The sequence below is a fragment of the Crocodylus siamensis genome, chromosome 9, assembly GCF_052110815.1.
Source record: "Crocodylus siamensis isolate JL-2025a chromosome 9, ASM5211081v1, whole genome shotgun sequence".
Classification (NCBI taxonomy): domain Eukaryota; kingdom Metazoa; phylum Chordata; order Crocodylia; family Crocodylidae; genus Crocodylus; species Crocodylus siamensis.
Genome location: NC_143403.1, coordinates 8,244,172 through 8,316,260, shown reverse-complemented (window position 1 = coordinate 8,316,260; position 72,089 = coordinate 8,244,172). Strand labels below are relative to the sequence as shown.

Genomic DNA, 72,089 nt, shown 5'->3' with positions numbered 1-72,089 from the left:
AGATGTTTTCACAGCACTTCACCATTCTGGATCTATCGAGCAATTTGACATTTCTCTATCTGTGCCAGATTATCTTAAATCAAAGCTTAGTTGCTCCCTGCTCCCCTCCCCCAGCTTTTTCCCTCTACATTTGTACCCGCCACATACTTTGAAGATCCTCACAATGGGAGATAACTACTAACGCTGGGCCTTTCGTTCCTTTAAAAGGAAAAGGCAAATCTGGGTGATAAGAACTGCATTTGTCTGATGACTAATTCAGCAAGATTTCAGTGTCCAAACACCAACATTTTCTCACAATGAGTGATATAACAAGAAATGTTACACAGGAAGCCTCATTCCATGTCATTAAGCCAACTCATGAGATGGTTGGGCCATTTCATAGTATCTCAAACCAAGAGGAAATAATAGAAGAGCAAATTCTAGCACACAAAGGATGCAATATTGAGAATCATGTGTGGAGCAGTATTTGGATTACTTTAAGCATGCAGCAATCCTAATTGCAAATGCAGTGGTTGTGGACAGCTATGATAACTGCAAAAAGAAACTGTGGGGGTAGACATGGAAAATGCACTTTCAAATGACTAAATGGCTTTTAAAAACCAGTTGAAAAATATTGCCTCCAAATGAGATTTACTCTCCCGTTACATGTGCGTTGGGGCTCTATCTAGACTTGGCACACAAAGTCCTGCCACCCATGTGCCTGGACAAAAGCCTTGACAGTATCCATTAAATTTGAAATGGTTGTATGAAACTATGAAGCATTCCAAGTAGGTGTTTGGCCAGAATAAACGCTGCCTCTACTAGCTAATGAAATTGCTTGACATTTATACATATAATTAAAACAAGTATAATCAATCAATCCATTCATATGCAATCAATTCAAACCAGAGGTTTTGAAAATCTCTTTGATTTATGGTGTAGTTTATAGGACTAGAATATTTAACGCTTCGGGGAGCCAGGGCTTTTTCTCCTCTTCTTCTGTTCTTCAAAATGAATGTCTACAGGAGACTTAAAAATGAAGTGCATTTCCTGGTTTTCTGGGAGGCTGATCCAGACCCCAATATCTGCAAGCATCTCTTATCTTAATAAAAGGATGAACGTATAAATATCCATGCATGCCATGGTTACCACTGGGATTGGTGGAGGAAAATGAGAGAGAGACTTGCACATCATAACCAAGAGGATGGGAAGTTCATAAAAACACATCTTTGAGCAACACTGGAAATGTGGGCCTTCATCTGCTGAAAGCATGACACAAGGTCATGTAGTCTACATTTTGTTAGGTAATGTAAATCAATAGCCAATGAGCTCTATTCAATAGCACGGTGTCATGCAGAGAGCCACTCATCAATAACGGAAAGAAATTCAAGCTCCCCGCCCTGAAGTGGTAACAGATATTGCAGAACTGGAAATGTGCCCTCTTTTTATTATTTAGAGAATGCAATAATGAATGTCTTCACCGTTGAGACAGTGAGCATTATAAACCTGTTACTGAAGAACATCACTAATCCAACCTCATAGTGGAGTGGGTTATTGTGGTTTCTGTAATAGCAGGCTGTGGACAATGAGAAGAACCATTTTGTAATGCCCACGCACCAATTGGCCTGATTCTACACTTGTTTTTCACTAGTGAAATCGGTGTTTAATACTGGTGTCAATGAGATGAGACTCAAGCATCATTTGCGGTGGCCAGCTACTCTGAATTTAGAGCACTGTTACTGAGATTCTGGTCCCAAGGCTACCAGACTTAAAGTGACATTTTCCTCTTTTTGACTTGGTCCTGGAATTTCTTTGAAAGTTATACTAATGCACAAGGGAGCTGCTAGTATAAGGCTCAGTTGCAGCCAGGAATCATATCAATTCCTGCTAAGATCATCAAAAGTACAGAAACACTTTTCAAGAACACCGTTGTTTAGTGAACTAAAATGCATGAATAAGAAAGGCAACCTCAGCTCTCTCCTACATGCTCTATTTTCTTCCTTCACTTCAATTTTTACATGGGCAACAAATGGTCTCTGAACTCTAAGAACAAATCAAAGCATGCTCTTTTCCATATGCACGGCAAACCAACTTCAGCCATTTTCAAAACCTACTGAAAACTGTAGTGAAGGGGGTCCCAAACTGTGGTACACATACCCCTGGGGGTATGCAAGACCATCCCGTGCACCAAAGCAAAAGGCACCAACAAGCACTGCCCAGCTGGGGCAGGGCATGGCATGAAGCTGCGAGCAGTTAATTGGGGGGCGGGGGGGACACAGAGATAAGGGAAGGGCAGCTCCCGCTGCTGCGTGCACTCCCGGGCAAGCATGGTGGGACGTGTGCCCCCCAGATCTGTGCGCGGGGCAAGGATGAGCTGCCACTGCAGGCTTTGCCCTGGGCACCAAACTTCATTGCTACGGCACTGCCCATAGACATGTTTAAGGACATGTTTCACTTTGTTCCAATCTGACCCCCAGGGAAATCCTAAAAGATCTCTTTTCCAAGCAAGTATCTTTCTACCTCCTACTTCTGCCTGCTTAACCTTGTAGGCTGGGAAGGGCAAGAACTCCATTCAGCTACAACATGGACCTCAATGTTCCTAACATGAACACAGACGCCTTCCCAGCACCAAAGCACCGTGGGGATCCTCCACATGCAGCTACACTGAACCTTGGGTGGGCACGCTAGTAAAACGGGACTCAGGCATTAGTGGCTACGTTCACTCTTCATTTAAAAGCAACACTGTAAAAGAGAATTGACAATGTAAAAGAAAGAGCTTTCCTCCCCTTAATGCTGATTAAATATTAATATTTTCTTTGAATGAAAGGGGATTAGCACAAGAGAGAAATAAAAGCACTTGCAAAGACCTGAAAAATCCTATGCCAATTTACTGTACAACATTTGTCTTTGTACAATGGATGGAACTCATGTGGCAAAAAGAGCTGAAGGTGCTTCCCGAGAAAGGTGCCACACTGAGCCCAGCAAATACGAGGATCTTCCTGCAACGATTCAGGTTTAAGCAGGAGTTTGCTTTGTAGAGGCCAGCACCTTTCGGGCTCATCCATCACAAACATTCACACTTGAATTGAATTTCCCCATGCTTAATGTTCATGCAAAGCAGGCTGTAAGTTCATATGCGCCTACATTTGCAGAAAGCATAGTTTAAATTGACTTTCTGAAATATTCTTATCAGACAACTCGTTTTAAATTATGGTCAGCTGATAGGAAAATAGAAGTATTATTCTGGGACTTGGATGGCCAGTTCCAACTAATCAACACAACTAAAACAGCAAGCAATGGAGTAAGAGAGATTTACGCGGAAAAAGAATTGAATAATTTCAACCCATGGATAGGTTTTTAAAAAAATATATTGACCTTGTCAAAGAAATGATGCAGCACATAGTAAGTGGGGCAGTTATCAGAAGCTAATACATCCCAGTTCAGAGCAGCCTAACTTGAAATATCAAAGCATTTGGTAACCTCATTTCTTGCAAAGCATGGCAATGGTTGGACAATTCAAATGTATCACCATCGTATGTATAATTCACTGAATATATGTTGGCATATACAGCTGCTGTCAAGTTCCTTTCCCTACACAACTTGTTTTTTTCACATCCCTTGAGCCTTTTACCCCTCCAACCTCATCTTCATGAAGACAGGTTCTTGCATAACACCTCGCACTTTTGGGAGCGGCTTCCCTTGCCAATTTTAGAGCCTTCCACAATAAAGAGCACTTATACCCTCAGGGCTTAATCTAAAACCAGTTGGAAGACCCCAGCAGGTTTTGGATCAGCTCGGCAGTGCTTACTCATCAACAAGATGTGAGACTTATCACTCACCCAAAGTTATTAATGAAATCAAAAGCCTTTAAGGAATTACATCAAACATAAGTCGGAATCGCCTCGAACACAACAGGCACCCGCTACATTTGTTGGTTCAGCAAACTGTAAGCCCCATGGGCTACAACCTGTGTTTCCTCTCCTGCTGCTGCTGCAGTATGGATCATGCTGAAGGTACAAAACAATAGTACACTTTAATGCCTAGGGAATGGAAATAACTTCATATCAGCCCAACAACTATAATTTCAGGAGGGTTTGACCTGAGCTGAGAACTTACGCTCTGTATTTCCAGGTGTTTGGTCCATTACCTGGGTAGTAGCCAACAGTAAAATTTGCAGACAAAACCAACTCCAGATTGAATTTGCTCAAAGTTTTAGAGTTTAGAATCTGGTTTTCACTCATCTTATTTTTTTTTTCTTTTATGCACCATATTTTAAAAGGATATACATTTACATCTTTTTGTTACTTCTATTATCCTGCCTTGAGCAGGGGGCTGGACTAGATGGCTTCATGAGGTCCCTTCAAGCTCTATGATTCTGTTAATTATTTTTTTTACTTGTTGAAATTTTCGGTGGGATTCATCACTGGATTATTGCTATTCATTGAATGGCCACTGTGTAGTGCAGCCCAATAACAAACCCAGGTTCCTGCCCCATAGACCTTACAACCTAAAAAATCAAATCAAATCAAATGAAAAAGATCGAATGCAATCAAGAGAGGTAACAAAAGGAAGAGCAACCTAGTGTTGGCAAGAAGCACACTTGTCATTCTATGACTTTTTGTCCCTTATTTATTTTCATAAGTAAGCTGTAGCATCAGAGCATCCATACTTTTATTTATAGGCATTTCTATAGAGCTCATAATCACAGTATCTGAGTGCCTTGCACTATTTACGATATGCCATTTATCTCTAGAGGGTAGAACTCTCCTCCTTTCTCCTTTAAAGATGGTTTCTTATAGTGATAAGGTGCAGATGATTAATACCTTCTGCACTTGGCGTCTTGCAACATGGCTGTTTGGGGAAATGCTAGTCTGGCATCCTGCTCTAAAGTGGGAGATTTGGGCTCAGTTTGATCTTTTGCAGCCTGTACCTCTTCCCCCAAACCTGAAAGGAAAGGACATTTTTAAAAGCCATGAAGGGAACAGGAAACTACGTATGCAGTTTTCTTTCCTGAAGAACTGGACTCTTATAGAAAAATATATTTATTAACTCCCATAAGCTTAAAACAAAAGCCCACCTGGTCAGCTACTCATCTGAGCACAGGTATATGCAGGCTCATGTGAAATAAATAGTGCTACTGTAGCAATGTACTTTTGTGCATTTTAAACGTATCTCAGTGCCTGTCAAAATCCCAGGGAAAGTCTTCTGACTCTTCTTCAGAAGGTCAGGGTATTTCCTGGGAGGCTGAGAGATGGAAAAGGAAGCATCTTTCATATTGATTGACACTAAGCAGTAGTTCTCCTGCTTGGTAAGAACTGGTATTTCCAGCGAGACAACTCTGAATTGGGTTGTCTTGATGAATGAGCCCCACTTCCTCAGATCCAAGATGGGCTGAGATTTATCCTTTCATACAAACTGCATAGTAAAAACATAATTATCTGATAAGCAGCAAGACTTTGAACATGACTCTACTCTTCAAAAGATTTTTATTTTTATAGTAAGAGACTAATCAAGTTCCCAGACCCTGGTGTTGTTTAAACAAATCACATTTCTCCATTTATTAGGAACATCTTGTCAAAGGGGACAGGATGATATGTTTAAGGGAAAGTCTTGAACTGAAGACAAACAAGTATAAACAAAAGGCTAATTTCCACTTAAACATTCATATTCAAGGGCACCTTACTGATTTTTAGAGGAATATGTTCTCGAGGCTAATGCATGATTAAAAACTAAGGCTAAGTACAGATGGTCAAAAAAACCCCTGGAGGAAGTGATCTAAATTAATCGGGCTTAACTTAAAGCGCTGTAAGTTAGAGTGGCAGCAAAAGGAGCAGACATTCACTGTTTGGGGGAGGGGGGTTTCAAAACCTGTTAACACAGGTACTTCCGCATTCCTCCCAGGAGGCTGGAGCGGGGGGTGGGGGGGAGGGGGAACCCCCTGCTACGCAGCGCCCCCCCCAGTGTGACCCAGCAATCTGACAGAGAGGCTCCCTTCCCTCATCCCACACCTGGCCATGCAGCGAGGATGTGGCTCAGGATGGGATGTGGTACAGACATTCAATAGAGCACTCTAACATAAAACACTTGAGTCTGATACCACATCCATCCAAGGCTAATTTAGAGCAGGATTCACCATTTTAAAGTACTTCATGTGTCACGAATATCCATTCTGTTACACCTGCAAAGCACTTTCTGACTGCTTAATGCATGATAAGCATAATGTCTGTACCTAGCTTAAATTACCTTTTCTCCCAAATCACAAATTCTTTTTGGGTAAGAATCTTCTTTTCACGTTATGTTTGCACAGCGTGTAAGGCAAAAAGGATCTTGCAATACTGCAACAGTAGTAGAAGTAGTAATAGTAGACAACAGAGTGGTAGTAGTAATACATCTGAAGACGGGGTCAGACTCGATGGTCTACTGAGGTCCCTTCTGACCCAAGCATCTATGAATCTGAAGGAATACAAGAAAATTTTCTGTGAATATCAGCTTCAGCTTTTAAATGAACTTGCCTGGATCATGATCATAACCCTTTTGTGTAGACTTCCTGCAAATCCTTCAGTGATCAAGTTCCACAGGCAATTTGACTAGCAAAGGACATAAACTTTAGTTTAAACACAATTTATGAACCGTCCTGAAGGAAGGATTTGGAGGGATTTGCCATGGGATCTCAAAACTTTTGCCCTACATTGTGGAAACCTCATATAGTACCATACACATTGGACGATATGGTATCAGTGCACATTCATATTTCCATATTCATATTTAATTGATGCTACACACATTTCTATAGTGCTCCTCGTTTCCTGGAATAATGGACATGCATTTTTCAAATTAACTCAGCATCCCCTTGAGGTGGCTACATTTTCAGGAGAGCCCAGTGTTCTGGAAGCTATTGAGCACTTGAGAAAAAAAATGGCTAATTCATTCAGGAACAAAGAATCATCCACAATTATACATGTTAAACAGTACTGGGAATATATTTCAGATCCTCTATATGTCTGCAAAGCTAATCAAAGATAACAGAGGACTACTAGATTATGTATAAGAAAGCATCACACTTTTGAGGATCTCCAGTTAGGGAGATCAAAGGTACCTACATGGCCCCCAACACAATACCACTTGTATAACTTACCATCTTCCGGGGATTTGTTCTGCAAACAAACCCCTGCCAAGCAGGGAAGTGCTGATATCCCCATTTTATAGCTGGTTAAGTGCATCACCTAGGATAGTCTGTGGCACAACTAGTAGCTCATCCAGACTCCCTTCCTCCAACAGAAACCCCAGAAACTCAAGTCCATTTCTGCACTGGCCAGATTTATCCTGTGCAGATCCAATGTATAAAATCACAAAGGGATGGTTAAGTCTGAGGCAGAGCGTGTAAATGCCAAAAGTAAATCCAGAGTAGTTGAGCTGTAGCCAATGGATATACACAGGTGCAAAACTGATGTAAATCAAAGCAGAATCAACCTTATGTTTATGACTAGAAAGCTATTTCCGTAGGACTGACATTAGAGAAGAGACAATCTCCAGGGGAAAGAATAAAAAAGCAAACAAGATACCGAGAGGTATAAATAGAGAATAAATCATCTCGAGTTATTCTGGCATCATTATAAGGCACAGGTAAGCCCACCTTTACAAATATTATGTATCGTTCTGTTCGCACTTGGTACAGCGAGGATTTTTTAAAGCGGAAAAGGTGCAGCGGGGGGCAACCAAAATAATTCAACCTTTTAGGAAGGGGGGGGGATAAATTATGAATAAAGATTAGCTGGAGTTGGCCTCTCTAGCTCAAGCAAGAAAAAGATGACTGAGAAAGGAGGAGGGGGATTCAATTTCTCACAGTGATGTGAAAGGGAAGTGATAGACTGATGCAAATGAGCTGTTTCAGAGTTGCCATTTCAAAACCAAGGGGCCATCATCTGAACCCTGGGAGAGTGATAACGTACCAACAATTCAGTTACATTTCATAAAGTGTGGTGGAAATATAGAGCAAGAAGCCAAAGTCAGCAATAGATGTAAGCAGCATAAATCAGATCAAGAAACAAATGGACATGCAGGCACTGATTCTCTTCCGGCTTATGCCAGAGTAAGTCAGGATTGACTGCAGCACAATCAACTGTGTGCCAGGGCTGTAACACAAGTGTGCAGGTGATGAGGATCAGGCCCATGAGCTTTTTCTTAAAAAACAGGGAGAGACACAGGGAGCGAGAATGCAAGAGAACAGCCAAAAAGATTAGATAGCCCGGTGAAAGATGAGGTGCCAGGTGCCCAGCTGGTGTAAATTAGCTACAGCCACTAGCTGAATGCTCTTTCCTTCATGGAGCAGTGGCCCCCTGAAGAGGCCGTGCTAATTCTTGGGGGGAAGGGGAGTGCTGCTCTGCTGAAGATTGTATTCATCTGTTACTGGTCAGGCTACCTCCACACAGCACCCATTGCCAGGAGTCTGCACCTGCAATGCATTTTTAATGTTTTATTATTCTCTCCTCTGTTTCGCCTTGCCTTATTCTAGAATATGGGAGCTCTTCGGGCTGTCCCCAAACCAGTGGTTTACCATTCAAAGCCAAAAAAGCACTGAATGCTTTACTATTATCCCAATTGTCCACTGCGCGCTTCATCCTAGTTTTGATTTTTACCAGGGCAAAAGAAAAGCCGTATCAGGGCATTACCATTTGTTTCAGTTGATCCTCCAGGTGCCTGTGATGTACAGATGTATTGTTCTTACAGCATTGCGCCCAACTGTTTAGTCATATTCAAAGAACCACCAAAACTGTGCCCCACCACTATCCTAACCATTTCACTTTTCCTTTCTGCTTTATCCCTTTCCACCCTCCTCCTCCCCACCCCACACCACCACCTTTCATCTCTTTGTTCCTTTTGGAGTGTGCACACTTCATCTACATGTGCTCATAAAACCTGATCCAAACTTCAGTGAAGCCAAAACACTGAAAAATGGTTTCAGCGTAGTGCAGATCTGGCCAAAATTTAATCTGGAATTGGAACAAGCCTAACTTCCAAGCTGCCGTTTTCCCCTTCCACCCATCCAGCATGTAGTTTGACCGCCTGTCCAAATGCAGCACCACGAGCACCTGGGTCTACCTCCCATAGAAATCAGAGAAGTTAAGGGCTAGAAGGGACTTTGGAAGGTCATTGAGTCCAACCCCCCTGCTCTGGGCAGGAATACTGCTGAGATCAAATGATCCCAGCAAGGTGTCTGTCCAGTCTCCTCTTGAAAACTTCCAAGATGGGGACTGCACCACCTGCTTGGGAAGTCTATTCCACATTCTGGTCACCCTTACCATAAAGATGTTCATCCTTACATCCAACCTGAAATGATGCTCTAACGGTTTATGGCCATTGCTCCTTGTCCCCTCCTGGGGCACCCTAGTGAACAGTTTTTCTCCCAGCTCCCGATAGTCACCTTACATGTGGGATTGACAAGGTGTATTCTAAATTCTTGATGTATTCTAAAGCAAGAGTGCTAGTAGGACTGCATATGTCAAAAGCACAAGGAGGGTACAAGAGAGAGACCCTACAGATTGATGTAAACGCATGGGTTTACTGTTGCTACCCAACACTGGTCCAAAACTACAAGTATGCTTTCTGAAATGCTGATGCTCAACAACTGACAAATTTTAACTTTCTCCAATTACTGAGCAGGGGGGATTCTCTTCAGCCATTTTAATGTGCGTTTTATATGTTTCCAGATGCTCTGTGTTAGATTCACTAGGAAGGGCTTCTCATTATCATAAAATTTACATGCTTTGTGGGCTGGATTGAAAGATATGCTCGTCGAGGTGATGAGAAAAGCGAAGTAATTTGACAAAAAACATAGCTCATATGATCGTGCAAAGATGCTACAGCACATGTAAGGACACAGCAAGCATTCCTGCTGTTGTGATTGGAAACCTGACAGCCAAAAACAATGAAACCTTTGTGCATTTCCACCACATTATGTTTTTCTTCAGCTAATATACTGCACTAACATGACCAACTACTACAACGTCACATATCCACATACCAATGCTAATTCCTTCCAGGGTACACATGCAACCCCTTTGGACAAGGGAATTCACATGACCGGCCATTTTTATAACTATTAAACTGCCCAAAATCATGCCATCATCATGCCAGATAATTTCAGATATATAGGACACTGTGATTTCACTGTACATGGTGTAAAAGAAGGAGCAAAGTTTGGACACCTAAAACACAACCCCTGCTCAGAAATGTGGTTCAAAATGCCCCATTAAAAACAACTGGTTGAATATCTCCAGGGTGGTGGCAGACAGGTTTCTTGACCAAGTTTATTTCCAGACATTTCACTAAGACTTGGCTTCAGGCCAAGCACAAGCCTGCATTTATCATAAATATAGCAAATGTACCATTACACAACCTGCAAAACAACTCAACCCTGTTAAATGATCCAATCAAATAAGCAAATGAAAGATACCCTTATTTAGTCAAACCCAAAGACAGCCGTCAGATTAAGCGAGCCACTTGAAAATCTGTGGAATAAATCATTAGCTTTTTTTTTTTATGACCTTGACAACCCACCCCTCCGTATTTTGACTATATGGCTATCATCTCCTAAATCTTGGGTGATTAACGTTTAAAGTGAAACATCAGCTATAGATTATAGCCAGGTATCTATGTGGTGCCCTTTAAAACACTTCCCTTAGGCAGCAGGAATTAACCTTGAAGAGACCGGATTGTAACGTACATTGATTTTGATATAACATTTAGCAAATGAGCCATCCATAATTTTTGAAAATGACTGTTTTCAGAGAAAATGTAAAAAACAAGAGAATGAAAAAAAAATGAAAGAACATGCCTCCTGACCAAATGAGACAAAGGAGTCGATGAAAGACATAGTTTACATTACATTAAACAGAACATTCACGTTAGCAAATTTAGTAGAAGCAGCATGACTCACCAGTAGGGACCTACCAAAATCATGATTTCACAGAAATCGCAAAAGCAGGCAATGCCCACAAAATCCATGAAAAACGAAGAACACTTACTGAAAATAAAATGCAGACTCTTCAAATGGAGCCACCAGTCCTCGTGGCACTGCAGCCCGGCTGTACAGCTAACTGGGGGAAAGATGGGGAGGAAGGGACTGCCTACACGAAAGGGAGCTGAAGATGACTGCTGCCTCTGCCCCTTGCTGCCTATCACGTGGCCCTGCCCCTCTCCACCCATCAGAGAAAAGGGACAGGGCCATATGATAGCCAGTCCTCATAGTCAACCAGTGGCAAGCAGCAGGGCCACCAAGAGGTGTGGGGGGCCCCATTTTGATCAGCCTGCAAAATGGTGGCCAGCCCCATAATCTCCCTGCAAAATCGGCTGGCTGCCTCCTTGAGTTGGGCAGACCCCAATTCATCATTAAGCATAATTCATCATTAAAAATCAGGTTCAGATTTCCTAGTGTGTAATCCTACATACATGCACAGCCCTAAATGGCATATCCACACTGCGTAATGCATGTATAACTCAGACGCACGTCGTATTCACGTCAGATTGAGCACTGAGGCTTATGAAAATGTGGCTCTTGTCACTGTTGCACATGGCCGCATCTTGTAGTTCTCAGATGCCCTGCTCGTTGTTATGCTACATATGAGAGATGCCTCTGCATGGCAACTGTTGCGTTTTTAATAACTTTATTAATAATGTAGCAAACTAATGCTGATGGCATCTCTCCAACATTCTTTTTAACTAAAGTGGGTAAAAAGAAATTGATCAATTTAAACTTATTTTCCTGTAAATCAAAGCAGCAGCCCATTCCTCCATTCGGCCAGCTCTTTACAACCCTTCTCGCACTAGCACAAACCAGTGATTAAGCGTGTACACAGCATCATTAGTACATTTTCTAAGATTAAAGGCACTGCCATAATCATCCTTTACCTACATGCCATTTCCAAGACCTTTCTATGCCATAATGGTGCTTATTTTCAGAAACGCTGTATGCACTATGTGCCTATTTTGAAATCTAAAGAAATTTAAAGATGCTGTTACTAACAACATCTTTTGTCATATGGTCTTCTGGACGTCAGTATTTCAAGATACAACTGCCGTTATTTTTGCTGAAAAAGATCATACCATTACCTTTGGCTGCATTCCAGCATTACCAAAGTTATGCACTTAATGAGTATATGATTTATCATGGCCTATAATGCTTCCTTGATGGGTGTCAACATTAAAAACAGAAAAAACCCACACATTACTGAAGACATATGTTCATTATCAAACGCCTCTCACTATCTCTCTCCTGTTCACAGAAGCGGATAACCCTGTGAGCATGTGTGAGATCATGCCGTAGCCCAGAAGAAGTGTTTTGTACAGTTACTAAAGATTAGGAGCTCTTACAATTAACTGGAAACAGAAAACTGCATGCAAAAGAGAAAATAATCCTGAGAAAGACGAGGCAACTTCCATCCCAGGATAAAGCAGAGTAATTGCATTAGAGTAATGGGGATTGGGAATTGTGTCCAGGTTTGGGCTCACCACTTCAAGAAAGATGTGGACAAAATGATTGGCCTGGGAAGCATGACTTATGAAGAAAGACTGAAAGAACTAGAGTTACTTCGTGTGGAGAAAAGAAGACTGAAGGGGGGAGCATGAAAACAGTCTTCAAATACCCCAAGGGCAATTATAGCGAGGATGAAGAGAGAGGTTTTTTTCTGTGGTTGTAAGAAGTTCTGTGGCATATACTCTCTCTCTTAAAAAAGAATGCATTACAGAGTTAAAGTCCTGAAAAGACCAAGCTCTGATGTGGGCTTCAACATAGGACTAGACAGAAGTGCAGGACACAGGGGAAGGTAACAGGTACATGTACCATAAGCAACTTCCTAACTTGTTATCCAGCAACTGATTTTGTACCAGCAAAATTTCATTTAAGCCAATGGTGTTATGGTAGCAAAAACAGTATGATTCAATCTTGGTGTTAAAACAGAAGCATGGGCCCCACTATTTTAAAACTGCAATGTTACACAGTTCGAATCCAAATACCAGCTTCCATGAAGTTCAGTGGATTTTGGATCTCTTGGATTTTTAGCCAGGCTCAATCCAGTTTTAAGGGCCACATTCCCCTTATGCCCTATTTAGTATTTACCAGATACTGGGCCATCTCTTCGACTGAGCATGCTTAGGAAATCCTGAAATGAATTTGCCCATGAAAAGGCTCTTCTAAAGTGACTATTATGGCTCATCTTGCTGATTGGTAGTAATAAACGCTTAGAGCCAGACTCTTCTTTGCACTCTAGCATTGACAAATGGCCTTGCAGCAAATGTAAGCGTACCTATAAATATATTATAATTTGACCAAAAACCTCAAGGGCAAGCGAGGCCAACATACAAAGATTTACACCTACTTTAGAGATGCTTTGGGCTGTTAGGAAAACAAATAAAAAAAATGTATAAAGCAGCAGAAATAAAACAAATGTGTGTCTATAGAAATGTCTCTAAAAAAGGAGAGCGAGAAAGAGAGAGAATTTGGTAGAAAATGATAAAGATTTTTGTAACCAGCCTGCAAAATTTTACATCAGGGATATAATTTTCTATTAGTTCTATAGGCATGTCCAAAAATAAAACTCTATGGAAATGCTGGTTCTCCATTGAATGTTATAGGCTTTTCTATAAGGGTTACAAACAGCAGTATTCAAACACTTGTGGAATAAGTGTTTGCCAGTATCTCCAAGCTGAAATGCGATTTTAGAAACCACTTATTGAATAATTTTGGATAATGAACAAATTCATGAAAATCAATGTCTGTTCGTCAGCAAGCTGGGAAAAGACAAAGGGGTAAATTCATTGAATAAAGTGTTGGCTGTGTTCATCCAGCTCTACTGCTTAGTCTGTAAGGGACAGCCTCAAGGGTTTGTTAATCCACAGTTTTCTTGCCAGGCAATTTGTGTAGCATTCTGCAGCAACAGTTACATTTAAAAACCCTTATGGGGAAGTCCTATGAATTGAACAGAGATCCCATCAATAGGGTTTTGTAAAAATGACTCGGAACCTGGGAGAAATCCTAACCCCTACTCCAGACTCTGAAGAAAATTGCTGGAGCAGTATAAATAAGCCCTTGCTACTGGTCCCACTTTGCAGACACCCTGGAAAGACCACTTGGTAAGACATGCAAAGTGGAAAAAAGGCTGAGTTAGATGAGTAGCTTGGTACCAGATACAAAACAAGGGAGGGCTTTGTCCTAGAGACCTCTCTGCAAATTCAGATAGGTGAATGCCAGGGACAGGTTTGGGGTATGTCAAAGGTAAGGCAACAGCACACAGTGCTGAAGCCCTTAAGGAAAAACAAAGCTGTTGGGACTTAAATGCCACCCCCCTCCAGGGCTTTCTAAAATCATGCTATGGACTTCTCCAGCGGCCCAGGATTAGGAAGGCAGAAAAGTGACTTCAGACCGTTTTACCCAGCATTGCTACTTCTATGTTGCACTTCTGAAAACCCCATCAGATCCTTACCTGTCGGATTTAATAGACAGGAATGTCCTTTCTGTAGATTTCCACTAACCCGCAGAGTCTAATCTGCAAATATTATCTTCACCACCAAAATCCCTAGTAGATTCAAAACTTTCTCCAGAAACGGTATCTTTCACTGATAAATTCTACAAAACTTTTCCTTTCTTTACTCTCTCAGGTTCACAGTTACTGCGCTACAATAATGGAAAAGTAATAAATAACCCGAGAAAAGTCAAGGGCAAAGAGAGCAAGACAGATTCCAGTCTCTCTTCAAATGAATCAATATGTCCAGGAAATCCTGAGTGAGGAACAGATGGAGAAAATAAGGCTCAATCTAGGTGGCCTATACATTTGTGCAGCTTGACTGAATTCAGTCGGATTCCACGCAGGTAAAGGGGACTGCTTGTGTGGACCTCACTGAAGGACGTAGGGGCTCCTGCTGGATGCACTTGGATTGGCAAGGATAAATAGTAGTATGACATTTATACCTCAACTGAGCATTTATCAGCATGATGAGCATTTACTGCAGGAATGCTTTGCTACGTTTAGAAGAGGATACTCTTTTCTCCGCATTTGCTTTTCTCTCCTTGCTCTCATACACTGACCAGGAAGAAAGCTGGATGCATGATGGATGATCCTGTGGAGGAAGCAAAAGATGAATGATCCTGTGGAGAAAGGATGGCATAGTTCTAGTTGTAGCCTGGGACTCGGAGCACCTGGATTCAATTTTTCAATAGGGTATTGTGAGGATAACGGCAAAGACTGGGAGGCACCCAGGCAGGGATCATCTAAGGACTTTAGGGAAAGCAAACAGAAGCCACGGCCAGCAGCTCCAGTTTTAAAGAAGAGCCATAATTCTATAGAAAAATAAGCAAAAACTGTAATTTGACTTGATCCTCAGCAGCCCTAAACTTAACTTTGTAAACCACAATGTTAGTTACCAGTTTTAGTCTACTTGAAGAAAGCCAGATAAAATATAAGGTTACTGAGGGAATAAAAATGCAGTCGAAGTCAACACAGTTGTATGATCCAGGCTGTTTAGATATTTTAGCTTTGTTTAGAACTGAATAAATTCATTAAAGTGCAGTTACCACTATAATAAATGTAGATATCACTAATTACACTACTAGATTTTAAGTGCAACTTGAGTGTCTCAAGTGGCCTTTAAAGCAGTGTAATACCACAACCAATTCAAATTTAATTAAAATTATCAGTTCAATTTAGTTTACATGTACAATTAAAAAAAAGAAAAAAACCCCTAAAGTAACCCATTAACTCTATTCCAAATGCCCCTGTTACGCAAAGGGGAAAAACCTTGTACACTCATTTGGTTAAATAATAGTGTTAGTTTATTTACCTCATTGCCAATCCATGCTCATACATAGTCTAATTAACTACAGAATAAGGGGTGGGTGGACATTTTTCCCTGTCAGTGCTCAAAGAATTAGGCATATAAATCCCATTGGCGACTACAGAATAATTGTCCCTGAGGCCCAATGTGTTGCACAGAAAATCTCTCTCTCTTGTTATGCCTGAAAGGTGGACTGATCAAGCAGAAGATTTCTCAGGTCTGTTCTCTCAGAGTTCGGGTCGGCATTGCTGAAATCAATGAGAATTTTACAGTTAAAACGTTCACTTCCAAAGCTGTCCCCAGAAACTGGCAACTTGATACCCTTTTGTTTCTTTGAAAAGTCTAGCCTGCAGCCCAAGCCTCCAGACCTACTGGAATTATGGATGGATTTTGCACTTCCAGCAGAAAGCAGGGCCCTCCTACGTATGTAAGCACTGTGTGAACAGACGGTACGAAATTCTCTGCCCTGACAGGCTAACAGAACAGACAAGATGGACAAAAAGCAGGAGTGGAAGAGGAAGCACAATGAAATGAAGTCATGGGCTCAAGACCACACAGCAGATCAGATCCGATTCCCAGTGGATTCCTGAGCATGTAGGACCGGAAGGGAACACCCGGGCCATCGAGTCCAGACTTCTGTCACCGCAGGCAGCTAAGCAATACATATGTATGGGCCAAAGGGATCCTCGAGAACTACTGCAGCCTGCACGCTGCAGCTACAAAGCACCTACATGCTCCCTAGCAAAACCAGGATCTTTCTTTCAAAAGTCTGCCAAAGCCTCAAAGCCTAGCATGAAGAAGAGAGCAGAAGAGACAAGACCGCATCAGTACCAGGTAGGGATGAGAAATAAAGAACACCAACTTTTCAGTCAACCGACTCACAGGGATGAGGGTAAGAAGATGCTTTTTTATAGATTGGGGTGAGCAAAATATGGCCGGTGGGCTGTATCCGGCCTGCCAAGGGGTTCAATCCAGCCTGTGGCGGGGGTCATTTGGCCCCGCCTGGCCCAGGCATGGGGGCAGCCCTGGCTGTAGTGCATAGGGTCAGTCCCATTGCCCCCAGACATGTATGTGGTGGGGCGTGGGTGGCACAGAGGCCACATCTGGTTTCCCAGCAGCCCCCATGGCGGCAGCTCACTCTGCCCAGCTGCTGCTGCTAGTCCACTGGGGGCACTGAACACAGTGGGCAGGTGGGGTCTCCAGGGACACCAGCCCAGAACCCCTGCAGCAGGATGTGCTTGGCCGGGTGGATGAAATGGGGCCGCGAGTGGGTAGGGAGAGGCATCTGGGAGTGAGACAGCCAGGTGGGGCTGGGGGCAGGGTCGTGGGCTGGTGACAGCACAGGGTCAGGGCCCAGGGAAGAGACTCAAGCCACTCTCTGCATGTCCCTGCCCACAGAATTAGCGCATCAGCACCCTCCCCTGCAACCACAACAGCTCTCTAAAACTCCCTATAAGTGGCCCTCCAGCTCAAATAATTGCCCACCCTTGTTATAGACTTTGCTCTGCATCATGGCCTCTTCAGAGTTCCTTGCACTTTCCTTGAAAGCACTTCATGCTGGACACTGTCAGAAACAGGATACCAGACCATCTGGTAAAATGGGAATTCTTACTTTCCAGTTGACATAGATACAAAGGCTAATTTTGGGATGAGCCGCTTTCCCTTGTAATCCTCTATGCACGTGTTGTCCCCTCTGACATTCATATACCACAAGCAATTCTCCTCCTAAACTATTTTTTTACAAATACTCATTAACCGGAAAAGGACTAAGTGCGTCACCTGAATCTGCAAACTGTGCCAGGGACTTCAGTGGGAAATACATCAGACAAAGGCTAAGTACAGACATTCAGGGGTGTTAGGGGGAGGTTAAATCGATTCAAACTGGCTGCCTGATATCAGATGAGTCAGGATGGGGGATGTTAGCTGGGGGGGTTGGGAGTCCAGCAGGCTGGAAGTGATCAGGGGTCTGCCAGGGGCTGGGGTGGAGGTGCGAACCATGGGTGGGGTAGTGAGTAGGCATGACCCACAGGTGGAGTAGGAGGGGTAGGTGTGATGCACGTGTGGGGTAGGCGGGATTCACGAGGGGCAGGGGGGCAGGCGTGACCCACAGGTGGGGGGGCAAGCATGACCCATGAGGGGCAGGGGAACCAGGCACAATTCGCAAGGCATAGGGAGGGTGGGCATGACACATGGGTGGGGTAACGGCCCCCCCCAGCAAACCTACACCCCCATCCTTCCTGCCTCTCCCCCCACCAGGACTTACTTGCTCAGCTCCAGTAGCAACAACACTGAGAGAAGCAGCTACACCCAGAGCATCCTTAGGATGGGGGTTGAGGGCACCTGAAAAAAACAAACCAGTGCAGGGGAAGCGGGGGAGGGAAAAGCACAGCCTTGGGGCTGAGGTCAGTGGCTGGGTTTTCCCAGCCTTAGAGCTCCACAAGGGAAGTGAGCAGAAGTATGCTCCAGTTTGACCTAAATCAAATGATACTATGTAGATCCAGATTTATCGTAAACTGGGTTCTGCAATTTTTAGACCTGTTTGTGTGCACAGAACTTCTGTTCTATTACAGGTTTAGACTGATTGCCGGTCACTGAGACCAGGTCTGCAAGTGTAAGGTTGGCAGCAGGACAAGTTAAGTTTAAAGTGAGTGGCCATTTTGAACCCAGTTTAACCTCCCGAATGTCTGTACTTAGCCTAAGAGAGCAGAAGAGAGGAGAGGAAAGGAAATATCCACTGCAGCCTTGCAAGGGGGAGTAGGTGTAGGTGTTAAAAGACCCTACTTCTCCCAAAGGAAGCACCCCTATAGACGTTACTGATTTTGGTCTCAAATCCCAGAGAAGTGGGAGTATGTTGCATGTTAAGAAATATATGCATTCTTCCTCAAATAATGGCTACACTTTAGCACTTGGTCTTATTCATGAAAAGGAGAACAAAAGCTGATGGTTAGCCATATTTAAAAAATAGATCTAGTTACTCCAGCCTTTCACAAAAGCTTTTGAATCTCAGTACGGTGTTGTAATAGAAAGCTTGGGCTAGTTTGGACACATGTGATGTTACCTTGGTTGGCTTGTATTTAGAAATTGCTCAACCCTAGCAGGGAGGTTGTAAAAAAAAAGGTGGGTTTATATATAATATATCACAAAAATCCTAGCTGTTTCATATAAAAATATGAAGTGGCAGACTTTTAAATTATAATTTCATGACCGCTTTACACTTTTGTTCTCAGCATATGCTTTTTGGAAAAATCTGTCATGTGGTTAAAATTATGAAGATAGTTCTACTATAATGCAATGCTTTTACTTAGTTCAAAAGTATATTAGAAATGAAACTACATCATCTTGGCATAGCTAGCTCATTCCAAAATAAAATGCTTCTCAGTTTGACAGAAGACAGGCATTAATCAAGCATCATTCATGAAGTGACAAGTATCTTAATATATTCAGTTCCTAAGGCCAGAGAGAAATACTTTCTTCAATTGCAAGAAGAACCACTGCCTGTTTCAGTCAGTATCCAGTAACTGAAAAATTTCCAGTAATCACGGCAGGTTTTCTTAAGGACATGCTTCAGGAAATAAAGTATTGATCTTTCCTCAGCACCACCCGTATGCTCCGCCCTTGTCATGTTACTATTTTAATGAGTCGAGGACATTGAGTGCAACACTGGTGGGGTGGTGAGGATGTCGTAGAAAGACTGCTAGGACTAAGTGTGCTCAAATGGTGAATGAGGATAAGCTACTTTGATGAAGAAGGTAGAGTGCATTTATGTACATATAAAAGATCCTAACAAGGATCATACCCGACAGGTTGCACTCCAAGTTATGAACTTATTTACAACCTGCTTGCTTCCTTTCTTTCAACGCGGCTTTCTGTCCTCAAAAGTCCTCTTCCTTCCTTGAGGCTCTGCATTTTGGCTACCTTCCTTGAAAGCAAAGGGTTATTTGGGACACCATTCCCACCACATCAATACCATTACTAACTGGGCCGGCATTGCACAGTGGCCCAAGTGGTCCAGCAGAGAGGCCCAATCATTCAGCAAAACTCCTCCTGTGAAGAGTATAGACACACCATCTATGTAAAAGGCTTCTGCACAGTCCCTGGTGGATAGAAGAGGGATGAAACTCTTAAGTCTTGTTTAGTCTTACCACCCCACTCTGTACCAAGCATGTGAGGAGCAGCAGGAGGAGCATATTAGGTTCCTTATTTCTGAAATCTTTTTCATGACAAAAGTCTGGGCAAGTTGAAATGTTGAAGACTTTTAGTCAAATGGACCCTGGCCCAAACCTTACTTCCCCAACCTTATGTACTTATGCTGTTTACACAATAAATGAAACAGTAGACAAAGGTCAAGCTTTCTCTGGGACCAGTTCTGATCCCCTGAATCAGAAGTCTCTCCAGTGAGGTTAGCAGAGTCATATCCCCTCTTCAAATGAAGCAGTATGTCCAGGAAATCCTGAGTGAGGAACGGCTGGAGAAAACAAGGCTCAAAAATAAGGCTGATCAGTGGTATCTAAGCCAGACTCTGAGTCAAGAGGCGATAGCATATAGGATTATAATATCAAAACAGGCACCTTAAAAGATAAAGGTATGCCAAGCTCACATTTTTAAGGACAAAAGCCTATCTGATCCAATTTATACACAAAAAGACATAGCTGGCTTGGGGGCAGGGGTGGGAGCATGTGGATAAGAGGCTAAAGAACTACTAAGGGCCATGACACATCCTACATCTATGTTTAAAGCTAGCAAGCCCGTTGAAGCCAACCTCCACATGAGCAAGGTGAGCCAGACCTGGCCTCAGAAATGTAATTGTACTGATATTTGGATGTGGGTGAAAGAAAAAGAGAGAGCGAAAGAGAGAGACTCTTAAATATCTTTTCAATATTTGCTTGGCAGCCAATGCTGGCACTTCTTTAAAAGGATTGTAAGTAGAGTCTTGAAGCTGTTTATTAAACTGACATGAGAGTCTGGGAATGAGTTTGTTCAGCATAAACCCTTGGGCTATTCAGGCTCAGAAAGTTCATGTCTGGATGTCAGAAAGGAGGAAGAGGAGAAGATGATAAATGCCGTTACATACCTGCAGTGGAGATCGTTTCAGTGATTAAAAGAAGCACTGCCTGAAATCCTGCAAATATGGACATTCTGCACTGTCACTTACACATGGTGATAATAGTTTAACATCAAGTTATTCTTGAACTTATTTTCCCATAGCAGCTGCTCTGAGTAAGGTAGCTGGCAAACGTTTCAGGTTTTCATTCATGTGTAACTATAGTGCATGAGGTGAAGACACAATTCTGAACTGGGGAATTTAAAAGGCTTGCAAGGGAGCCTATTGCCAATGATCATACTGATTCTTCTTTGCATAATAAACACAGAAGCACATCTGGCTGCCAAGAGACTAACACTGACTGAAATAAAACTAACACCCAAACACTTATCTTACGTTACCTTTCACCAGTCTGGACAAGATTTTTCTTGGGTGTGCGGGTTTTCCTGCCCTTGGGTCACTTTTCCATTTCAGATTTCGATAAGACACTTGGGCAGGAAAACCCACACACCCAAGAAAAACCCATGTTCATAAATAGGCCAACGAGACCGGAGCTAGGAATCATTATTAGAGGGGTTATTTTGCAGAGAGCTAAAGATACAGAAAGGGAAGGACTTTGTAGCATCACAGAGCAACTAGTACACTATCTTAGAGAAAGAATTAGCATAGCAGAGGAACGGCAGGCTAGGAGGCCCGAGGAGTCAGGAAAACCTGCACGGCCAGATGAAGAAAGGTAGATCCATTTAAGAGGTTTTTAGTCATCCATGCACTGGCGTCTCTGATCTTTGCAGTGTTTGCCATTTTAGTGGGCAAGGGAGCGGATTTAAGACTATTCCGATGTCAGATAAAACATTAGGGTATATAAGAAACTGCCTACCAGACTGAGTTTTTCAGGATTTTGTTTCTGGATTGTGATCAGGCAAAAAAAGGTCAAGCTGCTCAACCCTGGCAAGACTGAGGCACATTTATGCATATGCAGAAGCAGCCTTTTTAAGTGTCGTGGGAATCTCCGAGTCCAAAATGGCAACCTTTGTGGGGCTCAGGGACCTCCATGTCTAGGCAGCAATCCGGAGTCGTCAGGATTACAGCTTTCGGACCTAAGAACCTAAATCCACTACAAGCAACATGGGTCTGGCAAAAGGACTTATCAAGCAACATTTTCAACATGCCACAATTCCCTTTCATATTATTTTCCTAATCTTCTGGATTGTTATGAGGATACATTCATTAGTGTTTGTAAAATGCTCAGGCGCTATGTTGCTGGGCACCATTAAAAGGCCTATTAATAAATAATACATTGCTAAAAGGAAAAGAGGAGACTAGAGCAAAAAAAAAGAAAAACCAGATGCAGGCTGCAGGAGCAAACAACGGTTTCATTAGGGAAATGGAACAAGTTAAAAATGTCCTGCTTTGAGAGGACCCCGGTAAGACAAAATGTGGAAAGATGTCCGGGCTAGCCTGAGAGATCAGTACCTTCAGGAGTGCTCGTCAGCTCATGGCACTTGGAGACAGCTGCACATCATGGCTCATTGTGCTCCGGACAATGCAACAGCAAACAATTCATTTGGAAAAGCAGGAGGGATCCCATGAGTCACAGTCAACATGCTAATGGGAGCGGTGGGTGGAAAATATGCAACCTTGTTTATATTTTGGTTACTTAGTGCCAATAGCCATTATTTGTTTAATCTACATGCAAAAATCCATGGAAACACTTCTACCACATAAAAAAAGTGGCAAATACTTTATTCAAACAATGGTGCGTGGCTGTGGCTCGTGGCTCTGCTCTAATGATGCCAAAGTTGGATGTTTATGCTTATTAACTCGCCTGCCAGTGCAGTCCTCCTAGTTTTGAAAGCACAATGTAAGGGCAGGATCAAAGGGATGCTATTCTGACACCATCTCGAAGGATATCAATGAATCATTCACTGTTAGTCTGCTGGGGGCAGGGTTGGCCTACTAGCTACAGAGAGATTGCACTGAATAATGCTAGGAAAGGAGTCAAATAAGGTGACCAAAATGTTTAAGGATTCACTAAGTTACAATGACATAGGAGGGAGGAATTTGACTGGCAAGGTTGCATTGGTTACAGGACAACTCAATCTAGTGTACATCTTTCTCATCTTCACAAAGTTTCTTACTGGTCACATACCACTACTATAAGCTTTCTGGTTTTAGAGCTGGATTTACTTCTGTGTTTTTGACGTAGAGAATATCAAAGCCAGATAGTCCCAGGGAGCTACTAGAAAATGACTAAACCACCATGTACCATTCATTATCCAATAGTAAAATAGATACCTGCAACTTTCATAACAGTAGGCTTTGACAGACATGTTTTGGAAGGTGGAGGGGGGGCACTTGAATTAAAGCACGTGAAACGTCATGTGTATCAATGTCCACACAGAAAATGGCAGCGGGGGCGCTTTAACTAAAGCTCATCAAACGAGCTTTAGTTAAAATGTCCTCGCTGCCATTTTTTAGTGCGAGGACACTGATACATGTGACTCCGGAGTCTGTTGGAGCACAGTAATTACCAGGCTCCAGCAGACTCAATTAATCGAGCAGCCTCTCTGCACATGTATAGGCACCCCATGCCAATAATTCCCTTCAGAGCCCAAAAAATTACAAACATTACAAGTTAGGAACTTTTAGCAGAAGCACCCCTCTGCTAAGATAAAGTGGCAGTATTTATGGTAGTGTCTTTTACTGGCAATTTTGTTTTTTCCCTGTCAATGATGAGGAAGAAATTATACACTTGCGCTTACTTTCATTGGAAACCACAGAGGGCAACTTTCACCAGATCTCTAAATAGATTAGCAAATGAATCCACATAGATCATAGAACCACAGAAAGTTAGGGTTGGAAGGGACATCAGGAGGTCATCTAGTCCAACCCCTTGTTCAAAGCAGGACCATCCTCAACTAGATCATCCCAGTCAAGGGTTTGTCTAGCTAGGCCTTAAAAATCTCCAAGGATGGAGATCCGACCACCTCTCTGGGTAACCCGTTCCAGTGTTTTACTAGCCTCCTAGTGAGACAGTTCTTCCTAATATCTAACCTAAACCTTCCTTGCTGCAACTTAATCCCATTGCTCCTTGTTCTGGCATCTGCCACCACTGAGAATAGTCCAGGCTCCAGCCTCTTTTGAACCCCGCTTCAGGTAGTTGAAGGCATCTATTAAATCCCCCCAGTCTTCTCTTCTCCAGACTAAATGAGCCCAGTTCTCTTAGTCTCTCCTCAGAAGTCATGTCTCACAGGTCCCCCACCACTGTCGTTGCCCTCCGCTGGACCCTCTCCAATTTATCCACTTTCTGTAGTGGGGGGCCCAAAGCCGAACCCAGTACTCCAGATGTGGCCTCACCAGTACAGAATAGAGGGAAACGATCACTTTCCTGGACCTACTGGCAACACTCCTACTAATGCTCCTGCTAACCCAGTATGTCGTTAGCCTTCTGGGCAACAGGGAAACACTCATATTCAGCTGATTGTCCACTGTAACCCCCAGGTCCTTTTATACAGAGCTGCTGCCCAGCCAGTCAGCCCCCAGCCTGTACTGGTGCATAGGATTGTTCCATCCTAGTACAGGACTTTGCACTTGTTCTCGTTGAACCTCCTGAGATTTCTTTTGGCCCAGTCCACCAATTTGTCTAAGTCTCTCTGATTTCTGGTTCTACCCTCCAGCCTATCTACTACTGCCCCCCAGCTTGGTGTCATCTGCAAACTTGCTGAGGGTGCACTCCATGCCATCGTCCAGGTCACTGATGAAGACATTAAGCAAGAGCAGCCCCAGGACTGACCCTGGGGCACTCCACTTGATACCAGCTGCCAACTAGATGTTGAACCATTATTACCCTCTGAGCCTGATGCTCCACCCAGTTTTCTATCCACCTTACAGTCCATTCATCCAACCCGTACTTCCTTAGCTTGCTTGCAAGAATGCTGTAGGAGACCATATCAAAAGCCCTGCTAAAACTGAGGTACACCACATCCACTGGTCAGCCCACAGAGCCAGTCATCTCATTATAGAAGGTAATCAGGTTGGTCAGGCATGACTTGCCCCTGGTGAATCCGCGCTGACTGGTCCTAATCACCTTCTTCTCCTCCAAGTGCTTCAAGATGGACTCCTTGAGGATCTGCCCCATGATTTTGGGGGTGAGGCCGACTGATCTGTAGTTTCCTGGATCCTCCTTTTTCCCCTTCTTAAATATGGGCACTATATTTGGCCTTTTCCAATCATCCTGGACCTCTCCTGAGTTTTCAAAGATGATAGCTAGTGATTCTGAATCAACCAACTCTGTCATCACCCTCAGAAGCATTTCATCTGGCCCCAAGGACTTTTGTATGTCCAGCTTTTCTAAATAGTACCTAACCTGTTCTTTTGCCACTGTTGGCTGTTCACCTCCTCCTCAGACTGTGCTGCCAGGTACAGTAGTCTGGGAGCTAACCTTGCCTGTGAAGACTGAGGCGAAGTAAGCATTGAGTACATCAGCCTCTTCTGCATCCTCTGTCACAAGTTTGCCTAAGCCATTCAGTAAGGGAGTCACACTTTTCCTGATCCTCCTCTTGCTACCAACTACTTTATAAACCCTTCTTGTTAGCTTCATCCCTGCATGCCTGAGCAATGTTCTTATATTCTTCCCTAGTTATTTGTCCAAGTTTCCACTTCTTATAAGCTTCCTTTTTGTGATTTAGTTTACAGAAGAGTTTCCTGATAAACCAAGATGGTCTTCTGTCGTACTTGCTAGCTTTCCTGTGGATCGGGATGGTTTGTTCCTACACTCTCAGTAAGGCTTCTTCAAAGTACAGCCAGGTCTCCTGGATTCCTTTCCCCTTCATACTGGTTTCCCAGGGGATCCTGCACATGAGTCCCCCAAGCAAGTCAAAGTCTGCTTTTCTGGAGTCCATGGTCCTTACTCTGCTGCTCTCCTTCCTTCCTTTCCTAAGGATCCTGAACTCAATCTTTTCGTGGTCACTGCTGCCAAGTTCCCATCCACTACTGCATTCCCCACCAGTTCATCCCTCTTTGTGAGCAGCAGCTCAAAAAGAGCATGGCCTCTAGTTGGACGCTCCAGCACTTGTACCCAACACTCTCCAAAAACTTCCTAGATTGTCTGTGCACTGCAGTATTGCCCTCCCAAAGTCTCCCATGAGAACCAGGGCTTGTGATCAGGAAGCTTCAACTAACTGTTTGAAAAAAGCCTCATCCACCACTTCCTCCTGGTCTGGTGGTCTACAGCAGACCCCCACCACAACATCACCCTTGTTACTCTCCCCTCTGACCCTAAACCAGAAACTTTCAACAGGCCTGTCTCCAGTTTCATACTGGAGCTCTGAGCAATCATATGGCTCTTTTACGTACAGCACAACTCCTGCTCTGTTCCTCTCCATACTTACCTGTTTGTAACTACTTCTTTCATTCCCAGTTCTACCAGCGATGTTTCTGCTACTTCTTATCAATGGCCCTACAGATTCTCTTTATTAGAAAAAAAAAAACCACTCATTACCAAAGCTCCTGATGACAAATCAGATCTAAGTATGTTTTACTAATAAATGAATGATTCCAAGGCTGTTTGTTGCCAATGAAAAAACCTCCCAATGGTCAGTTTAGTATACATCCAAGAGTTTGGATATTTACAAACTGTGTTACGTTCTCTTATTTTACTATTTCTACTTCCAATCCAACCTGAGATTGGGAACCAATATTGCTATACTGCGCTGGAGTACTAAATGACATTATATTTGACACCGTCCTTGAAGACAATTCAGAAGCTCAGTTGTCCAAGAAAGTGCAGCCCTACTCTAAACTCTGAACTAACTTCCTATTTATTCATGGTTGTGCTCCAAACTCCTGATTAAGATGTATAAAGTCACAGATTGCCGGGAGCCCAGCTGTCTCCAGTCCGTTCTCTCCCAGAGTTGCAATTACCACCAGCTGGGGCTGGGACCTGCTATTCTCAGATCTGAATTCCACAAGGTAGGAAGGAGGCTGTCGCTGCTTGAAAGGCCCAACTTCTTTCCTTCACTATCACCTGCAGTCTGAAACCAGAGGTCAGCTACTGTAAAGAGCCTGTGCGAGGCAACTTTGCTTTGGCTTCTTAATGTTGACAGGGTCCCACTGGTGGTGCTCAGAGCAGACTGTCTCTTTTTGTTAGTTTTTAACATCTAAACCTATTGCACTAATATTCTGTGTCAATGACATGTCACTGTGAGTGGACATAGAAAAATAATTAAGTGGTCTATGATCTTGCATTAAACAGCTGTCATCCTGAAGGCACTCCAAACCTTGTAAACCTGAAAGATGACTGAGTTTTACAGCAGACATTCTGCATTCCTTTAGCTGTAGCTACTCCTGGGGTGAAATACAGCTCTGTTCTTACTGGAAAGGGTAACACTCCATGACATTTTTAGACAGAAAGTAAAACTTTCAGACCTGATCTTCAGCTGGATCGCTGCCTCAGCTGAACATCATTCCCATCACTCTAAGGCTAAAAGCAGATATTAAAAAAGCCTGAGCCTGAATCAATTCAATCCTTGCAGCTTACTCTAACCTGCATAGATTGAACCAATTTACAACTGAACAGACATTCACTTTTGATTCTGTAAACGCAGGCACATGCCTGCAGTGGCTCAGGCCAGAAGCCGGAGGGTACTGGAGTGAGCCCTCGGCTGGAGGAAAACTGAGCGGTTCTGAGGGGCAGGTGTGTAGCCAGGACCCGGCAGGCTGAATATGACTGGGTTTGAACCCCCACTCTGGCCTGCAGGGACCCCAGCCAGGGTGTGCCTGGAAGTAGCCCCTGCCAAGCACTTCCCACCTTCGCCGCTCAAGTCGCAGCCGCAGCAGCAGCCTCAAGCAAATGGGGGATGGAGAGGGCTTTAATTCCCCCCTCCCTCCCTTGTCCCACTGGCACTGATCCCAGTGGGGTCTGCCAGGCAGAGGTGCAGCAGTCCCTGTCAGGATTGCTCCCCACTCACTGCTAGAGTGTCAGGGGCAGGGTTGTGGCTGATGCCAGCCAGTATGGTCCCCTCCCTCTTCTCTCCCTCTGGGGAACCCCAACCACAGTCTGCCTGACCCGGGGCGAACAGCTGAGGGGGTAGTCAGGGCTGGTAGACTCCCAACTACAGTTCCCCAGGATGAGGAAATAAACCCCCTCCCTGCTCCCTTCACCTCAGGAGGCCATGCTGGCTGGCATCTGGCCATGCCCCCACCCCTGCTGCTGAAGCAGAAAGGGGGAGGGGGGCAGCCCCAACACAGGCTGCTCCGCCCCAGCCAGGCAGACCCTGACACCATTGGGGCAGGGGAGGGAGGAATTAACCCCCCCCATCCCCTGTTCTCTTGAGGCTGCTGCCAGAGCTAGCCATACCCCCGCCACTCGAGCACCAAGTGGGGCAAAATGCCTGACAGTGGCTGCTGCACCCCTGCCTGGAAGACCCCAGCTGGTGTCCATGCTGGTGGGACAGGGGAGGGAGGCAGGAACAAAACTCTCCCCTTCCCCCTTTGCCTTGAGCGGGGGTGGTATCTGGCCATACCACCACCCCTGCTCCAGCTAGAAAGCAGAGGGGCAGAGGCAGGGCCAGCCCCGCTCTCTGGAGCAGACAGCCCAGCCCAGCCCAGCCCAGCCCAGAGCTGAAAAGCATGCTGGGATGCTGGGGGACTCTGACTGAACTTAAACCAGAAAGGGTTCTGGGACAGAAGTTTCATTAATTGGTTTGACCTCAATTAGTTAAGTCTGATACTACATTCAACCAGGTTTATTTCCAACTGGTTCCGGCCATTTTGAAACTGGTTTATGTGCACTGAACTTCTGTCTTGTTACAGGTTTAAACCAGTTTCTGATCACTTAAACCAGTTCATGTGTAACTTCTGTCCCCAACCTTATAGAAACTATAGAAGGACTTTGAACACACTGCTACTATCCAAACTGGAATCTGGCCAGAAGCTAAAACCCCAACTCTTCTGAAGAATGAGACAAGCTTTTTAATGACCTTGAGTGGGCAAGAATTTAGTTTTCTATCTCATATAAAAGAAATACAAAGCATTTTAAATTATTTAGTTATACACCATTTACCAATTTTTTTCCAACCTCACAAGGATCTAAAATGCAAGATGTCAACTTCCATCAGCAAGGATGCAATTATCCATTTGAGCTGAAGTTTTTAAAATGCAACTTCATGGCTCACCCTGTTTCTTTATTATTCTCCAAAAGAGCTTTGTTTGTTTGTTTGTTTGCTAGGGTTTCCTTGCACACAGATGTTTTACACAGATAGTTAAGTCTTCCCTTCATCATAAAGAATGCAATGGGTGACAGTGAGTTTAACCCTATGACTCAGTCATTTGTGAACAGAGGATGTGGGGCCCCTAATTCGTCCCTTTACTAGCTGGCTCCAGTCATAGCCATTTGTTTGAAGGCCAATAATAGTCATAACGTTAATGTGAACCAGCCACTAATCTATCCTTAAAACTCCTATTGGTTTCAGTGGACCCTTCCTGGGAAAGGCAGAATTAGGAAACCATGAACGTGCAGCACTACATAGGCCCCACCTTCTGAGACATAAACTATCTTATATTTCTATATTCTCTGCAGACCACACAAAGCAGCTTTCTTCCAAGCTGGCTCAGATCTCTGAAAACTCGGTAACCTCCTAAGTATCACTGAAATGAGTCTACCTGTATGTTTGATTTGCTTATGTCTGACTAACCCTTCCACCATCTGAAGGAGGCAGGGTGCAAAAGGGTCAGGTGCTTTCCATGTTTTTACCCGTAGGATTATAGAAAAATGTGCTGGAGAGAATCCATATCCCAGTCCTCTGGAAAAGTGCCAAGCTAGCAGGGGTCATATTTACAAAGCCAGAAAAGAATGTGCTCGCTATTCAGAGTTTGTTTTACGGCTTTAATAGAAGAAAAGTTAGCAGAATATCAAATATTAATTTTGATGAAGCTCTGCATAAGCTTATTGCAATTATCAAATAAAGCGTCTGCACAGTTTCTGCCTTACAACTGAACCAAGGTTATTATCAATTTGCTCTCGATATAAAGTAGTGATTTTCATGTACTTACATCTGGTCTCAGAAGGAAGAGAAAATGGTTCATAAAGTTCCCATTAGCATACAAAAGCAGCAACATCTGCTGGGAGTCTTAAGAAGCTTATTGCCTTCACTTAATCAGCAGCACAGGCTACAGTTGGTCACCTCTGCCCTCATCAGCACTCTAGGTATGGATGCTCTGATGAGGTGCTTTTACAGAAGGTTTCAAGGGACAAGGGAACAATTTGGCCAGACAAGTGTTTGCTACAAGATTTTATATATATAAGCGCTCCAACTTTTCGGTTAGGTGCATGATGCATGCATGCTGATTCCTCCTTGTATAGACCTGTAAACAATACTGTAGCAGAAATCATTAATCCCATAGTACAATACCTGTTCAAAGTTATTTGGCATTTACCAAGTTAAACATTTGCTCAGCAGAAGCTTCTTAGGCTTCTTTTTTACAATAGGATATAACTGTAGCACCATCTAGAGGATTTGTGTGCGAAACTCAAATTCCCCACCATTCATTTCTTGAGGGTAAAATATGAAGTCCAACCAACTTCTACTTTCAAAGTTGTGATAAAATATCTCTGTTTTGCATAAAATTTAGAAAGCCCTTCGTTCATTCATTCATTTCATACCTCTGGTAATTGATGTCATACACGGTCACATCCTTAAAGACATCTCACTATAGTTTCCAATTTGGGGGATTATTGAGACAACAGATAAGATTAGAGTAGATGGATGCTGGATAAATCTTTAGTGATAGCAAGCAGGGTTAGGGAATAGTCTGTACTTATGTCCTTACTGGGCCACGTGCTGGTATGACTTTCTTATGCAGAATACCAGGGCTCTCCCTCACAAGCAGTTTTATTTCTTTGCAGAACCCCTGACTGTATGATGTTTTCCTGGATGTCACCTTTTAAAAGCCATACATTTTATTGGAAATGCAGAAAAACAATGATCCACCAGGAAGATAATACCTCTACTTGACTATTAAAACGCATATAAAAAAGTCTGATATTGTATGGTTATTTTACTGATAGAAGAAGGTAACAGTGATAACAACTGATTACTAGCCAGTAAAACTGCTAACAGAAAATAAATGGGAATCCCCCTTAAAAAGTTCCTTTATTATCTCTCTTTTTTTTTCTTTTACCATCCATCATTCTGTCTCCAAAGTTTCTGATGGCTCAGTCTGTCTAAAGTTTTCAGAGTGCAAGTTTCACAGCAGTTTAACTCTCAGGAAACCGCAAGTCATTAAATAGGCCACAAAGTTTGCATGCATTCAAATCTCCAGTACTTAAATACAAGTTTGCATTTGTTCTCCCCATGGATAAACTGTGGGGTCCTTGCTCTTGTTTTCTACTTCTATGATTTCTTGCCTGCACAACACCTGGGAACTGATAACTATGAGGAGTTATGGAAATTCCAGCTCATCTTCTCTCTTAGCTTTATATGAGCTAACTATTGTCATTACAGCTCTGGATAGGTCTGCAGACTTGCAGGCCAATCATTTTCTCCAGGAGAATCCTGTCCAGGAATCATAAAATGGTAGGGCTGGAAGGGACCTCAGCAGATCATCCAGTCCATCTCCCTGCGGTGAAGCAAGGTCTAATACACATTCTGGACAATTATTGAGAGCCATTTGTCTGACCTGTTATTAAAGGGCCTCCAAGGAAGGAGATTCCCAAACCAACCTGGAGAGCCTGTTTCAGTGCTCCACTACCCATAAAGCATTTTGCTTAATATCTAACCTAATTCTTCTTTCTGCAGATTAAGCTGATTTATTCTCCTCCAGCACCCAATGGACATGGAGAGCTGACATCACCCATCTTGATGCCTCTCACCTACGGTCTCAAGCTCAGGGTGTTAAACAGATGCACCACGTAGCTACTCAGTGGCTCATAGACCAGAGGATAATGAACTTTTTTCTCCAAGGGACAGAAGAAGGTGGGTTTGAAGTAAGGAATCCAAAGCCAAAGATAGCTCAGATAGAAGTTTTTTCCTTTAATTATTCAGTATTTCTGTCCACGGTGGCTTATTTTGATGTTAATATTGTACTCTGAATATTCCAAGGAAGAAAAGCTTGAAGGAGAAACATGGCTAGCCAGCAAGCCTATGTTTGTTTTATATTCTACACTATATTCTGCCTGTTTTCATGTGCCAATAATTTTTATACAATCTTGCTTTTATGTTTTAGCATCTGGTTTATCAGATCACTCGGCCGCTTCACCTGATTAGCATAAACATATTCCTTGATTAGACCCCCATCTGATTTCAGTCTTACAGTGAGCTAAAACACATGAGCTCAGTTCTTCACTGAAGTTTATATATACAGCAAATCTGTGCAATGTATTAATAATGTGGTGTTTTTACCTAATCGAGCAGCAGTTTTTTCCAGATCACCCCTATAGAACTTTCCAAGGCATTGATTTTTCACGTACAGTTGTACATAGCAGAGGCACTTTTAACACCCCAGTTATGACTCAGGAGACAGATAATAGGATAGAAGAGTCTCAGCCATAGGCCACTGGTTCTAATCCAGCTGATAGTAATAATGACTAAAATCAGCTGTGCTAGACCAGGGCAAATCATTTGGAATGACTAATATATTTGATGGATTTCAACCCTTGCAAATTGCTTATTAGCAGATTGGGAAATTCTCAGATGTATTTCTTAGGCAAAATTATCTGTGAATTTCTTCAGCAGCTAGCAAGAGCTCCGAAAACCAAGGAAGAGAATAGAAAGTTGGCACATACACAATCAAAGAAAATTGATTTTAAAATCCAAATGTATAATCACGTTCAGCTTTCCGAAGGTTTCACCCTGTCTTGTGCTGCTCCTGGACCCAGCTCTGCCTGCACAGGCCCTTGTACCCATAGTGGGTCCATCTGATTCTACCACAATCCCCGAGTGAATATTTAGGTAAGAAACCAAGAGATGACAAAACGCAATGAAAGAAGCAACTGTTTAAGAGCCAATATCGCCACATGATCTCATTTCATTTTAGAGCCCAGAATTCACAGATTGCTAGAAATATTTTTCTTTGAGCATGCTGTGTTCAAAAGAGAACGGGGAAAACTAAGGGAAGCTTGAGTTACAAATGGTGACAATTTATCATTTCTTTAAAATTAAGAAGTTAATGCTTTTATAAAAGGAATTTAGTTCTTGCTGTATTAATAGGATAGGGAAGATACTTTCTATAGGATATATGGCCAAAGAAATAGAAGACTGTGTGCTGCACTCCAGCAGCAATGGCTCTCACCCCAGACTGGACAAGTCAAACCAAGATTTAACAAGCCCCATCCTTCATGTGTGCCTGTTCTGCCACTTGTACATAATTAAAATGCTATCTGTGTAAGCCCTAATCCTGCAATCAGATCTAATCCGTCAGCCCTTGTGACTACACAAAACCGTTTTGATTTCCACAGGGCATTGGGGAAGGAGGGATTGAACCCTTTGTGTATTTGCAAACAAAAGATAAACATTGTTCCTCTCTTAATTAACCTTTTCTTACAGGGTTCCTATATCTCTTTCTGATGATGGTACAAAAAACCCAACCAACCAACCAAACAAAAAAACAAAATCCAAATGGAAATAACTAAGGATAAGGGTCCAGGTCCAAATTAGGACTAACACACCAAGGTCCAAAAGTGCAACCATCAGAAAAAAAAAAAAACAAGTCAGGGACCACAGTGCAACACCCCCACCCTTTCAATGAGTGCTCTAACCACAAGACACTTTTATAATACATCTTTTTTTCTAGCTCCATGTTCTTGTGCTCCTATTTGCACAGTGGCACAACTGCCGCAGGAAAGGTGGGGAGAACTCCCAGCAGGGCTCATCCTAAGAGTTAGGAGACATGGGCTTGTACCCTCTCAGGCTGAGGAAGGAATAGCATTTGGGCCTCTCATTTCCTAGACAACATCTCTAAATACAAGGCTGTTATATAATAAGGTAGGCAGTGGCATAACTACCGCCTCTTCCTCTGGAGATCTTTTGGATAGTAAACATAACTAATCAATATGCGTGAGATAAATCCAGGAACACCTGCCTGCATGAGAGAAGACACGGCCAAAAATCAGATCCCCTGTGAAAAACAGGAATGTAATTCAAGTTGGCTGGTACACTTTGACATGATCTTGTAGGGGATAACAGGAAAATGGCTTGGCTGGTCATTCTGACATGGTGATCATGTGCATGACTGGTACCAAGCTACCAACGAAAACAAAATAGGATAGATTATAATGCCGTTTTAAAAGCATGGGTAATAACATTATGTAAATGAGATTAAGCTTGCCCGAGTACAGTGAATAGCTTTTCTAAGCATATGAGTATATAAAAAATGCAAACTGCTCATGGCAGATGGAGCAAAGCAGGTAAACACAGCAGCCCAGGACCCACACAAGCAAGCTGAACAATGGATTTAGAAACAAAGGAGATGGCCCACCCACACCCAGAACTAGGTAGCTGCTGGAAGCCTATCCTGCTCCGTCAGTGGGGAGAGAGAGAAAGGAGTGGGCATATGCAGTGAGAATGGATAACAACTTATTCCAAAACTTACTTAATAAAGCTTTAGAATGATTGAAATCTTAACAAGTGTGATGGTGACTGTGGTCTCAATCCACACACCACTTTTTAAAAAGACAACAGCCGTGCCTGCGTTTTGTGATGGGTGGGGGGGAGGAGGGATCCTGTTGATGTGTGCTAAGCATGTTCTGAGCAAATCTGTGGGACTGGGCTCCTTAGGAAATGTAGGTGCCATTCCATCCCATTTCCGGGACTGAACAGGTCCTCAGCAGGAACTAGGCTCCAAGTTGCTCGGACTGGATATATGCAGGACTGCAGGAGCGTTAGGACATTCAAGTGACTTCAGGATCAGCCAGCCATTGAAGAGCAGGTTTTTGGGATCACACTTTCGGACATAAGTACCTAATAGCTGCCTCCATCCTATTTTAGGCACCTAAGTCCTTTTGGGATGTGGAGCCAATACATTAGTTTCATAGCCTTGAGGTCTAATTTATTTGCATGCAGTGGAGTGAGTTGTTCTGGTTTACTGCTATGTAATTCATTGTAGGCACAGCAGCACAGCTACACAGGCACAGCAACAAGCTTCACACTTGCTTCTTAACAGCAAACTATTCATATGAATACATCTAAAAGGCACGAATCAAAAGACAGATTTCATCCAAACTTAGAGAATGAATTTTTTCTTCCTTTCTTTTGGATCCCAAAGCAATCTTGGGCCAATGCATGGATTCTATATTATGTCCCCACATCTCCTGCACGTGTCATGACACACAGGACAACGAATGTGTTTTTGCTGTTTCTCATACCTAAAGCAATTCACTCCATTTCATGCTTTTGTTATCTTTTTGCAGGGTCTCCCTCCCACCTGTGCAAAACCTGTTCAGACCTTCCAGTATACCAGCAATCTGAAATATAAAAAGATTCTTTTCTTCTTACATAAACCTGCAACTTGATTGTGTTTCGTGCTTTTGTGGGATTCTCCTTTGCTTTCCTTGTACCTCCAGAGCTCTAGTGTCAGTCAGGCACAATGCTGCTTTTATCGGCCAGAAAAGACAATATGGGCTAGAACGCACAATATCAAAACTGTCTGAAAACTCAGCATTATTTCTTCTTTGCAAACAAATGCATAGCTAGCATGTTACAGTTGCCGTGTCTGTTCTCAGCCATGGTAGCAATTGTCCTCGTAGAATTACACGAAAGTATGGACCTCAAGATGTCATCTAAAACAGCCCCCTGATAAACCAAGGATCATCCTTGACCAAATGTTCCCAGCTAAATGTCTGTCTAATCTGCTCTTATAAACTTCCAGGGATGGAGATTCACACCTTGCTTGGGTACCTGTTACAATGCTGAACCACCCTCACAGTGAGACACTTCTTCCTAATATCCAAATTTCCCTGGCGTCTTGTCCTGTTCACTGTAGCCACCAAGAGTCTATGACTGTCCTCTTACCTTCAGGTATCTGATGGCTGTTACCAAACTCCTCCCCTCTGCCCACCTCGAAATAAATATAAATGGGTATCTAGAAATTAATGCCTGGGTAATTCTATTGAAAGGACAGAGGTAGTTAGCCATTTTAGTCTGAAGTCAGACAGAAGCCAGGTAGAGATACACCTTATCGACTGACTAATATGGAGATTTTTTTTAATGTGTACCCACAGCCAAATTAGCCAAAACTTATTCCAAATCTGAGTGTCCAGAACCACAAGTGGCCCTACTACCGGCAAACATCCTCCACCCACACCTGGGCCTTCAGATGCTTCCAAAACCTTTGGCAGGCATCCTACTTGCAGGCCCAAGCCCAGAGGCTTGGGGTTCGGATGCCCCGAGTTTTGCTTGCCCTTAGCCATAAGGCCCTCAGAGCAAGCTAGGATAGAGATTCATGAGCTTTCATGAGGCAGAGCTCACTTAATCAGTGGCTAGTTAGTTAGTTAGTCTAGGGCTGTCCAGCTAGTGATCTACGGGTTGCATGCAGCCCACAAGGGATTAATCTGCATCCCCCAGACTCCCACCCAGCTCCTGCTTCTCTTGTCACTGACTGCACCAGGTGCTCCAAGTTCCCTCCGGCTTCTGTTTCTTGTGCTTGCCCCGGGGGGTAGCAGGGTACAGGCCAGTCTGCAGCACTGAGGAGTCTGTTGTGCGGTGCAGCAGGGGCGCCTGTAGCTGGTGAGCTGAGGTAGGGGGGTCACCTTCATGCCTGGTATAAGGGTGCTTGAGCATTTCCTCCAACTTCTGCTATCCAAGTGAGGCTGCAAAAGACAGAACCCCTGTGGCTGACTCAACTCCTGGTGCCACTGAAGTCGCTTCCGTGAAGCCAAGATTTCAATCCAGGGAGTGATTCACACTGGGGAATACACATGGACACTTTGCACCCATCTCAAGACTTCTGGATGTATAGGGCTGGCAGCACTGAAAGTCACTCACATGGGGGAGCATTTTCAGGAGCGATGTCCTAGCTTATAGACAGACAAGGTTCTTTGGGTAAATCCGATATCTTTTATTCAACCAATTCAAATAGTTGGAAAAATTCTTCTTAGCAAGCTGTTCGGGCACAAACACCCTTCGTCAGGCTGAGGAAGCGTCTGCAAATGGTCCGTGCTCTTCCTGGATGGAGTGGTAAAGCAGCTGGGGTTGGTACGGATGCAAGAAAGCCAGTCAGTTAAAATGTAAATTGAGGCAGTCTACAGATGATTTCTAGTTCTCAGACATCCTCATAATGCTGCTGAATGATCTATTTGCTGATGCATAATGAGGAATACACAGGCCGCCAATCGCACTAGCTGGGACTGATCCCTGCAGAGTTATGAACACGTGCATTGATCCATGACCATGTCATGTAACTGTCTGCTCCTGTAGTACTGCAAGTGTAGCAAAACCCTTGTGACTTCAGTTTTGTTTCATTCAAGTTTAAATGTACAAGGCTTAGCTCATTTGTAGACCTCCAGAGGTAATAGTTACACCAAGACAGCTCATACCCCTTCCTAAACTCCCCCTTCCCCCCTAAAGCCATGAAAAGCTCCTTTTGTCCACAGCTTTAAAGCAACGTGTTAATATATAAGGGCTATGGGAAAACAGTTTCAAAACTCTCAGAAAGAACAAGATTTCCAAATAAAAAAGGGGCACTACAAAACATGCAGAGAAAGAAACAACCCACACCGCAGAAACAACATGGGGTTGGCTGGACACGGGGTTAACAGGAATGTGGTTATTTGGTGTTTTTCTGTGTTTACACGTTTAAAAAACTTTTCAATGGCATTTCACCAGGAACCGGGAATCTGGTTCTTTTCATGTGTTTTTTCCCCTAAATTTTGAGATTAATACTCTTTGACTATTGTTTTGGAAAATGGTCTCTCTACAAGGATGTATAATTTTAACCCTCCAAGCTGGGCACATATAATGTGTGCAGGGTTAAATCTTCATGTTGCTGGCTGCCACTTGAAATCCAGTTCAGGAATCCCTATAAAGACACATCTGACGTTTTCAAAACTGTCCCTGGGACTCAGCACCAAATGTAGGATTACAGCTGTATTTTCTAGGGGTGTACAGCATCCCAGTCAATAGACTGGCACTAAGGCTCTATCCTATGAATAATGTGTTGCAGGACTGGGCCCGTTTCCTATTTTTTTCTTTCTGAATGTTTATAGTAGTCATGTTATGAAAAGCTGCCGAGCAGATCTTCCAGTCGGTCCCAACAGTCCTGCCCCAGTGCTTGCAATTCTCTACAAATGTGGAATACCTGAAGGGCTCCCTCAGTGCCAAGGATTCACAGCGCCATGCTTCCTGCTATATGAGAAGCATGGGGATGTCTGTGCAGATTTCAAAGTTGGCAATACAAAGAAACGGTCTGTTTGTCCAAACAAACTGCAATTTGTTCAACAAACTTCAACTCCCAGCACTTGCATCACTAGAGATCTTCACGTCTCTTCACTAGCACCTTGCAGGGGCCTTGGGTATCCTGTTTTGGTAGCTTTTGAATCAGTGATGTAAGCACGTGCTACTATTCCTGATCCCTGCACCCTGCGCAACATGGGCCAGGTCCTGAACTCAACTGCACCCCCTGCCTGCAGGGCATGCTGGGGAAATGCCACTGACTGCTGCCGTTCTCATGTCACGATGTCACGTCTGGACATGCCAGGAAGTCAGAAGGCAGGGTAGAGATAGACACTTGTATACGTGTGCTTGCACGCATGTGCATATAAGGGAAAAAATCATAACATTTAACTAAGTATGTATTATTCAAGGAATGTTAGCTATCCAACCCTAGATCTAAAGTACTTTATTATTAGGAGTATGAGCTGTTAATAAAAATAGACTAGAGCCTTCTTTGGACTATGAATGCAAGCACCAGGGAAGGTCATAATCAGCCAGGATTTTTCCTCAGAGTTTAGTGTTTTTCACCTCTCCTATTAGTTATTCTGTTAGTCTATAAAGGTGCACCTCTACCCTGCCCTCTAACTGCAAATTTATATAGATATCTATATCTAAATATATATATCTATATATATATTTAATATCATAATTAGGAATTATTTTAGTTGATTTATAGTTAGTTTTGTATTAATTGGTCTAATAAAAGATATCACATTTACCCAAAGTTCCTTGTCTACCTATAGTAGATATATAGCTAGATGGATAGAGATAGATATAGATACACACACACACATATATATACATACATATATATACACATACATACATATACACACACACAATAGGAATAGCGCATGTATGCGTATATCTATGTGTGTGTGTGTGTACACACACACACACACACACATATATGTATATGTGTGCAGATAGAAATGAGATTTTTATATACGTATGGAATATACTTGTATGGACTGTGGGGGTTTCTGCCTTCTACCCAGGATCTCTTGGGTACAATTTGACAACACTTCACAGAAGCAGGACATTTAGCTGCTGTGGTTCCCCTGCTTTACCTGTGGTAGCTTCAGCTGTGTTAGGTCTGCATTGTGTCAGGGTCCATGGTTGCCTTTGCTTATGTAGAGTTTAGATTATGGTTTATATGGGATGGTTTGGACAGGGATGATCGTGCTTCAGGAGGCCCCTCTAACCCGATTTCTGTGATGCTGCAACTAGTAAAGCGACCAAAACGCTGGCGTGCATCCATAGATGCTTCTCAAGCAAATCCCGGGACGTCATTCTCCCCTTGTACTCGGCCTTGGTGAGGCCGCAGCTGGAGTGCTGCGTCCAGTTTTGGGCTCCACAATTCAAAAAGGATGCGAAGAAGCTCGAGAGAGTCCAGAGGAGAGCCACGCGCATGATCAGAGGTCAGGAAAACAGATCTTACGATGATAGGCTGAGAGACATGGGACTCTTTAGCCTGGAAAAGCGCAGGCTCAGGGGTGATCTGATGGCCACCTATAAGTTTATCAGGGGTGACCACCGGGGTCTGGGGGAGCGTCTGTTCACCAGAGCGCCCCAAGGGATGACGAGGTCGAACGGTCACAAACTCCTGCAAGACCGTTTCAGGCTGGACATAAGGAAGAATTTCTTTACTGTCCGAGCCCCCAAGGTCTGGAACAGTCTGCCAGCGGAGGTGGTTCAAGCACCTACACTGAACACCTTCAAGAGTAAATTGGATGCTTATCTTGCTGGGATCCTATGACCCCAGCTGACTTCCTGCCCTTTGGGCAGGGGGCTGGACTCGATGATCTCCCGAGGTCCCTTCCAGCCCCAATGTCTATGAAATCTATGAAATCTATGAATTCTCTATGACTCTACTCACACACCGTGTGTCTGTGTACACACACACAAACATACATGTGTGTAATAAAATGGGAATATATATGTAATAGGAAGTGCGTGTGTGTGTGTATTTCAGAGATGCTAGGGTCAGAAGGGACCTCATTAGATCATTGAGTCCGACCCCAGCGCACACACATACAAATACACACATAATAATGTGTCACTGGGGCTCAATGAGCTTTTTGTGATCATCCCGCATCCCCCACATGGAGCTGTCTGAAGAGACCACTCCACACAAAACAAATATGTGCGTGTGTATGTGTGTGCATATGTGTGTGTATGTAATAAAATATGAATATATATACAATAGGAAGTGTACCACGTGTGGGTGTATATATGTGCGTGTGTGTGTATAATATGAATATATATACAACAGGCAGTGTGTGTGCATGTAGATGTATGTGTATGTGCGTAATAAAATAGGAATATATACACAATAGTGAGTGTGCATGTATGTATACATGTGTAATAAAACACATATACAATAGGAAGTGCGTGCACGTGTGTGTGCATATGTACAGGTAATAAAATAGGAAACGGTTGCATGCATGTATATATATGTGTATGTATGTGTGTGTATATGTACATGTGTGTGTAACAGAACAGGAATATATACAGAATTGGAAGTGTACGCATGCTTGTGTATATATAAGTGCGTGTGTATATGCATGCGTGTATATATAGGTGTGCGCGCGTCCACGTGTAGTAGGAATAGCTACACAATGGGAAACGTATGCGCACCCGTGTGTACGTGTGTGTGTGTGTGTGTGTAATAAAACAGGAACACACACAGCGGCAGTATTATATCACCGGGCACACCCCCGCGCGAGCGCGGACGACCAGCCGGACGCCCACCCGCAACCAACCCCACCCCCGCTGCCTCGGGCGGGGCCAGCCGGAGGGGGCAGGGGCGGGGGCGGGGCCGGGGCGGGGGGCGTGGCCTCGCCTGTTGAACACCGCCCTCCGTCGCCGCACTTCCGCTCCCCGCCACGCTTCCGGCTTGGCGCCTTAGCAACCGTTGCCCGGAGGGAGCGGGGTCCGGCGGCAGCGGCCATGGTAACGGGCGGGCGGGCGACGCGGGGCGGGTGGGGTGGAGGGGCGCGGGCCCAGCACTGCCCCAGCCTCTTGCTTCCCCCCAGGCGGAGGTGGAGGAGACGCTGAAGAGGATCCAGGCGCACAAGGGGGTCATCGGCACCATCGTGGTCAATGCGGAAGGTAAACGGGGGGAGGGGCACAGCCCCTGACACCGAGCCCCCAGGAGAGAGGGCAGGGAGGGAGCACGCCGAAGCAAAAATTGTACATGTGGGTGCGTGTGCAGTTAAATACAAATATATATACAAACACCCCCCCCAAGAAAGTGTGTGTATGTACACACACACACACACACGCACAAGGAAGTGCATGTGTACACATACAAGCTGCTGTGTGACCTGCTGTTGCTTGAGCACCACCACCCCACCGCCTTTGCCCCAGTCCCTTCCTAGTCTAGTGACAAAAAAGGCTCCTGCAGTCTGTGGGTATAATGCTCCTGTTCAACCCCAGCCCCACTGGATTTCCACTCTGGGGTTTGCTGAATACAAATATAAATGACCCATCTCTAATTTTTAATGGGCCCGAGACCTTCCCCCTTTTCCTGCCCCAGCAGCCACCACTTCAGCCCCTGGCACAGCCTCTGGCTGGAAACAAAGCATCTGAAATGGCAATCGGGGGCCGTTGTTCGTTAGGCTTCGCCTTTCCTATAGAGACGTTAGGTTCGGCTCCAGCATCAGTGTCTCTGACAACTTCTCTCTCACCCCAGGGGGCCGTGCAAGACGGCTGGAGTTTGCAAGCTGCCTCTTCAGACAATTAGATCACGTACGGTCATGGGCTCGATTGGTTTAACTGAATCCCAAGATGGCCAGAATTACTCTTGGCATAGACAGTGACTTGAAATCATAGTAATGCAAATTAAAAATATCTGTATGTGACGAACTTGTTTGAAAAGCTATCCAGGAACACGGAAGACAACTATGTATTTATTTTAATGTTTGGGGGTTTTTTGGTATTAAAAATCCAACTGTATTTTGTCCAAGCCTGTTTCCCTCCACCCCTCAGTGTCAAAACTATCCAGATTTCTCTAAGGGAACTAGATCCTCTAGTTTATAGTAAAATAAATGAACTTTTACTTTTATCTAATAGTTATTTACAATACAGTTGTGATTAAGAACAACTGGTGAATAAATGTTTCCTAGTTTCTATGGTTGGAAGGGACCTGAGTAGATCATCTAGTCTGACCCCCCTGCCACAGCAGGAAAAAGTACTGGGGTCAAACAACCCCAGCAAGGTGTACATCTAACCTCCTCTTAAAGACCCCGAGGGGAGGAGCCAGCACCACTTCTCTTGGAAGTAGGTTCCAGGTCCTAGCCTACCGTGAAGTAACGCCTCCTGATATCTAGCCTAAATTTACCCTCTGCCAGCTTGTGACCATTATTCCTGGTCACTCCTGGCAGTGCTCGGGGAACAGGGACTCCCCCAATGCCTGCTGGTCCCCCCTGACTAGTTTGTAACAGGCCACTAGATCTCCCCTCAGCCTTCTCTTGTAGAGGCTGAACAGGTTCGGGTCCCATTGCCTCTCCTCATAGGGCCTGCCCTGCTGCCCCGATCATGCGAGTGGCCTCCTCTGGACCCTCTCCATGTTGTCCACATCCCTCTTGAAGTGTTACTTACGCACACACACTCTACCCCCCCCCCATTTCCTTTTAAACTGTGGTTGCCATTTTAACACTAAGTGATGATTACACAGATGTTCTCAGTAGGGCTGACCCACATGCAGCCCCTGCCATTGTCCCCATTAAATCCCAATGTCCACATTTGCTCAATTTTGACACCCTAACACATCCTACGGAGACACAGACGTTACAGACTGTTTGAATACGTTAGACAAAAGTGTTGCATGCCCTGGCCACTGTAGAGTTACGGTCTTTGTAAGACAGTCAAGTGTTGACATCACTTTGATTTTAGATTATGATTATGCAAGTATCATCTATCAAGGGAGACCATAAACAGGCAACAGAGCTTAACAATCTAATAAGCAGAATTAGGAAACTTTCTGTCCCCAGTGTTGCTTGTAATCACCTTCAGACGAACTCTCTTCAGGTTCTCTTTCCCCCTCAACTGTGTTGCCCTTCAAAGGTATTTGCAGGTTGTTCTATTCTTTTGCTTCAAGAATTGTGAAGGAAAGACATGCATTATTATTTTTAATCTTTCCTTAACCTGTCAGTCCCTTCTATCTCAAATCAGGTTCTCCATTTCTAGAATCTTTCCTAAATGTTAATTTAACTGGTATCAGAATACAGTACAACTTCATAAATCTGGATAGCAAAATCCGTAATTCTCAAAAATCTGGCACTTTTTAAAAATACACTTCATTGGGGAATAGCGGCGGCCAGTCCCGGAGCAGCAGAGGGGAAGCTTGCATGCAGCGGCTACTGCCGCCATCTACCACCCCACTCTGCAGCTCTACGTGTGGCTGCTGCTTCAGGACCAACCTCTGCTACCCACCTTCCTTCCCTGCTCGGTGACCGGCCACCACTTCAAAGATCTGGAATTTTCAAATTTTCAGAAGGTGCTTGGTCCCGAGCATGCCAGATTTATGAGGTTATACTGTATTCTAAAGTCTATCCATGAGTTAGGCTCTCTACCATCACTCTGTATAAAGGAAAAAATAGCCTTGCTGTTTTGTAACATTATCTTTCTAAAAATCAGAAGGATTGTAAAAATTCTCTCTAACTTAAACAAATTTATGAAGCACAGTAAGTTTTGCAGTTGCACTGTAACTGTGATAGCACTTATTATTCAAACTTCATAATCTATTCATAATATGGGAATGGATTTGACAGAAGATGATGGTTAATGAATTAATTCAACAAAAATAATGTAAACGTTATGTTGTCTAAGTTTTGTAATACCTTGTGGCCACAGATGATAGATGTTCATTAATCAGCATCTTGAACTGGACCTTTAAAAGAGAGCTTTTGGGGGAGTTTTTAAAAATTTTACTCACCAAATGCATCATTTTTACAAAAAAAAAGTATACCTTCTGGGTGGTTGGTGGGGGGGGAATGCTTGTGCTGTTTTTGTTACTGGATAGTTTATAAATTTGCAATTCCATCACTGCATGTTCCAGATGTTTAATATAGTCAACCCAAATGCTGCTGTTAGATGACAGTATTTAAAATATTCATGATGAGAAAAAAAATTGAGAGTAACAGTTATTTTAACTTGAAACAGATGAACTATTAGAAATGCTAAGACAAGGATCTTTTAAGGGTTAGATACATAAAGCTACAGATAGATGTGCCTGGTCAACTAGGAAGCTTTTCCAAAATCCTTAATTCTCATGGATTTCAGGCAAGTAATTCCTTTTAAAATCTGTCCTTATGTATATTACTGTCATGGCATAATTTTGTGTTTCTGTTTGCTATAAAACAACAATCATAATTATAGTGGTAATATCTTGTTCTCTTTTTTTCTTTGCTGTTTTATTGCGTCTCTTGTATTAAGAATTAAGAAACTGAAGTATGAATTGGTAAAATTGTTTGTTTGCAGGAATTCCCATCAGGACAACTCTAGATAACTCTACAACAGTCCAATATGCAGGCCTGCTTCATCAACTCACAATGAAAGCTAGAAGCACAGTAAGAGATATTGATCCTCAGAATGATCTAACCTTTCTTAGGATAAGATCAAAGAAACATGAAATCATGGTAGCCCCAGGTAACATAACAATTCTTTTGAAAAAATTATTGCTAGTATTTTGTGCGTCTGGTAGGTTTCTTTTCATGCCTTCAGGAATAAAGATGGTATATAACATATATTGAATAGATGAAAACAAGACCATATAAAGGGAACTGCAGCTCCTTTACACACAAATGACGTGCAAGACATGTTGCTCGCTACGTTGACCTGTGCAGACAGTGCATTAGCATCTTGATGCTTAGCAATTAGTTGGCTTATTGTTGCAACAGAAGTTTCCAGGTGCTTGGGCAGTAACTTTCTCCCATTCCCTTTTGTTGGTTTGATTTTCTTAAACTGACAGCAAATGTACTACTTGAATATTTTCAATTAAAATGGTTCAGTAGGCCAACACGAGTTGAAACCTTAGTCTATGTTGGCAGTTTGACATTTAATTTTAAAAGAAATGTGTTTAGTTTTACAATTTATTTAGTTAGCTTAATTTAAGAAATCACTGCCTTTTATTCACACTGGTATCAGTACAGGAAATTGTTTGATCAGATGGCAGTAAATAAAGCTGCTAGTAAATATACGAGCTGCTAACATATGTGGTAATTTCAAGTCATGTTTTTATATTTTTCCCCACAGATAAGGAATATCTTCTGATTGTTATTCAGAACCCATGCGAGTAGACACACCACAAGAAGATTTTGAGAGACTAAAGTAGCTGTACTTTCTAAACTAAGATTAATTCTCTGATATTTAATGTTCAAAATACTAATGGGTTAGTTTATGTAATATACATAACCTCTCATAACTAATACTTTGCTGAGTTAAAATTTCCAGCTGGTAGCTGTATATTAACTTGTGCTTGAGCAAGAAAATACTATGTATATTTCAGTATGCAGAACAATAAAACAAAATGCATGACACTTACTAATGGATTTTCTGGCTAATTTTTTTATGACTCTTGCAGTTCTCTTAAAGCATCCAACTCAGGGGTGGGCAAAATGGTATGTCTAGCCAGCAGCCAGACTTCATTTCCCAGCAACCCCTGCCTGTGTCAGTGCAGCCAGTTTCCATGGAGACCCCAGCAGCAGTGGTGTTGTGACAGTGTGGGGCCAGGGTTTTCATGGAGAGCAGCCCCAGCAGCGCTGGCAGGGTGCACAGCACAGCAGAGAGCTGCTCTGCAGCAGGGCAGGGATCTCACAGTGGTGACAACGTGGTCCAGAGCTGGGGCAGAGCCGTGATCTCCTGTCTGCACTCTCTGCCTGGGGCATGTGGGCAGTGGATTACAGCTCTGCTCCAGCTCTGGACCACATGGTCACCACCACAAGATCCCAGCCCTGGAGCAGCTCCCCACCCTGCCACGTGTCCTGCCAGTGCTGCTGGGGCTGCACTGTCATGGCACCGCCGCTACAGGGGTCTCCATCAAAACTAGCCATAGTGATGTGGGCAGGGGTTGCTGGGAAATGGAGTCAGCCATGGGCCAGACTTTGCCCACCCGTGATCTAACTTGTGTGTATTTGAGCAGATGTTGGGAATCATGGAAACTAGCAGTTTGTGTACATGTAATTGTATTCAGAAACTAAAGAGTATAGAATTAAACTGTGTTACTCATGTCACTATCATTATGGTAAAGTGGGTAGTTTTCTGTCTCTACCTTCTGCTGTTGATTATTCTAAGGGAATAACTTAAGGCAGAAGTAAAACAATCTAATTGACAGCTCCTAAGTTTCTCCTTAACAGCTCAATTGCAACTTCACTTAGAATGGTCTTTCAAATATTAAAGAATCAAATATTATATATTGGGGCATTTCATTTAAAAATCACAGAAAAATGTGGATTTGGGGTTACTTTTTTTTTTTTTTTTTTTTTTTAACTGAAAATTGGGGATTTTTTTTTTTAAATCAGAGAACCAGGATCCCTGATTAATCACCTTTAGATATAACACACAGTGAACACTTTATTCCAACACACTTTGAAACCACACAACCAGTAATCTTGCAGTAATCTCCAAAACTCCAAGCATGTGAAAGCATTTGTTTAAAATCAAGCGTTTAAGGTTTATGTACAATATCACTTTACAGATTATTCTAAAATTTTATCTTAAAGTTTCAACACATTTTAGGGAGCAGGGATGACTGGAAAAAAAAGTGAGTAGAGTAGAAGTCAACTTGACTCAGAATATCAAAAAGGTAAACATAAAGGCAGTTGGCCATTCCCTGGGGATTTGTAGTATAACTTATAGCAATTTCATAACCTCAACCATAGTTTATATCGTCAAATGCCTCCATAGCTACGAAGCTGGCCATATGGTGGCATGCATTTCCCAAACTAGAAACAATGGAGGGTTATTATAACCTTGATAGCTACCAATCGGTTATAAACATTTTAAAAGTATGGTAGTGTTGGAGTGATGATCACATTTCTGTGATGGAGTAATGGGCAGAGCCAGTACTACACCACATTCAGATTGAGGAAAAGCTGCTGAGTATATGGGCCCCATGTGAGAGGACTGAAACAGTCTGGTTACCACCCAGCTGTTCAGGACTTTCACTCCAGGTTATAAGCAGGAGTCAGAGGGACACCAGCTGAGGGTAGTGGTGTACTGGAAGACACTTCCTGCTTTCATGGACATTCTTCTGGATTGTTGGTTACGAATTAAAGACAAGCGGTTCATTTAATGTACTGGGTTGGCAAACACTGCTTTGCTGCATCAATATTACATTTTCTAGTTGCCACCTCTTCTAGCAAAGATTTCCAAAAGCAAGCCAATCATTGTTAAATATCATTTAAACTCTTTTCATAAAATACACATGCATGCTTTTGGAGGAATCAGCCAAAGCTGCTCCCAATTTGGAAGAAGCTGTGCCAGGGTTAAACCTGTAGCTGTGGAGCTGCAAGGAGAGGGCGAGCGATGCTGAGGAGTGGTCTTCACCCCTCCTGTGTACGGCCGTGGGGTAAGCTGTGCTGTAGCAGTTGAGATTTGGTTTTCGCTCTTCATTCTGCCTTTCCAAGTACATATATTATTTGGAGACGTGATATGCGAGTAAATAGGGTAGTTAGTTACTGTATCAGGAAAGCAACTGAATAGCTGTTTACATTTCCAGTTTCAGGCCTGGGGGTGTTAATAGAAAAGAGAAGTGAAATAATCCCAGCAAGCCAAGTGGAAACCTGCAGTCAGTCAGATTCATCTCAACAATGGCAGATAGTGCTGGAATAGTGGAAGGAAAGAATGAGGAAGTAATTTTGAAATGACTTATGTAATAAGTTTGCACTGCACCATCTATTCCTGCTAAGGTGAAGTTGGCATTTAAGAGAAATAACAGCCAGAGGAATCCCTACCAGCAATTTAGATTCACAATACTGATGTCAGTTACCCACAAGAAAAAATAATTGCAGTGAAAAAAATCATAATATTCCTTCTACGACTGTAATGCTAGGGATAATTTTTCCTGTGGCTGATGGTCTGAAACCTCTCCAGCTTCACAGGCCAGATGAGCAAAATGGGACCAGTCCGTGGGCCAGATCCCATGCACAGAGCTGGTCCACGGGCTGGATTCTGCATGGGATCAGTGCAATCTGGCACAGCAGATCTGGCTGCAACGTGACTGACACACCAGTCCAACCCTGGATCTGGCCATGGAACAACCACATACCAGCGTGGCCTAGTGTCCGGGGCCATGTCATCCAGACTATGGCTCTCCAGGGGTCTAGAAATGTGGTGGCAGCTAACTGCCATGACTCCAGAAGCAGTCAATGCTCCTACCACACCCCTGCCATCAAATGTCCAGACCTATAGGGAGCCCATTGACATAACTCCATGGGCTGGATCTGGCCCGCAGGCTGGAGGCTGAGCACCACTGTTCCAAGTGAATCAAATATTACTTTTCAAATATCACACTAGCATTCTGGAAAAGATACACCCCCATGATGACACTATCGCATGTTTGGGGCTGTAAAACTAGCCCACCTAGTGGCAACAGAAAGCTGTCCCAGAATCATCCTTCCACTTAAAAAAAAAAACTTAGTAAATATCTTGGCTTTGCTTCGATATGTATATCTGATAAATGGATAACCTCTCATGAGACACCTTCCAATGCCAATCTTCCGTCTCATTTACAGTAACATATTCCACAGTCATTTGTTCTAAAGTTTTGCTCATCTGTCACCGAGCCAGAATTTAAATGCTCAGTTTAACGCAGGCAACGGATGCTCTTTTTTGTTCAATGCATTTTCCTATTGTTGTTTGCAATCAAAGGGGTTGCATGCATGTGTAATGTAACACTGAGGCATTTGGTTAACGTGTATTATGCAATGCATACCGAGGTATTCAAGTTGTATGTTCTTTAAGTATACTTTCAGCTCAGCTTGTTCTCAAATTTACATCATTTTGTGGTTTAAACCCGAGTAAAAAACACCGTTAGATTTTGGCTTCAGGCACCGCTGAAAATGATTTACAAATTCTGTAAGCAACAAAAAAATACCTAGTGCAATTGATCATCAACTGATCTGTCACCTCCTCAGATTTGTAGGAATTAACATATCGTGCTTTTGCCAAAACTGCATCCTTATGCTACAGACGCATTTCAGAGAAAGTGCTATGTGTGTAAAAGATGGAATTAAATTCAGTCAGAGCAGAGAGAAATGGCACACATAAACCAACAGAATTCAGTGGGTTCATATGGAAAGCACCGAAACCTTGCATCTGAAATCCTCCAACTCAAACATATTTTACTGTCAGTGGCCAAGTGTTCAGGCCTTCATATTTTGTCATGTTGTTACTAACCCCATCCAGACTACATCCCAACGAAAAGTTTTGGGGGTCTGCTGACAGCAGCATCTCTCTGAGCGCACAAATTGTTCCGAATTCTTCAGAAAGCTTGTATTGAACGTAAGATGCACAGACTGTGCCCATATATGAACGTCTTACTGTACATTTCACCTAACAAGACAAGCTATTTGGTCCACACCAGGCTCCCTGAAGGAATATTGTCGCATCATGAATATTAATGATAATGAACTTGAAAAGGCTAGCTTAATAAAATAGCTGAACATGCAATTAGACATCATTATTATTACGTCTAGGAGTTATGCAGCTGGTTTCAGTGTTAAAAAGCAACAGCAGCATTGACTCAGTAGTAGAAAGCTTTCCTTAATACTGGGGACAATCCTGCCTCCACAGTCCCAAATTAAACATAAGGAAGAGCTGCTGGATTGCCCCAAGGAAAGCAACAACGGTCTGCAATAGACTGATGCTGTGCCTTCATGTTCTTGTCACCATGCTGCTGTCTGGAGACTGTTATTACCTGGCCTAAAAAATAAATCCCACGTGGATTTTTCAAAACTCAAGCAGTCAATTAGAGGAATCGAGAGAATTGCAGTAGTTTGTGTTCCCTTTTCTTTGCGTCTAGACAAATTAACATACCCATTGTACTGGTTACTAGAGAGATTTAGGTCACAACAACAAGTGGGATTTTTATAGCGGCCTACAGAGAACAGGAGCAGGATGTGGTTAAGAGAAGACCTATAACAGCCGTCATTAAGCAGGCAGGAAAGTGGAAGTGAGAGGGCCATCCACTGGAGGATACCTTGGATCTGAATCCCTCCAGTCCTGAATTTTTGGATAATGACCTATGGTGCCACACTGGGGATATTACTTCTGCAAGAACCCAGGAGACCAAGGAGCACAAGACAGGCAACTCTGGAAGATCTCCTGGGCCTTGTATTGGGCTTTGTGGTTACTCCAGCACCATCCAGTGTGCTAGGAAGTATCTAATGCTCATGGGAATTCACAGTCCTTAGCCTGAAAATCTAACAAGCAAAAGGGCCTGACGATCTTCCTTTACACCAGTTTGCCAACAGTGACTTCAGTGAAGTTACTGTGCACTGACACCAGCTCTACGTCTCTAGTGTACTTCCTGTAGAAGGATTTCAATAACGTAAATAGGACGGAGGGTATGGAGCAGTGGAGATGGACCAAAGTCAAGGGAAAGCCAGCATCTTTCAGTACGAATTCATTTTGCAGCCAGTTATGCCCTTTTCCTTTGGAGGAAGCAGGGACTCGAGAGTCACTGAGCCAAATTCTGCGCTCGTGTGCGGCGCTACAAATTTTCAGTAAGACCTATAAAGCTCTTCCTGAGCTAATGGATGTTTTATTGGTTGCTTTATACCAAACCCACAAATGCTTACTCAGAGCTCACTGCTGGGTAAGTCAGGGGGTGGCAGCAGTCACATTTTTCCGAGGAAGCTACTGGTTGCTCCAGAAAAAAAAAAAAAGACTATAAAGCAATGATCTACCAATTTGTGCAGGGATTTCAGCCCGCTAATAGGTTTGTTCTTACAACAGACCTTTGTTTTAGTGGGTTTTTATGGTCTCTCTCGCACAGGCCCCTGAGAAACACCCTGTTTTACAAATAAAGGCTTTTACCACGTATTCTGGTCTGTTTGATGTTTTAGGAATATCCAACCTTATTTCCAGGAATTTACAAAGCAAGTTAAAGCCTGTCATTTTTCAATTCCACTAGCTGATTTTTGAAAAGATAAAAAGTATGGTCTTTCCTCCAGTCATAATCTCATTAACTGAGAGCCCCACTTCCAAGTGCTCTGTTGATAACCATTTCCTGTTGAACCATTTCCTTGCTGCAGTTGTTGTATTTAAATTAATGCTGCTACAATGTGTGTGTGGGCTTTTTGGGCAGGGGGATAGAAGTCATGCCTGCACTCCACTCCCCCGATTATCTGTAGCTTTGTACTGTAATTAGTAGTCCGACCCAGAAAAGGTGCAGTAACACAGGGCCAGAGCAATCGCGCAGCATGGCCCCAATGAGATATTAAAGGTCTGCTGTGTTAAATCTAGGGGCGAGGCCTTCCGCTGGTGTAAAGCTGCGTGGTGCTACTACAGTCAGTGGCTTTCCGTCAGTTGAGGCTTTGGCCCTCTGGCATTGAATTTTAAATTACGGTTAGTAGGTGAAAAGTGGCGAGATGATGCTGGCATTCATAGCTATTATTGTGAGAGTACAAAAAGGCAGAAATTGTTGTTATCAAGTAATATATTGATTACAAATGTCAACTAAACTGAATTCCCAAGGGCTTGAATGGAGGTAAAGGATACCTCTGAAATCCTTTTGAAGGAAATAGGAAAGTGTGGGGTATCCAAATTAAAAAGGGACCAAAAAGTTTCTTCTTGGAGAGGTTTCTCCTTTATGTTTCTTTCTTGCTTGTACGTGAAAGCTCAGATTTGTTCGATTGTGGGAACAATGGTTTCACAAGCCAGAATGCGCACACGAGCAAATATCACATGCAAATCAGAGAACCGAATGCTTAATACCATGAGCATATTCAAATGAAAGTGTCTGTGGGCAAGCATGATTGCTACCTCCAGGTTCAAAAGTCTCACAAAGAGTGGTTGTTTTCATAAAGCAGAGGAATTAACATCAAGCCACGGTGTGAAACTGTAAGTTGCCGGCACTAGAATAGCTGAGCCCTGGTCTTTCTTGAACCAGCATCCTTTACGACTCCTATCATTTACAGTGGCTTCAGAAAATAAAAGAGCCCTTGAGGGTGCTGTGCTTCATAATTCTAGCTCTACCGAGGCCTTCTTACTGATAGACATTTCTAATATAGATAAGACAGACAGAGCGGATATTAAACCGGAATCTCCTCACATCCTTCCTTTCTAATTGTAGCAGAAATTCAAGAATTTTCTCAACGCTGTGGATCTAGTGTCAGTTATTGCAGATGGTACTGTGGTCTGCCCAGCTGGAAGAGACCGAGGTATGAGCAGACCTCCGACTGCCTGTGGAAGTCCTATATTTCTGCTTATTTTAATCCAGTGCAAGAGAGGAAGGGAATACAGAAAGGAATGGGGGGGGGGGGTGTTCTTGTTTCTGTTTTACTCAAGAAATAATCCCCATTTTTGAAAGAAACATCAGGTTTTATTAACACGAAGATGAGGGGACTTGTTTTCTGCAAAAAGACACAAATTTAACTGAAAATTGTTGCAAGACACAAATGGGCCCTTGTCTGTTTGGTCCACTTTCCTGGCTATTACGTGGCAAACAACAAGGCGGCCATCGCTGGGCAACGCATCTGTTTGTTGATCAAATAAGCCTGAAAATGGTTATGCTCTAGAAACTCGTGGGTTTCACATCCACTAATGATGAAATATTCAACTTCCCTGAGGCCTCTTTAAGTGTCTCTTGGTCGCTCTACTCCCAGACCATACATCACAACAATTCAAATCCCCTGATAAAAGACAAACCAGCAATTATGGGCACGTTCAACCTTAGACAGAAAGCATCTCCAGAACCTCCTGTCCCCACCACTCCTGCAGCCCCAGTTGCCTCTGCATTAAGATAATTGGTCTCAGCTGAACGAAGGCAGATTTCCCCATGGTCAGCTTTCTTAACAGCAAGAGAAAATGCCAAAGGTAGTTTTCCTGCTAAATGGTAGGGGTTTAACCCTCTCCTTGCTAACCGTGGTATGGAAATCCATGCATCTCCTGTCACTTGCCCCAGGCACAATAGAAAGCAGTGCACAAAATAGAACCGGTGTGATTAATGAAGCTAATTGGAGCAGGACAACAACTGCACACTCACTGGCCTGCTTTCAAATGGGCACCACAACATTTGCAAATGTATCTCTTGGTGAGCAACAGACTGTGCCCTTGTGCATGCCAATGTGGGTTCCTACACACCGCTGCCTACTTAATGAGCACATTTACAACTCATGAATGCATATGAGCAAGGTAAGGCACTGGGCATGCAAACTTGTCATCTTGTGACTGTGTCCTAGTCTGTGGTTTAGAGGCTTAGTTAGAAATCTGCTCCTAAATGTACTTGCATTGTTAACCTTTACAAAAAACCCAAAAGGTTAATTTACAAATGCTTCCTTCTGTCACATTAATGATGACAAATTCTTATGCATCATAGCATGAGTGAAGTATGACTGATGGCAAGTAATGGGTACCCAACTGAAGAGAACAATACACACATGCATCAATAGCATGAGCAGTCAATTATGGAACAACAATTATGGCAGGAGTTTGCCTCATATACATCTCAGTTAGCTGTGGACCAGGTCTTGTATAAATAGCTTGTGACTAAGCAAGTGCAGAGGCAGTCTCGCTTTCTTCTGGTGCCAACGCAATTCATTCTTCCACCAGAAATGAGTGAATGAAAGTCCTGCTACCTGAGATTATAGCTACAAAGGATGATGTCAGATCTATGCATTGTCTTCTGAACAAAAGGGGAAGCTGCTTTGGGTATATCCCAATACACAGAAAGCTATCACACCCTATCGGAAGTGGAGATTCTCAACCATTGCAAAAGTGTCCTGCTTTCATATCTGCAGTCACCCATAGCTGCCATGCATCCTGTTACACACATGCCACAACCAGAGATAAGCAGGCCACTGGGGAGCAAACAGAAGGAATGAACTTCGGGCAATTTAAGAATATGGATGGCCACGTCTGATTTAATGCAATATGTATTCTGTCTGAATAATGACTGTTCGGATTCAAAAAAGGGGGCACCGATTTCATTCAACAGAAGCCTTTCCATTGACTTCGGTGAGCTCTGCATCAGACTCTTGGTCCATGTTTGTGGTAGAAAGCATCCTACACACAAACATGCACCCCTGTAGCACATTGTTGCACGAGTAACGTCTGAAAGTCTTTACTACAGGAGGTAAAGACTAATACGATACCTGTTCTCACTTGGATCAGCATAAGCCTATTTCTTCAAGCTAATTCTCACACTTCACAAGTTGCTTTTCAAGTATTCTCTTGTTAATGAAAGGCATCAGACTGACAGCCACAGACCATGAGGATTCCTCCTTTGCTTGTACACCAGGTTCAGTAAAGACAGTAGGCGTACATGCCTCTCCATACTGGCCTGCAGACCAGCTGGCATCACTTCCGTGCACGTGCAACTTGGTCTCTGTTGCCTTAGACAAGGTCACCAATTCAAGCCATTTGAAGTAATAGATTAAACATAAAATACAGAGTTCTGGCATGATCATAATTATTTGGTGACTTGTATTCAGTCCATTGTCAGTGAGGTGACGGCAGCTTTCCAGGGGTACAAAATCTGAGCCAGATCTTGTTTCATATCAACATCTGGAAAGATTTGTTTCAACTTTACCTGTGTTTCTTCCTTATTCATGGCACAAGGAGACCTGCAATCAACAAGTATGATACAGGATTCAATACCTTGTGAGTATTCACTTGAAATGAACCACCCAAGGCCAGGTCCAGACATTACACTTTTACCCATGTAAGTGATCAAAAAAAAAACAGTCGATACCCATAACAGAACAGAAGTTCAGCGCACAGACTGGCTTAAAAGTGGAGGAACTCAATCTGAGATCTGCTGCCACCCCGCAACCACCACCAAAGGGTGGATCTGTGTTCTGTTCGCTGCCAATCTAAACTACACCGTTTACAGAAAGCCACGTCATTTAGATCAATTCTGCCTAGGGCTTTTTGAATGTCTGTACCTAGCCCAAGACTGAGTAATTCATTCAACACTTTGAACTGCACAAACCATAAACCTTGCCCACTTGCACACCCACTAAATCAATTAGCTGGCAATTCACTCATCTGCTGTAAAAACAATTACTTCTGCATATTAAGCTCAAGGGCTGGACACCTACGTTGTCTTGATCTGGAATTAATTTTGTGGCATGCCAAGGTTTGACTTTTTAGAATTATAAAAAAAAGTGAAGGTTGGGGGGGACCTCAGGAGGTCACATCTAGTCCAACCCCCTGCTCAAACCAGGACCAGCCCCAGCTACATCATTCCAGCCAGGGCTTTGTCACGTCAGGCTTTAATGACCTCCAAGGATGAAACAACAAAAACCCAGCACTCATCTGTATTAATACGATGCATGATATTTTGGGACCTGATCAGTTAAAAAACTTTCACTTCAACACTTCACATTGAAGTATTTCTGAGTAGTGTTCCCATCAGTCTCTGAACATACAGTTTTATGTATTGCAATTATGGAATTTGCTATTTAAAATGTGGTGCTTTTGTTTAAAATTATTCTCTTGGGAAGAAGCATAATATGCTTTACTTCATAAATAATTTTTAACATGGAAAGTTTTCTAAGGGCTCTCCGATATTACAAATCAGATGCTACACCAAAGTGCATGTGTTTCTTGTGCAATGGACAACACCTATTTAACCTTAAGTATAAAAAAAGAAACACATAGGAATCCTATACTTAGGACATTGTTAATATTAGACCACACAAAAAAATGTGAGCGAATAGGTTTGTAATGCATTATTCATTACAGACAATGCTTGAAGAATGAATCAGAGTTCCCATGACTACAGTATAAAGCCAACTAATGCTACAAGTCCAAGAATATGCACTGACATGGCTGCCCTTTTATGTTACCTCATAACAAGACAATGATGGGTATTGGTTCAGCATGAAAAGACTAAACATGGGCCTATCAGCTTGGACATATGTGATCACTTAAAGACCTTGTGCTACCCGATGTCATGTAATTTCTCCAAACCAAATCAGTGCAGGCATCAAAAGTCAGGTAGATGTTAAAGCGGGCCAGGTGATCTGATCCAGAACTCAGGGCTACCCCTGCAGCTCTACAGCCATGCTCCCTCTTGTATGCTCTCTCTCTGACCCTAGGAATCGGGCTGTGCAGTGGTCCAACTTAAACAAGATGGGTGTGGAGCACTAACACCCCATCCCATTGTAGCCTCTAGCCTGGTGGTAAGGACATTTGCCTGGGAAACACGAGATGTGCATAACTCCAGTTCGTGAATCCCACACCTGGAGTCAGGCGCTCAAAAGTTTGGTGATCAATGCTTTGCCTGGCTTAGGAGCCTAAGTCTTCTGCAATGTGATGGAGTAGCCTACAAGTATTCCTGCACTGTGCTGCCCATCTTCTCCCAGCTCAGGAACGTGCTAGTAAAGTTGCTCTAGACATATCCCTATCGGCTGCTCTCAAATAGCTTCACCTGCATAGTTCCAGGTTGGGAGCCTGGGAAGAGGAGCAAGTGGGCAGGAAATGCATGATTGGGACCTGGTAAAAATATGCCTTTAAGGCCTGTCTAAACCTTGTCCCTAAGGTTTTAAAAAGCCTTACCTTAGCACTGGAGCTTGCAATCTGCGAGCAAGAATATGCAAGTGTAGGACTGCACCTGCCAATCAGCTGTCTAAGGTATTCTCCGATGGGTTTCCGTGCATGTGTTATTCCCATGTGTTACAGAACGGTTTGCTTTCGTGCCTGTTTACATTAGCTCAAATGAGCCTGGCTGCATATTTGTGTTCAATTATTTTCACAGTCTCAACCAGCCTCTGCTGGGGACCACTTGCACCGGCCTGTCACTATAAACGATCTCTGTACATTAAATAGTTTGGCTGATCTCTTTCCAATCTGTGAATAGAGTGAAAAATCAATTTGCAGCCATCATTCCCAAGTCTGGAGCATACCCGAATGATTTGGGATGAGTCAAGGAGGAAAGCCCTTATATCCCAGCCACATACAAACACAGGCTATAGTTGCAGGGTTTTCTCCTGTCTCCATTTTTTCCCCTTACCGTTAAATTAGATGTTATCGTTCTGATGCGAATGCTCATTTCATGGCTTCCCTTCCTACAGCCTCATGTTCCTCCGTCTCTCACTAGCCTACTCTCACTTCCTATTAGTGATTCTGTCTAGGATGGTGATCTCATTTCTACTTTCGAAACCAAGGCAGTAGGCTCACATACACAGCTCTGTCCTCATTAACATGCTCGCTTCTTTGTGCCCCTCCGGTGTGTTTCAGACTCTCCCTCCTGTCTGCTTTACAGGGTTTGGCTGTTTACCTATTTACAGTCCTAGTCTGATTGCAGAGTGGTAGAGAATAAGAAAAAGGAATCACTCAGGTAGACAAGGTAAAAGTAGGACAGGTAATTCTGAGGCCACAAACTAAATTCTTTTCAGCAATCTCTCCTTACAAGCACAACCCTAACTAGTGATGTAAATCAAAGGATTATTGCACTCTGGGTGCATCTACGTGTTCATAAATGCAATTTTTCTTTTAAATGAGCATTAAATTTACTACCTCCAAGATGAGGTACTAAATAAATGTGCATTAGGCTGCAGTAGTGCAAGTGCATGCTTTTTAAGCGATGTTTAATGCACAGTAGCCTATTCTATTGTGTATTAAAGTATCAGCACTTTTTTATGTGCCATTTTAATGCACAGTAGAATAGGTTACTGCACATTAAAACACACATGTAGATGCACCCTCTGAAACATAGCATCTGTGACTCACTTTTACAGCAGGAATGCACCAAAGTCCCCAACCCCACAAGGTTACAATATTTCAAGCTACAAGGTTGCAATGGACTGAGTCATTAAGACTCTGTGGAGAAAGGGGTTACCCAATATAAGTTAGTGGTCAGAATCAGTCATTGGCCAAGTACAGACAGTCAAAAAGCCCAAGGATGAATTGATTCAATCTCTGCAGATTAGTCTAAACTGCATAGATTGAACCAATGAGCAAGTGACCAGACATTCACTTTTGATCCTGGAAATGCAGCCACATGCCTGCAGTGGCCCAGGCCAGAAGCTGGGGGGCATTAGGGCATGCCTCCTGCTAGGCTGAAGCAGACAGCTTAGGCCAAGCCCAGCCCACCCACCCTGCAAAGGGAGGGGAGGGGTTATGCAAAGCATCCTGAGAGTAAACTTGAACCTAGGGGACTGAAATTTAACTTGAACCTGGGGGACGAAGGGTTAACTTGAATCTGGAAGAGATCCAGGGCATAAGTTCAATCAACTGATTTGAGTCTGATACTACATCCATCCAAGTTTACGTTAAGCCGGTTTTGGCCATTTTGAAAGAGATTTATGTGCACTGAACTTCTGTCGTGTTACAGATTTGAACCAGTTTCTGATCACTTATACCAGTTTAGATGCAATTTGTGTCCCTAGCCACAAAGGCTAGATTGCTCTCACTGGGACATAGATGGTTAATCAACTCTCTGAGATTTTGGGCTTAGAAGCCTGATACCATCTGTTTTACAACTGCGTAGTACTTTTCTCCATGAGTAGGGACCATGATGCAGTTACATTGTGTGACATTTTTCACCCAAGCCAGCCTTGCCAAGGCCCCTGTGCTTTCCTCTGAAGTCCAACACAAAATGCTTTCAGACATTTTTTAAATATTAAGACCAGAAAATTAAAAAAAAAAGACAAGAGCTCTCTAGCCAGGCTCCCTTGCATCATGTGAATAGCTAATAACCAGAGCATGCTTTGAATCGATAATACTCCAGGAAAGCGATGGCACTGCTAGAGCGGTTCTGACACGATCCTTTGAAGCAATCTAAAAGCAATGGTAGTTTGCACATTGCGTTTCCTGTGCAAAAATCCTGCATAATAAGGACATCAGGACAGACTTCCAAATCCATGAATGGCCATGCAGCTACGAAACTAAGTAATCCCACTACTGCCTCTCTCTTCCCTTTTCACAACTGTCAAAGCCACTAAGAACTTGTAGGTAGGACAGGAGACGGCCCACGTTCTCAATGAAGTCAAAGCGAGTTCGGCCACAGGCAGCCTCAGACCACAAGCAGCTTGAAAAGTGGTTTTCTGGTTCTTCCTGCTTATTCCTTCAGAGCCACACTAAAAATGCAAACGTGCCTCTGAAGCACCCCAGTAGTTTGTGTGGTGAGCAGCTCTGCATAGAAAGTGGAGAGCCCTGCTTAAAGGAATATTAAACAGCTGAGGACATGCAAGGCAATTTCAGCTCGATTTAGCCTGGGAAGGCTATATTCTGAACCCTTGGGAATGATGTTTTTAATGCAAACGGGAGAAGCTTTAAACTCCAGCAGCTCAGCCACTGCAAACAAACAAGAAGGTACAAACATAAGACATTTTCCTTGGTTAATTGACATTACTCTCATAAATGTTACCATGACCACCAATTGTACATTTCTCCGTGGCCTTCCACTCTCTTGCTCCACATGCCAGCATTTAATGATTAAAACCATCTCATTACTAAGCTTTTAGTCACCCAAATAATCTGTTTAAATATTTCCACCGGCTTTATTTATTTTTATTTTTTTTTAAAGAAAAAACCACCACAGTGTGCTGCTGTGCCAATGAAAATGCATTTGGATCATCTCACTGACTAATAGCAGCTACGCTGACTTTTAAACTTGACAGATGTCAGCTTAGCATTCTATTGAGAAGATAATCATGTGTAACTTATGCTACTACTAAGTAAATTGCAGTAAACAAGCAGCATTAAGACGCTGTCAGTAAACCCACCAAGCAAGTACTTTAAAAGAGGGTTTGTGGGCTCTCGGAGATTTTGCATGTCATTTTATTCGCTGATCTGAAACCAAGGCTTATCATCACCCAAATGGAGCAGTACTGAATTGCATCTTTATTAGCTGCGTCTCTTACTTCATCATATAGATCCTGTTATTCTAGGAAAATGACACTAATATTCAGATTAAAACTGCCTGAATAGCTTAGAGCAATTATTCTATGCCCCCCAGTGTTGCCTTTTTTCCTATTTGGCAGCGGTCTGCAGACAGACCATGATCTTCTCCCATCATTCACCAAATGACTCCTGTCCTAGTTCCTGCTCTGCAGTTGGTGTGCGTGTGTGCAGTTTGTTGCAGGTGGTCAGTATTTAATTTATGGATGACTTCAAGCGGACACTTGGCCAAACCATGTGTCAGTTAATATATGTATGCAGTTATCATGCACAGATCAGCAAGCAGGGCATGCAAATTGTCCCTATAGTATAGTCTGATAAGCATACACCTGAATTTTCACTTTTCTCAATGCTGAGGAGGTGCTTTCAAACTTAACCAATTAGCTACTAAATGCATTCATTAAACGTTAACCAATTGATTTTTCCTTCCTTGGATCAAAACCCTTCTGATCTCTATATGGGTAAAAAAAAAAAAAAAAAAGCAAAGATGATCTTCTTCAAAAAGAGCAGTAGACTGAAGGCTGATGGCCAAGATGACACAGAAACAACATTGTGATCTGTTAACTCCACGAGCAACAGGTTTGGAATATAAACAATTAAGTGAACAGAAATGCCTGTTCAGCCTTTTCTTGAAAGCCTCCAATGAAGGAGATTTCATGGCTTTTCCCAGACGCTTGTTCCTTTGTCCTGATGTTCTGACAGTTTTCCCCCCGAGTTTTCTTTTGCCCCAAGTCTACATGGCTGTAATTTAGACCCACTGGCATGTGTCCTGTCCTCTCTGGCAAGATAGAACAAAGATTCTCCATCTTCTTTATGACCGCTTTTCAAATAGTTGAAAATTGCTATCATGCCCCCTCCCCCACACAACTTAACCTCCTTTTCTCCCAAACCAAGATAGACCTACTTCACAACTGCCTCATTCTGCTTGCTTTCCAACTCATTTAGCATTGCTGCTTGCCTCGGGACCCTCTCCAGTTCTTCTATGCCCTTAAAATGTGCTGTCCAAAAATAGATGAAGTACTCTCAACCCCAGCCTGCATTTCTGTTAACGTAACCCAAGATGACATTTGTTTCATGTGTTTCGACAGCATCACAGGTCTAACTCCTATGGACTTTGTTCTGTCATAACTCCCAGATCCTTCTCAGCAGTGCCAGTACCAAGCCAGCTAGGCCCCATTCTGGTGGAAGCTCACCCTCCCAGGCAACAAAGTAAACCAAGCTATTGAAAGAGAAATTGTCAGCTGGCATTTGAAAAGCTGAGATGCCAGATTTTCAGACCCTGGGAAAGAGACAAAGCCAACTTGGCGAAAGGAGGCTCATTTCAGAAGTGGACTGTGTTTATGCAGGCAGGCTTTGAACTTCCCAGGGGATGCTAGGATTCAGTGAGCCACGTTCTGATCTCAGCTGCATGATGGTAAATCCAGAATGAATGCAGGGAAGCTAGTTTTTTGAACCGGTGACTTCTCAGCAACCTTTGCGGGGAAAAGAGCTTCCCCCCTGCAATGGAAAGAGGTGTGGGACTACCAGTATAACATCAGCTACTGCATTATATTATTGCCTTCAATAGGATCAGGGTGCATGTTATCACTGCCCTTCACTGGAAAAAATATAATCTTGCTAACTAGCGTATCACCTGCCATACTGAAGAGATTCCTCTTTAGTTCAGGAGGCAAGGATTTGTGCTTTGGCAGAATAAAAAGCCCCAACAAGATTTCTACATGTGTCCATGAGACCCTAGGGGGAATGCAGCATGAGTCCCACTGCAGAAGGTATCTCCGTCTCATCTATCTGTTTCCTGCTCTTATTGCTTGGTAGCAACAGTATGTGCTGTTATCCAGGAAACTGCTTGTGGTCCCATTTACACCCGCGCTGTTTGTATCTTTGCAGCTGTAGTGCTACTTAATATGAAAGTATGATTCCTCCTTGCAACTCAGCAATACTATTCCTCTAATCTTACAACAGCAGAAAGCCCCCTCCCCTACCGCCTCCAGCATCCAGGCAGCATCAGCTAAAGCAGCCTTCTCACCACTCTAATTATTCTGACTGTCTAGGGTTGGAGAGGTATAAAGGTGCCTAGGAGTTCCCTTACATTGATTTAAAAGACAATGCTTAGTTCAAAATTACAGTGGGTGGATGTAACAAGGTGTGGAACTAGAGGCCGCGTCTGATTTGCTTGTGCTACTGAAAGTGCCGATTTAAATAGTTTTGAGAAGAACAGTGGCAGTACCATTATCCACCACTGTTGAAGCCTGTTAGAAACAGAGGAGGAAAATGTACCTTTTGCAGGTATTTGAGAAAAGAAAAGAGTGTAGTCTGTACAAATCTTTTTGAAACTTAAATGCAAGACCCATTCAAAACTGCCCACATTTTTACATACCTGTGTAACCGCTAGGAGACAAAGAAAAGGGTGCACAAATACACTTGAAATCATGGGAGGAGAGTAAAGTAGTAACAGAGGGCATTTGTACACACCAGAAAATTGGCCTTTAAAGCAGCTTAAATGCCCTTTTGCACTGCTTTAACGGTGTTGCTGTTTGCACGCTCAGCGGCGTATTCTGCTTTAAATGACTTTGGCATGTAGCAAGATAAAACACCTCTGAGGTGTTTTAGTTTGCTACATAACAAAGTGCAACAGCGCACGGGGTGCCGGAAGCCGACACATCGGGGCTTGGCAGGTCCCGCACGGCTCGGGGTTGCGGGATCCAGCAGCACCCCTTGCAGGCAGGCTCCACTGAAGAAAACTAAATGGCAAGCCTGATCTTTTCTTTTCTGTTTTTTTTTTTGCTCCCTGGAGCCTGCCTGCCTGAGCTGTGTGGGGGCCTGGTGCTTCCCTCCGCAGCTGCGGTGCCCCTGTGCAGCTTGGGGACTGCTCAGTCTGCCAGCAGCTTGTTCTCTACCTCCCCCCTGCCAAAGAGGCAGGTAAGGATTGGGCCCCTACCCTTATGTACAGGCCACGGGGGTTTAGCTCAGTGTAATTCTCCCTAAATTGAAGCAGTGTTTTTAAAAACTTGCCATTTCGATTTAGGGGGAACTAAACCGAATTAACCCCCGCCGTGGCGTGTACAAGCAACAAGCGAAATAGTTCTTCCACCAACGCCAATGGCGCTATCAGAACTCGCACCCTCCGAGCATCTTCGCCGTTATGAAAAGGCTCCAGCAGCTCGAGCTAATACAGCTGTTCTCTTTTGCCTTGAGCGCCATTTACAAAACTGCCAGCTAAGTCCCTATTCCAGAATTTCATTATTGACTCTGGTGGTTGGTGAAGTATGAAGCAGAATACAGCATAATTATCCAATTCCAGGTTAAGCTTGCATGACTGGCAGCTATGAAAACTTTATCTTGATGTGTAAACTCTGAGAATGTGCCAAGGCAGGTGAGGAAGGAAAGCAAATCCGCAATGCACAACACCCAGCCAGCTGCGCCCCGTCTTTCCCACGGAGCCCGCACTCCAGCCTGCAGACAGATCAGCTCTCACCCCGAGCGCTCACATAAGGAAAATATCCTGTAAAAATGCTGCCGGTGCAGCTGGATTACAGCTCTGGGCAATGGCTATCCAAAATGAACGCTCTAATATTTCTAGATGATTTGTTCATAACGGTATCTTTAGAGAACATTGCAGAGTATGAAATATATGACTCAGTAGCTTACCAGGTCCCACAGATTAGGATCATTATAGTAGATGACTCAATGCTAAGAGCAGGTAAAGAGAATTCATTTCCTGAAGCCTAAGAAAGAGACAGGGCCATAATCAGAGGTAATGGTTCTGAGTATGCCACCGGGGAACTGGGGAAAATAACAGTTTCCTATGTTCTTTCTTACAGAAAATGTGACTGTTGTGCACTGGGTGCTAATACCCCTCTGTGGCATATGCATAAGCGTGCTACGGCCCTTCACAAATAAAGAATTCTGAAAGAAAGACTTAATTGATCATTTAGTCCACCCCAATCCAGTACAAGATTGGCACCTGGCCCTGCTGATCCAGACTGGCTTCAGTGCATCTCCAAGTGACGACCTTCCCATCAGAGCACTTACCCACGTGACCAGTGGCTCTCAACCTTTTGGGATTTGAGGCACCCCGCACTGGACTCAAGGCACCCCCCCTCCACACCTTTTTATGAACTGAGCGGCACCCGATTTCAGAAATTAAATTTATATATTACAGTGCTTGCCTGCTTGCAGAGGGGCTAGGCAGTGGGCAGGGGTGACTGACCAGGCAGGGACATGCCCAAGCCTGTGCTCATCTCCTGATCTGCTTAATTCCTCACACCCCGACATCCTGCTGGAGGACCATTGATCTAACCTGCCAATTCTCACATCAGCTGGAGGGCATCAAACCCACAACTGCTCCCTACAGTGTCCTAGCTACAGGGCCGAAGGCCATTCTTTGTTCTCACCTACTGAAGCTGTGCCACTGGACAAGGAAGAATTCAAGATTCACTGAGCCAGAAAAAGGACAGCATGAGTAAACTCTGTAATCCAGGGGAAGCGGGTACCCATGTGGAAGGAGGGAGGAGGAAGCGATTTCCAGCCCTGATCCCAAGGGCTGCTTATAAATGACTCTGAAAAAAATTTCCAAATCAACAACATAGTTTCTACTCCAAGACAAACGCTGCTGCACTCATGGCACAAGCCTCCAGACCCTCTACACCGGGTTAAATGCCCGAGTTCCCAAGCCAGAGCAGGCCACATTAAAACCAATCATTTCACTAACAGACAAAGTTGAACGCATACCTGTATGATCTCTTCTTCCCTCCCACAGTAAATTGTATTCAGGTGGGGGAATGAGCCCTTCCTGCCATCTCTACCCTAAGTTAAGATAACAGCGTCTTTCTGCTATGAAAGAAACCTGCAGTATTTTGCCCTGCTACCTTGTGTCACAAAATGGTAGTGTGCAGAGAAGCAAATGAGGCCATACAACAGGAGTCTCCCATTATTAGCTCAAGCTTCTTGTCTAATTTTGCTTTATCTTGATTCATCAACAGAAAGGTGTCATGTCCCTACCAAGCTAGGGTCTTACATACACAAAGCATGATATATTGACCCACCTCTGGCTCAGTTATGTAATAGTGTCAATGCAGTGTAAGCTGACCCCAATCTGATCTTGAACCGTGACATATTAGAACTCTAAATATAATCAAGCTTTATCTCAATGGCATTTATTTATTTTAATGAGATAAATAACTACCGAGAATCTAAGAGGATTGGTAGATATTGTTCAGCAAATCCTTAAAAATAAAAAACCAAAAATAAGACACGCATGCACACGTGGTGCACACACATGCATGCTTGCTCTCTCAATATTTACTATGTGCATTAAAAGAGCATAACTAATATGCCACTCAGCTGTGGAGGACTCCATAAAATACCTTACTCAGAGCTTTCTAATCAGTTTTCTAGTGCTAATATTCACAGAAAGCATGTTTAAAATTCATTCTCCACAAGTTAAAGGGTTTAAGCTTAAAAATTTGCAAGGGAGTGTTATATTTTTGTAAGCGTCCAACTATGCAAATGAAGTGCTCCTTTCTCACTGTTGTTTGAGTGTCTGCAAGCTTATAATTCACTTGTCACTTCAACACTTTTGTGTGTGAGCTCTTTCTGCATACATCTTGATAGACTGTGCATGAACAGTGAGGAAAAAAGCAGAAGTGAGGCATAAGCATGGTCTACAAAATGAATTAACACCTCGGAATCAATGTTCACAGATATTTGGATGGCTCTTGCCCAGCTCTCATTGGGAAAAGTGACTATATAAAACACGGAGTGGTTTTATGATTTTCGTAAAAATATCTAGTATATAAATCATTTAAATATACAATGCCCAGCAGTAATATGGGCTTGGTTTATTTCCACACTATTCATGGGATAGAAACCAACTTTTGCTCCTAGCACTTTGCAAGTCTGCTGATTTTTCTTTTTTCTTTTTGTGAAAAATGAGGGAAAAGTTATCAAGTATCTATTTTTAATAACTGTTGCAATCATTGCACCATTCAAGAACTACAGTAAAAAGGCTTAGTGGTTTTTGCTTTCCTTTCACATACCAAACCCGCTCTCAACCTCAATGGAAGCATCCTCTGCAGAGCTCTGCATCTCAGGCGCCTGGCATCAGGAAGCAAAGAAAGTATTACATAGGATGCAAGTAGAAATTTTCCAGACACATAAGTGAGCTCTCTTCTATCAAGCATGAACACAAAAATTACAGTTCCATTTGAGGGTGTTACAGCACAGGAGATCAATCCAGACTGGATTACATGATTGACACTTTTGTGACAATCTCCATATTTAATATTAGAAATTATGGAGTACAGTAGAGAAATGATGAGACACCAACTTCCGAGGAACTGAGGTGTCAACCATATTCTGCAAGGTGGTTATTAGAAAGCACATTACTTAGAAAGCTAGAGTGATGGCATCTCCCATAAACTCCTCAGAGCAGGTAGATTGCACAGCCAGAGTGACTGGTCTACACCCAACATCCCCTCTTTCAACTCTGCTGCAACCACTTTCAGTCTGGACCGTCAAGATAAATATTCTCCACTCCCCACCTAGCACTAAACCCACAGATTAAAGGTAAGTAGGCCTCAATTGCATTTTGACCCATTCTGCTAGGCCATAGCTCCGTTCTTTGTTACAAATATATTGGGGATTTTTTTTCTTATTTAGGAGTGCTGCAATCAAGACAACCCAAGGACCCTAGAACTGGCGAACAAAGAGGAAGATCGAAGTGTTACATGGCAGCCATAGAAAGAGCCACTGCAATTTTGTGCCGAGTAGTATCATAGACTAGAGGGGTAAATAATCTTTCTTCATGTTTGACTCTACAGCTACTGCACCAGTAATGCATCAGTTGGGGCCTAATCCATCTCCTATTACAGTTGATGGAAGACTCTCCGGTGAATTCAGTGAGTTGCATTTTGCCTTTCTATCTAGGCACTACTTTAAGAGAGCAAGCTGATAAATTGGAATGGAGTTGAGCAGCAAAACAGCAACAAATGATAAAGCAATGTTGGCTTTGTCTCTTAAGCAATGGTTCAATTCAACCCAAATCTGCTGCCATTACTGCCACAGGGTGTCTTTTTTGCTTGCCTGGGCCACACCACCTTTGCTGTTGTCTGTGTGCTACGTGTGAATCCCTCAGTGGCAGCATGTGAAGCATTAGCTTTTTATTTGGCTTCATCTGTCCTTGACTCCCTACCAGGAATGACGCATCCATTAGCTCCCGATTCCCACTTGTACTGAGACCCACACCACTCTGGAAGAATGAAGAGGCCTTTAAGGGGAAGTAAAAAGCTCCAAAGTATAATTTAATGTGCCGAAGGAATGAGGAAAGGGTTTTAGGAACAATGACAACTGGGCCCTTACTTTTTTCCTCAGATTTAATCCAAAGAGCCTAATAAAAAGGGAAAATATTGACAGAAGGTTGTGCTTCATGAAACCAAAACTGGTTAGGATTTTATTTTTTAAAATACTGTAGCTTGGGATATCAATGATCTTTTATGTGGGAACATTAGTGCTAATCTAACATGCTTATTTGCCTGATATAAAAAGACTCTGATCCTAGAAACAAGGCCTACATGGGCAAACCCAGATGCCCAAGTAAAGCCCCCCTGAAGTGCAGGGTCATAGTCTTTGGCAATCTCTCGCTGTCAAGAATGATTGTCTTTCACTATTGTCTTATCTGCGCCTGAACATGGCTGATGAGGACTATCCAAGATCAAGAGACTCAACTGCAGCTCAGACATGTGTTTCTATGTGGGGTGGGTGGTGCTGGGATTCTTGATTTGGTCCACAACTCACCGTTTCTGCCACTCCTACTTTTCCATCTCCTGTTGTTGTGAGGCTTCAAAGTACCAAGATCCCTGCAGCAGACTCTTCCTCCATCTGGGGTGGTCCTGGGTGGTAGTCTGCCACAAGTTGACATCAGTGTCACATTTTTTTTTTAAGTTGGCCTTGAGGACATCCCTGAAGTGCTTTCTTTGCCCTCCTCTTGAGCATATGCCTTGGCTGAGCTGGGAGAATAAAACTGGCTTTGGGAGTCCGGAGTAGGACACCTGGATAACGTGCCTGAACACATTAAAAGTTGATGTCAAAATGATTGTCACCTCAGTACTCACGGTGTTTGCTTGGAAGAAGATGCTAATGTTGTCTTCCCACTGGATTTGGAAAATCTTCCACAGGCAGCGTTGATGGTACTTCTTCAACAACTTTAGATATCTCCTGTACGCTGTTCATGTCTCAGCTCTGTACAGCAAGGCGGGGATCATAACTTTTTGATAAACCACGAACTTGGTTTTGGATCTGATGTTGAGATCTTCAAACACCCATTTCTTCAGGCATACAAACACTGCACTTGCACATTTGAAGCGATGTTGGATTTCTCCATCGACATCAGCCGCCTGTGAAAAGCTATCCACAATCTAAAGTGTGGGGATGCTACTCCGATGTACTGTAATTACAAAGAACTGAGCCAATTAGCACACTCCAGCAGCCTCCACGTTTCATGTATTCAGCACCCCCATGCTTTGAAATGGTGGTGGGGACACTTCAACTAAAGCTGATCGAACAAGCTTTAGTTAAAGCGCCGCCACCGCCATTTTGAAGGACAGGATGTTGAATGCGCGAGACGCTGCAGGCACTTTAGAGCGGCTCTCAGAGCTGCTCTAATTAAAAGTGGTCCCCCTTCCCACCCCTATAGCATGTGTAAAGACACCCCTGGAGTGAATAAAATCCCCACTGAAAACCTTCAAGCAGAGCAGAGAAGAGCGCACATCACAGCTTCATGCCCTCATCTTAAGGATCTGGAAAGATGAGGAAGACCCAGACAACCTCAGAGATGCCATGACTGTGACCATCTTCAAGAAAAGAGACAAGTCCATCAAGTCTGAAACTACAGAGGAATTGCATTGCTGTGCACCACGGGAAAGACCATTGCAAGAACCCTCCTGAACCATATCCTTCCACGTGTGGAAAAGCTCCTCCCAGAACCTCTGTGTGGGTTTAGGGCATCAAGAGATCCGGTTGACGTGATCTTCACAGCTCGCCAGCTGCAGGAGAAATGCTGGAAACAACATGAGCCTCTCTACATGGCCTTCTTGAACCTCACATAAGTTTTTGATCTCTGTTAGCTTGAGAAATGTTGGGGAGGATCCTTCTGAAGTATGGATGCCTACAAAAGTTTGTCATCATCCTCTGCCTGTTCCATGCGTTATACAAGCGGTATTTCTTAGCAATGGATCCATCACAGATCCCTTTGGGCGTTTCTACACATGCTCTGGGAGTGGGAGGAGAGGGGTGTGCTTTAATTAGAGCAGCTCCAAGAGCTGTTCTTATCAATGGGCAGGGTACCAATAAGAGACAACAGATTATTCTATTTGTGTTTCCGATGCTGTCATTGAGATTGTACAGGTGGTGTGCTGGCTTCAATGGGACTCCATGAAGGTACCTCACCGATTGCCAAGGCAGCACCTCAGAGCCTACGTACATCCCAATTCACTCAAAACCAAAATGAAAGACATTAAGCAGAAAATATCAAAGGTGAGAATTAAAGCTGGGAGTCAAGCCAAGGGGGGAAAGGGACAACTTGGTTTCCTCCTATTTGCAAGCAAGCTGAGGAAGTATGGGTTGGTTGGATGAATGGACTGTAAAGGTGGATAGAAAACTGGCTGGATCGTCCGGCACAAAGGGGAGTAATCAATAGCTTAATGTCTAGTTGGCAGCTGGTATCAACTGGGGTGTTTCACGGGTCAGTCCTGGACCTGGTTTTGTTCAATATCTTCATCAACAACCTGGAGGATGGGATGAAGCGCACCCTCAGCAAGTTTTCAGATAACACCAAGATGGGGGGGGGGGTAGTAGATACGCTGGAAATTAGGGCTAGGATTCAGAGAGACTCAGACAAATTGGAGGATTGGGCCAAAAGAAATCTCATGAGGCTCAACAAGGAAAAAGTGTGAAGTCCTACACTTTGGACAGAACAATCCCATGCACTGGTGCAGGCTCGGGGCCGACTGGCTGGGCAGTAGTTCTACAGAAAGGGACCTGGGTGTTATGGACAATAAGCTAAATAGGAACCAACAATGTGCCCTTGCTGCAAAAAAGCTAACAGTATACAATGCTGCATTATTAAGAGAGTGTTGACAGTAGGTCAGGGGAAGTGATTCTTCCTCTGTTTGGCACTGGTGAGGCCACATCTGGAGTACAGGGTCCTGTTTTAGGTCCCCCACTACAAAAAGGATGTGGACAAATTGGAGAGTCCAGCAGACAGCAGCAAAAATAGTTAGGAGGCTGGAGCACATGACTTATCAGAAGAAGCTGAGGGAACTGCGTTTATTTAGTTTGGAGAAGAAAAGGCTAAGAGGGGATTCAATAGCAGCCTTCAACTCCCTGAAGAGTGGTTCCAAAGGAATGGAGCTGGACTCTTCTCAGCGGTGGCAGATGACAGAACAAGGAGCAATGGGCTCAAGTTGCAGCAAGGGAAGTTTAGGTTAGATATTAGGGAAAACTCTTTCACTAGGATGGTAGTAAACCACTGGAACAGGTTATAAAGAGAGATTATGGAATCTCCATCCCTGGAGGTTTTTAAGGCCCGACTAGACAAATTCTTGGCTGGAATGATCTAGTTGGAGACAGTCCTGCTTTCAGCAGGCGGTTGAACTAAATGACCTTCTGAAGTCTCTTCCAACCCTCATTTTCTACAATTCCAAGCTTGGGTGCCTTGCAAAAATTAAAGACAACCTCCTCACCTTGCCCCCTAAGCCCAACTGTGCACGGCATTTCTGTAGTGCTCTAGCCTCATCGCTGACACTTCTGAGACATCTTATCAACTGCAAGGAAGCCCCCAGAAGCCGGCCGAGACCTGCATTCTGGAACGTGTCCTGGAGAAATATTTTCCCAGCTCTATCTTCCGTGACGGCCTTCCATGCAACTTAAATGAGACTAAGATTTCACCCTGGGACATGATGCCCGACAGGAATGTGTATTATCATCCTCATACATTTCCACATGTGTAACATATTCTGAAAGTGCAAGGCTACAGAGGCTCTTAAGTGAGCCACCAAGCTAAAACAGTAGAAGAAAGTTTAGCCCCAAGATAGGAGTTACATTTTTTTAGCATGTTTTGATTGGCACTAGCATTCCCATTTTTCTTCCAAATTATTATTTTTAAAGAGGTACTTGTGTTTGCAAATGGACGTTTTTTAGCAGCATCAACATAATAACCGCCCCCCTCCCTCAACTGTATGTTGCTTATTTGAGAGCGTATAAGAGGCATGAGGAATAGATTTTTCCAATTCCAGAAGAAGAAATTAGATACAGAACGCTTTGCATCAGAGGAAATAATAGTGAAGTAGTCTCTGTATTGGCTGTACATTCATTTAAGAATCCATTAAACCTGGCTTTTTCATTAATTTATCCATAATACATACAGACACAAAGCATCCCACTCACTGAATGTGTATGAAAACAAATTCAATATAATTTCACCTAGATGCCGGTGATTTTCCTCTTGATTTTCTATCAAGATCTAGCAATTTTAATTAAGAGTCGTCTGTGGACAAGTGTTGGAAGCACTGTAAAATAAATAACAGTATATGCATACACATATATTATATGTATTATTTCAGATGTCTCATGTCAGATAGAATAATAAGCATATGGACAAGTGCACCCCTTTTCTTGCGAATCCTGAATGTCCGTTCTTATTTGACAGCATTTTTATTTTCAAAATGTTATGCAGGGTAAGGAAGGCG

At 43.3% G+C, this 72,089-nt stretch overlaps 1 protein-coding gene across 1 annotated transcript; it reads left to right on the top strand.

Annotated features, from left to right (window-relative positions):
- Window positions 1-41,115: 41,115 nt before the first annotated feature.
- On the top strand, window positions 41,116-45,816 carry DYNLRB2 (dynein light chain roadblock-type 2). Its single transcript, XM_090063495.1, has 4 exons — window positions 41,116-41,223; window positions 41,307-41,382; window positions 44,755-44,922; window positions 45,529-45,816. Exons 1-4 carry the CDS (start codon window positions 41,221-41,223, stop codon window positions 45,570-45,572), a joined length of 291 nt encoding a protein of 96 aa, XP_089919621.1. The 5' UTR covers window positions 41,116-41,220; the 3' UTR covers window positions 45,573-45,816.
- Window positions 45,817-72,089: the final 26,273 nt, after the last annotated feature.

What these genes read in the sequence shown, in the direction of transcription:
- DYNLRB2 (XM_090063495.1), top strand. An exon ending in CATCGTGGTCAATGCGGAAG is followed by an intron (nt 41,383 to 44,754) that starts GTAAACGGGGGG and finishes GTTTGTTTGCAG; the next exon opens with GAATTCCCATCAGGACAACT. An exon ending in TGAAATCATGGTAGCCCCAG is followed by an intron (nt 44,923 to 45,528) that starts GTAACATAACAA and finishes TTTTCCCCACAG; the next exon opens with ATAAGGAATATCTTCTGATT.